At 37.1% G+C, this 51,910-nt stretch overlaps 4 protein-coding genes across 4 annotated transcripts; all 4 read left to right on the top strand.

Annotated features, from left to right (window-relative positions):
- The first annotated feature begins 179 nt into the window (after positions 1-179).
- LOC122647874 (zinc finger A20 and AN1 domain-containing stress-associated protein 6-like) lies at positions 180-1,033 on the top strand. Its single transcript, XM_043841181.1, has one exon. It carries the CDS (start codon positions 236-238, stop codon positions 713-715), a length of 480 nt encoding a protein of 159 aa, XP_043697116.1. The 5' UTR covers positions 180-235; the 3' UTR covers positions 716-1,033.
- Positions 1,034-6,820: 5,787 nt separating this feature from the next.
- On the top strand, positions 6,821-8,868 carry LOC122647871 (L-type lectin-domain containing receptor kinase IV.2-like). Its single transcript, XM_043841178.1, has one exon. It carries the CDS (start codon positions 6,856-6,858, stop codon positions 8,866-8,868), a length of 2,013 nt encoding a protein of 670 aa, XP_043697113.1. The 5' UTR covers positions 6,821-6,855.
- A 6,172-nt stretch (positions 8,869-15,040) lies between these two features.
- Positions 15,041-24,390, top strand: LOC122647873 (probable WRKY transcription factor 13). The gene is made up of 4 exons (XM_043841180.1): positions 15,041-15,075; positions 19,433-19,762; positions 19,868-20,095; positions 23,978-24,390. Exons 2-4 carry the CDS (start codon positions 19,455-19,457, stop codon positions 24,147-24,149), a joined length of 708 nt encoding a protein of 235 aa, XP_043697115.1. The 5' UTR covers positions 15,041-15,075; positions 19,433-19,454; the 3' UTR covers positions 24,150-24,390.
- Positions 20,504-51,391, top strand: LOC122647872 (protein GIGANTEA-like). The gene is made up of 10 exons (XM_043841179.1): positions 20,504-20,516; positions 33,351-33,357; positions 36,440-36,600; positions 45,190-45,261; positions 45,402-45,456; positions 45,580-45,722; positions 45,905-46,179; positions 47,522-47,580; positions 50,784-51,024; positions 51,114-51,391. The coding sequence occupies exons 3-10, from the start codon at positions 36,514-36,516 to the stop codon at positions 51,364-51,366; spliced, it is 1,185 nt and encodes a 394-aa protein (XP_043697114.1). The 5' UTR covers positions 20,504-20,516; positions 33,351-33,357; positions 36,440-36,513; the 3' UTR covers positions 51,367-51,391.
- Positions 51,392-51,910: the final 519 nt, after the last annotated feature.

Raw genomic sequence — 51,910 nt, 5'->3', positions numbered from 1 at the left:
TTGAAGGACCATATGTGTTGATCATCCTTCTATCCCTGTTTTTCGCCTCATCATGATCTCTTTTTGGACCAATTTTGTTTATTCAGGGATCGACTTCTATAATTTATTTAACCAGTTAGGATTTTCGAGTATCTGATTTTATTTCAGGGTTAAAATAAATTTTTTCTTAAAATATTTTTCCCCTTCCGTGTTTTGAGTTTTGGTTTATTGGATTGTTTAGGGTTTTCTTGTGGATATGGAGCAAGAGAGTCAGAAGAGAGAAGTCGAGAAAACCGGCTGCCAACCTCCAAGTGCTACTGTTCCTTGCGCTAATAATTGCGGTTTTTATGGAACCGCTGCCACTAACAATCTCTGCTCCAAATGTTATAAAGAGTTCTTTCTTAAGCAAGCTAAAGCAGCCGCAGCTGACCTAGTTGTTGCGGAGAAGAAGGTCGATGAAACTGCGATTGAAACAACGGTTCAGGAGGTTAAAGCTACTCCGAACGAGGAAGCTACCAGTTCCGAAGATCCTGGGAAATTACCGGCCAACCGCTGCAGCTCCTGCAGGAAGCGTGTGGGACTGACTGGCTTCAAGTGCCGATGTGGGCAAACGTTTTGTTCTCTCCATCGTTACTCTGACAAACACAATTGCCTATTCGATTACAAAACTGCAGGCCAGGATGTGATCGCCAGAGCAAATCCTGTTGTGAAGGCCGACAAGATTGAGAAGATCTGAATTTCGAAAAGAGACCCTTACTTGGTGAATTCAAATTGCTGGGGCTATGATTTACTCTTTGTGGAGTGATGAAAGGAGATTCAATTCATGGAAGGACGCCATAAGTGGTCTGATATTTCTGGAAATAAATAACTCTCTTGATGATTATTTCTGTTTGGTATGTACAGTTTGGTTTCATTATTGTGACCAAATGCTACAGGAAGTTGTTGCTGGTCATTGTTTATTTTAGGATTCCTTTTACTCTCTTAGAAAGTCCCAAGTTCTCATCTTTTGTATATCTCTCCCATGGACTATCAATTTATTAGAGTTATAACTTTAGTCCAGTGCCTTCTTCCTCCATGCCGTGTTTGTTTCTCTCCATTACCGTTTGGTTTCCATGCTTCATGTATGTTGTCTTATAGTGTGTGCGTGTGAGAGAGAGAGAGAGAGAGAGCATATGGAACGGAATTTCAATTGCTTTTATGGTTAAAACTCTTTCCCTCTCCAAGGGAATTGCTACCCTTATACTTTTAATGACAGTTCATCCGAAGAAATTGCTATCTGATTCCTCCTTGTATCAGGGTTTCCATCATGCTTCCTACCTATTACATTAAATCAACAACTAAACTCACTACCGTAGTCAATTGGGGTTGGCTACATGAATCCTGCACCACCCCCATGTTTCAGTCATTAACTCATAGCACTTGTCTTTCCTTACCACTGCTTCTGAGTTCATCCTTGGCCAAGAACTTGAATTCGCTTTGTACAATCCTTCCCATGGGTGTGATTGTTTTCATCCTAAGACTTCTCTTGTTGACTTCCCCTCATTTTAATACAATGTCTTGTTAGGTGAACAGAGAAGCTCACATTCCATTACTACTCCTAACTCATTGGGACACCACTTGCCGCTTCTGCTTTATGGAAACCTCCAGTGTTGTTTATTTCCATTGGTGCCCAGAGGTGCTGCTCTAAAGTGGGCTTGCCTCAACTTGGCTTCAATGATGATGAGTTTTCGAGAGCATGGCTTGGAATTTTTGTGCTTCGAACTCTTTTATCATATCCATCCAAATTCCTTGATAAATCTCAAAGTTGACTTCCCGGATATTCTTTCATTGTGATTTGCCCATTTGATGAAGGATAACTTTTCTTTGATGATCTTCATGCAGACACCTTCACCGTCTTGATGTTTCATTCATGTGAATATATTTTAATCTGTTTTTGTCATGCTGAGTGTTTACATGAAATAACTTATGATATATGAGATAAACTGTGTGTGCGTGTCTTCATTTTTGGGATTGTCAGGTGGTGCCTTTTTACATAGGTTGTACCCTTTTGGCATAGAACATCTCTTATTCACCCAACAATATTGTAGGGTTAGCATGTGCCTTTTTACATAGGTTGTACCCTTTTGGTATAGAACATCTCTTATTCACCCAACAATATTGTAGGGTGAGCATTCTTCTTCAAACTGCATGAACATGTAGACTATCATAGAAAGAAATTCAAAGAGGAGTACTTTATCACTGATCAATTAGAAATGCATTAGTATTTTTCTTAACTGCTCTGCTTCAGTTCAACGACCTAACTTAAGAAATTCAAGGTTCAACATGGAATACTTTTGAATTTCATCGCTGATAAATTTTCGTTGCCTATTAAGGAAGGGGACATAAACATAGAGTTCTCTTGCAAACACTTCTAAATCCTAATGTCACATCCATTATCAACTCTATTAGTTACTCTTCTCTTTAGTCTCATTCTTTTTATTTCCATTAAAAATATCTCTATTTCAGCTTTCTTGAGTGCAGCCTAGAATCAATTAACAGGCCACACTCACAGACAGGATAATTTGGCTGTGCAACTTATCAGGGATTGGTTCAGCTATTGGTTGATTTGTGTTCCATTGATTGCCCAATACTGCTCACATGATTTTAAAAAATGAATTGGGCTATAAAACAGTTTAGTTGATTTGTCAAGGTTTTTTGCAGGCATTTGTTTGAGTTGCAGGCTTGTTGGTCCCTGTATTGGATTTTGAGTTGATTTGTCAAGGTTTTTTGCAGGCATTTGTTTGAGTTCAGGCTTGTTGGTCCAATGCATTTGTTTGAGTTGCAGGCTTGTCGGTCCCTGTGTTGGATTTTGGCTGAAGTGAATTTATTCTTATAGCCTTGGTAATGAGCCCAATGCATTTATCGAATTTGGCCCCTAATTCATTCATTAATACACATTACTACCATCTGAACAAGTTTCATTTTCAACAGCTTATTCTAAGTTGTATTATAATTTCCATCCTTGCATGGACTAAAGTTGCTCATTATTTGAGAATCCTTGTTTCCTTGGACAGTTTAGATTGTAGGAGAGTTCTGGAGGCTATGATTATTCTTTTTAGTGGTCTTTCTAGCAGAAACTGAAGCCTTTTATGCCAGGTTACTGATGTCCAGAAGCCTTTGTTCCCCTGTCACAGGATTAATTTGACTGCAAGAAGTTACCCCGGACAAAAGCTGGGGCTGAGTGGGCTCTAAATTTGGTCTGGGTTATGGATACTCCCCACTAATTCCTCTCTGTTTCTGCTGGGAAAGTGGGGCTAGGGATCCATGTGCATTTCCGATTTCCTCTTATATATATCACTTGATCGAACAAAGTAACCGATGGAATGATTTCATATGTGGATTAAAGAGGAAAGCAATCAAAATTTCAGGAAGAGAGTTTATGCAAGCCCTTTGTTTTTAAATATATGATGTTTTATTGGGTAGTAGTAGTACACCTATAGAAGTTATTCTACATGGCCCTAATGAGGAACCAACCTTGGTGATTTTCAAAACACGGCTACATTGCCATCCCTCTTCGCAAGAAAATCCTCTCCAGCGCACCAGTGAGTGTAGTGCGTATCGGCTAGAGTTGTCCTTGTAATATCTTATTGGTTTACCCTTTACCTAGAAGTGCTTGGCTTACCCAAATTGAATCTAAACTCATGGCATTGTGGTTATGAATCTTGAGTTGACCCTGTTATCGATTAGGTCTCAATTGACACTTGCCTGGACTGTTACTGAACTTAAAATGGAATGAACCAATAAGACCTGCTATAGAATGAAATAACAGTACTGAAGCTTACTTTTTATTGTTTTTACTGTAAAGCTATTTCATGATTTGTAAACTATTTAATGCCAACAAAAGTTCTCAAATTTTTTGTCCCTCATATGGAGAGACTAATTAAGAAACCATTGATTGTGGTGCAGCTAGGTTTCAGTTGGTCTTCTTTCATTAATCTTAGAAATTAGAATGGACCAACTTGACTCTGGTTCTTGCTCTGAACGATCTTCTTCTAGTCTGAGCAATTTAGAATTAAACAAACATGACCCACCTTTTATTATCTCACATTGCTGTCATTGCTTATTTTCTTTGGGAAATAAGAAAAGATGTGGTCCTTCGTGCCCAGGTGGACAGAGACATGCGCTGAGTTTAGGCTTTTCTTTCCTGTTTTTCCTTTGAATTATGAGCATGACCACACATCCTGTTACCATAGTCTTTCACTTCTTGGAGTTGGGATTTTTTGCGAAAGTAACGATCCCACGTAGGATGTGAGTAGTCTAATATAAAGGAAAGGCTTATAAGGACTTGGGCATCCTCTGGAAGAGAAATGGTAGAGAAAAAAAAAATCCTAACAAAGGATAATAAATCCAAACTAATTGTATCCAAACAATTGTGAAAGAAACAAGCTTGAAACCCATCAGCCCTAGGAGTCTTGAAAGGGTCAAGAGAAACAACAATCTTTTTTTTTTTTTTTATTTCCTCTCAAATCAGGGCAAACATTTAAATGATGGGTTTCACGCGCGTTAAAGATGGGTTTGAATATACATTCCACAAATGAAGGATCAAGAGGGTTATGGTTTATGTGTGAGTTTTACCCAAATCCTAAACATCCATAGTTTGGGGCCATGGGTCTATTAATCTGTTGTTGGAAGTCAAAATTTATCAAGTAGCTTCAAGTCTAATGAAACCAAACAAGAAAGAGAAGGTTTTTATGATATGGTCATAAACAGTCCCATCTTGAAGTAGGTTGTCATCCACTCCATGCTTTCTGTATAAGGGAAGAAATTGTTGAATGCCCATTAATTGAACTTTCCCGATTACCTTTCTCATGCAGGAATGTTTCTATATAATCCCCACATTGCCACTGCTTTGCTAGCGGTTTCGGAAATCTGTATTCCAAACGAGAAACCAACCCATTTCTCCACACTTCCCTAGATAAGAAGTTGAGATAAAGAAAGCTAAAACTTACTGGTTCAAGATTGTGCACCTCATTTCATCCCCATTTAATCACTTTAATGGGGATTAGGAGTTCTATTAACTATAAATTATTCAATGATGAAATAAAAAAACACAACAAATGGAATAAAACCCACATGACCAATATGGTCTGTCTATTGAGTGATCCAAACCATTCAGTTAAAGGATTATCACATTATTATCAAGAAAAGAAGACCATTAATCTAACAGTCAGAAAGTATCTTTATATTTTATTAGTGTGTAATTCAAGAAAAATTAGAATAGATAAAAATATTACCACTTGCTTTCCAATCTCAATGCAGTTGAGCAAGTTGTTTAGCTTTTTGATTTATCAAGATGTCTGGGTAGTTGTTTCGGTCTTTTAACTTCTTTTGACAGCCTAATCTTGTTTAGTTTCTCAATGTCATTATTTATAATTTATTTAGCTCAATGTGTGTATATATATAAAGCAAGAGACCGCTGTCTGGTTGTGTAGTACCTGCACCAGTGTGGAGGCCAATGAGAGCGCACGTAAGAGAATCTGCCTGAATGAGATTTTTATGTCACTGGGAGTTGAGTGGTAAATTCACACGTTCTGTGTCTGGACGTAGAAACCAGAAACCACGCGACCAGTTAGAGTAGTTGTTAGTGGGTAAGTAGGGGCTTTTGAATGAGTTGTGAGCCTTTGAGGTATAGAAATCCACGACCTTTACCAACTTAGCAAGCAACACATCTTCAACTTGCCATTTATATATATTTTCTTTGTTATTTGATTAAGAAAGTAATTTTTTTTTCTGTCAGTGCTCCTCCTCAGGGAAAGGAATTAGACTAAATTTGTAAATACTAATATCAGGGTATCACATCATTTTTTATTTAGGGTTAATTAAGTTTGATTTGCACATAGATAAACAGTGTTTTATGCTCTTAATCTCACTATAAAGATTAAGATAATTTCTATTTGCATGTTCTTTTATATGGGTAGATGTGCTAGTAGTTCTTAGTTACATAGGTGCATTGTAACAGTGTTAGCAGACATATTTTTCCTTTCATTTTCCCCCTTTCATAGGCATGATCCAGATTCCAGACCATATTGTTCCCAGTATAAAGCTACTTATAGTTAGTAATCTACTAATCCATGTAAACAAATTTTCTGATAAAACAGGGCCAGAAAACCTTTGAATAGCAAGTGAAGAAAAAGAAGAGAGAGAAGTCAGGGATAGGAGAGAAAATAGAATCCTTCTTGGTTCTAACAATTCATAACTAATTAGAATTGTTGAAGCCTAAGAATTCTAGATAAATTGGACCCACACAACTAACCAGAATAGGACTCTTTACTGATTAAACTAAAGCTATCTACATAACTCAATTACTAATTAAATATCTACTTTCGCACACCCTTTTAGGCCCCTTGGCCTTATAATTCAGAATCCTAACTTGCTCAAATATCAGATCACAACCTTTTATGTATTTATTCCTCCCCCCCCCCCCCCACCCCCACCCCCACCCCCACATGTAGCTAAGATGATTGCTAAAATTTTTGTTTGGGACCATGGATTCCAATTTCATTTCAGTGTGGCATGCTTGCTTATTTATATTTGTTACAGATCATCAGGAATCTGTTTTAAACTTTTACAACTCTTCTAATTATCTTTTCTTCCTACGAGTGGTTCCTCTCTTACATCCCCATACGCTCCTCCCCCACAGGATTAATGGTTCAGTTTCATGTGTCCTTTAGTGGTGTTTACTTAAAATACCAAGTCTTTGAAACTTGAACTGTAAAGATCAATCAATTCCCATTTTAGGACTTCTGTACAAACTCACTTTCTTCTCATTTGTCGATCTTTGAACATACCATAGTAGTTTAACCATTGGAAGCAGAAACCCATTTCAGAACTCTAGCCATGAAAGCTTTTAGCGTACTCTTTCTGCAACTACTTTTCTTTGCTTGTGTAATTGCAGACACTAGTTTCCTCTACAATGGCTTTCACAACATAAATTTGAGCTTATATGGAGCATCATACATTAAACCCGATGGAATCTTATCAGTGATCAGTTATTCACCAAAGAACATTGGCCATGCATTCTATCCTTCTCCCCTGCAATTGAAGAGAAACAAATCAAATACCTCTTCTCCTACTGTCTCCTTTAGTACCACATTTGTTTTCTCCATTTCACCCATGTATCCAAAGATTGGAGGCCATGGCCTAGCTTTTATTCTCTCGTCCACTAAAGATCCTCAAGACTGTCTACCTAACCAGTACTTAGGCCTCCCAAATGATACAAGCATTGCTAAGTTCTCAACCCGTCTGCTCGCAGTCGAATTCGATGTTGTTCAGAACATCGAACTAAGCGACATCAACGATAACCATGTCGGTATTGATATAAATAGCTTGGTCTCTAATGTGTCTGTACCTGCAACTTATTTCAGTGGGAGTGGTTCTAACCAAACCCATTCGATTGATCTCAAAAGTGGAGTACCAATTACAGCATGGATTGAGTATAGTGATAAGGAGAACTTGATGAATGTTGCAATCTCTCCTTTTGGTATCCCAAAGCCTGATAGGCCTTTGATTTCTTTCCCCCTTGACCTCTCATCAATCATAGACGAGTACATGTATGTAGGCTTTTCTGCTTCCACTGGTCTGCTTTTTGCAGAACATAATGTCTTGGGTTGGAGCTTCAGGATTGATGGGAGAGCTGATGATTTGGATCCCTCAAAGCTTCCGTCTCTTGTGAAAGAAAACAAGGCAAAGAAGATGTTGCATAGAAAGGGCCTTGCAATAGGGGTTAGTCTGGTTTTAGTCAGTCTGGTTCTGTTGATTATCTCTGGTGCAATTCAGGTAGTTCGAAGGCCAAAGCTTGAGGATGAGCTGTTAGAAGAATGGGAAATTGAGTATGGAGCACACAGATTCGAATACTCGGAGCTCCTCAAAGCGACATGCGAGTTTGGAGAAAGAAACCTAATCGGGAGAGGAGGATTTGGATGTGTTTACAAGGGAGTGATTCCAAGTACAGGTCTTGAAGTGGCAATCAAGAAGGTTTCTCATGATTCAAGGCAAGGGATGAAAGAATTTGTTGCAGAGATTACTAGCATGGGAAGGCTTAGGCACAGGAATCTGGTGCAGCTACATGGATGGTGCAGAAAGAACAATGAACTCCTCCTTGTTTATGATTATGTTCCAAATGGGAGTCTAGACAAGCTAGTATTCCATTCCTCAAAGGAAATTCTAACTTGGGACCAGAGATTGAAGATCTTGATTGGTGTTGGACAAGCCTTGTTGTATCTCCATGAAGAATGTGATCAGAAGGTAGTTCACAGGGATGTGAAGTCAAGCAATGTATTAATAGATGCAGACCTGAATGCCAAGCTTGGAGACTTTGGTCTCTCAAGAATATATGATCATGGCATCAATCCTCAGACAACCTATGTTGTTGGGACACTTGGGTACCTTGCTCCAGAGCTCACTAGGACTGGGAAGGCCACAACAAGCACAGATGTGTATAGCTATGGTGCTTTTATGCTGGAGGTGGCTTGTGGGAGGAGACCCATTGAGCCAGAGAAGAATGAACAAGAGCTGGTGTTGGTGGATTGGGTCAGAGAACTACATTCTCAAGAAGAGATCCTAAGAGGCATTGACCCATTGTTGGATTTCTACAACCCAGAGGAGGCAGGGCTTGTGCTTAGTCTTGGTTTGCTTTGTTCCCATCCTCTTCCTCACTGCAGGCCAAGTATGAGAAGGGTTGTGCAGTTTCTGTTAGGGGATGCCATTCTGCCTCCTCTACCCCCTGATGTCCACCTTGATGAGATTCCTGGTTTGGTTCTTGAGTCATCAGATGCTTACCCTAATTTCTCTGATTCTTCATTTTTCAGAATGATGACCTCTTTTAACAATCTCAAGCTTGGACAAGAATAGTGTTGGACAGGTTTCTTAGAGTAACTTTCTGAAGTAGAAGAATTTGGTAACAACATTGATTTCAATTATTGGCCAATGATCGTGTTAGAAATGAAAACCCTATATATTGATGCATTTGTTGATCGATAGAGATTGTAACTGTAAATGTATGTATTCCAATCTGTGTTTTTGAGTATCGAGTGCATAGTATATGTAGCCAATTTTTTTCTATAATTACATACAAACAAATCTTCTCTTTTTCTAGTAGGGTTTAGAGAAACAAAAAATTCTTAGCTCACAAGTGGATTCAATGTTCAACTATCAACCAACAGACTTGAAACTAACCTTCTCAATCTTTGGCTTTGTGATAGTCGTTAAAACATCATTCCAACCTGAGAGCTGTTTCTCATTCTAGCCATGAAAGCTTTTGGAGTCTTTCTGCAACTCTATTTCTTTTCTTTGTGTTCGTAATTCCAGAGCCCAGTTTTGTCTATAATGTAACAACTTGATTCTTCAAAGATCATAATCTATACATGATGCTACCCTTCTCCAGTGAGGTTAATTCAAACACTTCTCCTCTCGTCTCCTTCAGTACCACATTTGTGTTCTCCATTATTCCCAATCTTCCAGATCTGTTTCTCTATTTAATCAGTATTTGGGCCTAAAAAATGCCGATCGATCCAGCCCATTCTAAAAACTCTTGTTTTCAGCCCGCGTGATGTTACCGGAACTGTATCCGTTCCGGTCTGCCCCTAGTGGCTCGGGTCGGGCATGGTATATATGACTATTTATGGGTCAAGGTTTGGGTTTGGCATTTGAAAAACCTAGGGTACTCGTCCCCGTACTTTTATCTGCTCCATTTCCTGCCCGCTCAATTTTCCCAAGTTCCTCTAATAGAGGGGGTGGACCCCACCTGTGCAGTGTGTTTGAGCAGGGGTAGGGTAGTCATTTCCACCCCCCTTTAGTAAAGGAACTTGGGGAAATAGACCTGCCGAGGAAATGAAGCAGATAAAGGTCCCCCGTCCCTGATGCACATGCTTTCCCAGCCACTAAATAATTAGGGTCCATAGTAGAGCCCAATTCATACATGGGTGGGTTCCCATGATTCAATATCTGGGCTGCTTCCCATTCCCCATCTTTTATTACTAACTGCTTGACCTGTAGCATGCAAAATTGCCCATCTATATTTGGCGATTATGCAGGTTTTGGGCTACATCTTCCAACTTGGGAGCCCTAATCTGCACCTTAAATGTGCAGGGAAGGAAATTCCAAATCAAACTTAGGTAAAACCAATGTTTTTAAAAATGTTTTTGCATTCGCGGCGATTAGGGGTTCCATTCGATGCCCTTTTTTAGGGATAATCATCCGATGATCTTGAACATCTCGGACGGCCATCCCAATGTCAGTTGCAAACACTGGTCATGGCTCATGTCCTCTTAAAAGACAATACGATTGATCATCATCACCATCATCACAAATAAAGAAAATTTTACTCGAAGAGAGAATTTCTTAATTCACAGGTTATGGTGGTTAGATGGGACTTTTCAGACTTCTTACAATAGGAATGGCTGGCTAGATTCTCTTCACCCCATGGTGAAGAAAAACTCTCTTTTTATCACTATATATGATGATGCTTTCTAATATTGGCTGTTACAGGTACCCTACAAACAAGAGACTTTTCATGGACAAGGGCTTGGATTCCCCTTGGTAAGTTAAATGACAACAATATTATTTGAGCTATCAAATCATTTTGGGCCACTACTTAAATCTTTGGTTCATCATCAAACATTCCCTAAAACAAGAAAAAGGACTAAAAGACAATTAATGTGATCTAGCTACCCTTAATCAAGTTGGATGCTTTACTCCATTGCTCTTTTGTCAGTAACTTATGGGAGATATATATACTTCAACCAATGTCAACAGATTGACTTATTAGTGCTTAAATTTTTGTCAAACCCCATATAACCCTTCTTTGTGTACAATGTAAAGTTACAAAACCCTATTGTGTCAATAATTACACTCTTCCAAAAAGCAAAAATTAATGGCAAACATGTTAATAATGGCTATGACTTTATAGCTCTTATAAATGTCAAAACTTTAGGTCCTACTCATACCTAAATCTCAAAACCCTAATTATGTTTAAAACAGAACAGTAGAAATTGATTTTACGTGTGACCCTCCAATCAAATTCATGAAGAGATTATAAGATTTAAAAAATGGAAAACAAAATTCAATCATTTACTTGCCACTCATTCCTCACTTGTGTAGTGTGAATGGGATACCCCAGCTTGAAAGTGCTTTTGCAATTATAGAGATATTATCTTGCAAAACCAAAGGCAGGTAAGAAATGTTAAAAAGTTACTCAATTACATGGGGTAGATTTCAGAGTTTAGTTTAAATTTGAGGTGGGGTTAACTTTAACTTCGCATATTTCGACTTTTAAAAAGGGAGAAAAACTTTACACGTTATTATATGGGTGAATTATTTTGTGCACCACCTATGTTGCGAGCCTTTTCAACATAATCCAAATATCTGGCATGTGGCAAATCAAATGGGGTCTAGATTGTCAATTTTCAGATCAAATAGAGATTTAAATAAGTCTGAGACCATGGGAGCAGAGTGCATAGTAGTGGTCAGAGCGCCATGGGTATTTGATTAATGAGTTTGAAATTTGGCACATGGTTAATACATACTATGTCTTCTCCGTTAGAATCCCAAAATTAGGAAAATGGCAAGCAAGGAGGACGTCGTGTAAGGCCAAAGTCAGCGCCAGGATGTGGGGTATTTTAAGTGCAAATGTGTAGATAGGAAGTAACTAAAACTACAAAGATATAATTTTTGTTGGATAGAAAACTCTTGAAATGAGTTACAAGGTGAGTATGTTGAAGCTTATTAGTCAATGGACTTTAGTTTTGAGATCCCACTAAAAAATCAAGGGTAAATTACACGTCATCTCACGGTTTTCAAATAAAACTCAGATCACCTTCTGGTTTTTGAAAAAACTCAAATCACTCCCTGATTTAGACCCCAATATGACAAATTAGTCCCTATCGTTAGTTTTGTGCTGTTAAGTGATGATGTCAATCAATTAAATAAACTTTAATCTCTAAACTAGCCTTGACATCCAAACATAGATTTTGAAGGGTAGCATTGTAAATTTAATTCTAATGTTTTAGTACAAGGGTCAAATAGTCATTTCACATCAATAACTAACAGCAGACTAACACCGTGACTGTAGAGGGGGTGATTTGAATTTTTTCAAAATCCAAGGAGTGATCTAAGTTTCGTTTGAAATTTAAGGGGTAATGTATAATTTACCCAAAAATCAAATACGTTTAACATGAAACAAGAAGATTTCAAATCTATTTCTCTCTTTCATTTTCGCCAAAACAACTAAACCCAGTCTAAAAAATAACTGAAATATTCAAATGAAGAATTTCAAGTGAACCAATTAGTGTGTCATTCGGACCAAAAAATTAAAAAACGAAATATTTTTCAACTTCGGACTAACCAAAACAAATTTGATAGCTACGGTTTCTGGGCCCAAAGGCCCCAAGCTTGACCAAATTGTTAGCGGAAGAAAAATTAATTAAACCAATTTTGTATTAGTTGGATAGTTCAAATAAATTTACCTGATGAAGTAAGAAGTCAATATTTTAATGACTTAACAATTATAACCTTATAGGTCTACTTCTAGGGGTTTACCAACTAAAATAACTTATTTACTTGATCAATCCTGGTTTTGACCTATAGTTAGGTCAAGATCAATCCAAATTGTATCACTAATAGTCCTGGGTGTCAATCGGGCGTCTCCATTTTTTCAGTTTTGGTGTGAGTTTCAAGGAAACTAAACCGAACCAATAAGGATTTTTTGGTTCGAATTAGTTTCAGTTTGTGTTATCAGGTTCAACACAGTTTGATTTGGTTTGAGAACTGGGTATGGATTGGCTTCCGATAGGGATTAGGTAGGGTTCGTAGGGTTAGTGGTTGGTTTTGGTTTGGTTCGGTCCTATCAATCGTACTAATCGAAAACCATCAATTTAGCCTGAGCTGAGCCGGACGCAAAATATTGATCCGATCAAACTTCTTGGACCTTGATCTTAGATTTCTCGACGAATCCCTTCCTTTCCATTTTATTCAATTGTTGACAACTCACCATTTACTGTTGATTAAAAGTAGAGAGAGACACAAGTTTGGAAGCCATAAAAAAGATAGAAAAAATGTTATTAAAAAAAGGGAACTAAAAAAAATGAACTTCAGAGGAGAGAGAAAGACACAAGTTACTCATTATGAGACTGGAACCAATGAGAAGATGCCTAAAGGCATTGATTGAGGGATTTTTCATTTTGTAGGGAAGCGAGGTGGTCATTTCAGGGGGCAGTGTCTGGGCACAGGGACCACTCTATCAATCAGCGTTCTTTTTTCCTTTTATTTTATTATGTTTCTTTTTTTCTTTTCTTGACATTCAAACATAGACATAGCGTGAGGAAAAATGTTTTCCTCCACCATAGGTAAGGACAACCGTCGATCTGACAGTTATTTTATTTTGGCAATGATGTGGCAGTTATTGATACTCCTCCCTTATGGGATGAAAGTTCGAAAATACTCCTACCTTCGTTATATTCCTCATTCCACCCCCTATGCCCGTAATGAAAAAATGTTTTCTTTGCTGATTGTTGTGCGTGAAGGGAAACTGCCTTCTTTTGTTTATGTGCACATTAAGGTTAGTAATCTGAGTTGAAATAACACCTTCTAGATTTTTTCTTCAATATATAGGGCAAGAGATCGATGCTTGGTCATCCGCCGTGTACTAGCGCGGGGGCCAATGAGAGCGCACGTAAGAGCATCAACATGGATGTATTTTTTTTATTCTAAAAGGAATTGCTCGGTAATTTTACTCATTGATGTGTTTAGGCGTAGGAGTCACACGACCAAACAATGTTTTTCTCACCCGCGCATATAAGGCTGACGTTCTCTATACCGCAGCACAAGCTGCACCCAGACACATGGACTGGGTATTCTGCCATTCAAGGGGTGAGACGATCATTTCACCTACCCCCATGTGTCTGGGTATAGCCTGCACCCTGTCATAGAAAACATTTAACCATATATATATATATATATATATGTACACACACATTATCGGACAGAGTTTTTTTCCCATGTGTATATATATATATATATTTCTTATCCATTACATTTCATGGGAGGAGAGAGATTTAATTGAGCCTTTGATCAACATCCCTTCAGATAGGGAGAGAGAAAAAAAAATTAGGAGGAGGGGGGGTTTAAATAAAAAGAGATTTGATTGAGCCTTCAATCAACATCGAGAGAGAGAGAAAGAATGATTAGATTGAGCCTTTAATCAACATCGAGAGAGAGAGATAGATTGATTTGTTGAAGCTTGATCAACATCTCTTCTTCTTTTTCCTAAATTTAGACTAAAAAAAAAAGCTGACTTCAGTGACATAAAAGAAAATTATTGAGGAATCTTTTTTGTGTAGGAGAGATGAGAGGAAGTCTATAGGTGGTTTTAGGGTCATCAATGGCACTGGGAATCTGGGATGGGATGTTTAATTTATGTCACTCCAGCAGATACCAGCTGAGGAAGATAAATTAAACATCCTGGATCGATCTTCATGTTCATATATGCAGCCAGCAGGTCACATGATATATATATATATATATATATATATATATATATATATGTATATATATAGAGAGAGAGAGAGAGAGAGCTCATTAATACTGTAGATATGTCACGTACTAGTACTATTGATTGATACCTCTTGATGATGATCGAGTCCGCGACACAGAGGTATGATGATGATTTTAAATTCACGAGAGAGTGAGAGAGAGAGAGAGAGAGAGAGAGAAAAAAAAGGAAGGGAGGGTTGTTTCAGTAAATTGGCAGTTTACTTGGACCGTAGCAGCTGATTCTTTCTCAAGATAAGGTCAGGTAAAGAGAGAAGGGGTCGTGGGGTTATGATTATAGAAGAATAAGCACTGTTGATTGATATCTTTGTTGGTCGTTGAAGGGAATGGAATGGAATGGAATGTACAGAGAGCAGAGAAAAGAAATAACTGATCGTTTGAATACAGAACTACTAAAGTTCTGATTATTCCCTCTTCGTTATTTGTACAATTTTCTCATGCTTTTTCCTTTCTCATGAATGTGTGTGTGTGTGAGAGAGAGAGAGAGAGAGAGAGAGAGAGAGAGAGAGAGAGGTCTTGTCGTGAATGCTATGAAGAAAGAAAGATAGCAAATGTCTGAGCTGGCAGGTAGGGCATTCTAGTACTACAGCAGAAAGTATATATATACATATAAAAAGAGAGTGAGAGAGAGAGAGAGAGAGAGAGAGTATGGATGGATGGTGGGGTGTAATCATTCCATGGAATTGCAGATGATTGATGACTGCCTGTAGCCTCTGAGTCTCAGACTCCATATTTTCTGTCCCCTCTAAAAATTAAAATAAAATTTCACGATCAATAATTACAAATGACAGAAGTATCCTTGTTAAATTCCATTTATGGTTTAATATTTGTTCTTTTATTAGTAAATGGAACTATATCACTTCATTGAGAAACAAACCTTGTTCTTGGAGGATTACTAAAAGAGTAACACCCATGGGAAATATCAAATATCCATGTTGATAGTATTTTAATGAAGAGTATATAGGTGGTAAGTGATATAGGTACCAAGTGGTCACAAGTTCGAATCTCTGGAAACAATCTCTCTGAAAAACAGAGGTAAGTCTACGTACATTATGACCCCTCCCTAGACTCCACAATAAAATTAAAAACAAGAGATTCACATGTTTGATACCTACATGTCCCATCAACTGAGGATGTGAGAAGATTATACATCCAATCTGATCGAAAACATGAGCGATATATATTTTTTTTTACAAATTAAATGTTCAGCTACAAAGATGATATACTATTTTGTCCACCTTGCTGTGACTGTAGATTGTAGACCCAATTGTTTCTTTTTTATAGTAAATATTCATTAAACCAAAAAAAAAAAAAAAAAAAGAACTATAAAGCGCCCAAAGTGTCCATCAATCAAGGGGGACAATATGTTTATTGTATAAAGTACCAATTTATTATAGAATATCTTATATTTCTTTTTCTAATCAAGTATCAAGTAGGAGAGTAAAATTATGATTGCTAGAGTTAAAGCCCGCAGTATTAAAAACGATTGTTTTATATTTGCCATGTGGTAGCCTACCTGATGGTGAAATTTGGTACACATGTATATCTCATAATCCTCTATTTACCCATAAAATTTTAATTTAATTTAAATGATATGCATAAAGAAAACTAAGGTAATAAAAAACTAAAACATGAATATTGAGAATATACAAGAACAATTCATTGAAATTCAGTGACCTGTATAGAATCTAAGATCCTATACGAATGGTTGGAATGTGATTTTTTTGCTATCTTTTTATTCTAAGATTTTACTAATCCAATAGGAATCATTTAGATAATCATATTTGAGTAGAGGAAGGCAAAGGATAGAAAGCATGGTCCACAGCTTCTTTATTGTGCAACAATTACCACCCAAATTGAGCAAACCAAATATGATTATTTAGTTTAAGTACATTTAACTTGATAGTAGTTTGTCAAAACCAGAATCAGAGAGAAGAAAATGCTATAAAGCAATGATTCAAGTTTAAGTAATTAATGAAGCATACAATTAAAAGAGTTCTTATGTCTTCTTACAGCAAGTTTTCTCATGATAACAATACCAAAAGTAAGAAACCTATCGTAATAGAATTTTTTTTATATATATAATGGAGAAAATTTTCCTTCACTGTGCAAAAAAGGGTTCAACCATCATCCTAAAGTCTTAAAACATACCTTCCCCAGTTGCGCAATACTCTCTCCTGTCCATCTGAAAGTTGTGATTAAAGAATTCCCCTTCACTGTGGTTTAAAGAAACTTGGTCCTTTTATAAATGTATTTTTATTTTTATAATCATATTTTTCTATTTCTTATCACATTTTTTGCTTATATTTGGTGAAAAAAATATAAAAATTAATTGTTCACCCAAGTAAAGGGTAAATTCGATAATGCAAGAATGAGAAGAAACAAAAAAATATATATATATATATAAAGAAAAAAGAGGAAGGAAAAGGGTATAAAAGAGAAGTTATTAATCTTTAAGAACTAATGGCTGGCCATTATATGGTGTAGAGCGACAAAAAGAAATGATGCCTTTTCTGTCAACTGAATTTTTATCCAGTTAACTTTTTCAGAAAAAAAAAAATAATAAATTAGTTAAAATTCTACCTTAAGGTGGTTCAAATATTCCCAGCAGCGGGACTAGCGTATGTGACGTCACGCACAGGTAAGCCCCACTCAATGGGATTACTGTGAAATGTTTTATGATTTGTTTAGAAATGATATGGTAATCCTAGTATTTTGATAATTAATAATCTTATGAAATAATTAATTACAAGAAATAGGGGGGGGGTTCTTATTTAGAATTAAAAAAAACAAAAAACAAAATAAACCATGTGAGGGAAATTGGAAGTTAAGGAAAAAAAATTGTCCCTTAAATTTTGGAGATAGGTAGACCCCAAGTGTTCTTGTTTATATGTCAAGTCTCAATTAAAATAGAGTTCAATAAATTGAAAAACAAAGCAATGAAAATTTTTAGGGAGAATGTTTATTGCGTGAGATGTAGGGGCCACGCTCACACACAACGGGGTCAGAATGACCGTCATGCCCCCCATGTTGACATACACGGCGTGGTCCCTGCATCCCACTTAGAAAATAGTGCCCCAACATTTTAAGACTATCAAAAAGATAGAGGGTTGGGCATGTACAAATCACATGGTTGGACATACTAGGACAAGGGGGTCTTATCCAAAAGTGAAGAGAAAGAAATGGTCACTATCCTCTGTTGTTACAGCACGATGTTGTACTGCATCGTGCGGCGCTGTAAAGGCCATGTGGCACAGTGGGCCCCACATGGCACACATGATCTCTGCAATGCCGCACGATGCAGTACAACACCGTGCAATTACAGCATAGGATAAAAATTGCATTTTGGACACCCTGACAGGGTGCTTAACCTTTTCCCTAAACTAATTTAAAAAATTGAAAAAAAAAAAATAATCTCTGATAGCGTATAGCATTGTCTGAAGTGAAATGACCATCCTGCCCCCTATGAAGCGGCTACCCCCCAAAGTGCTTCCTCGCGCACGTGGCCCCTTTGAAACTAGCTAGTTCATTGGGTTAAGCTGTAACAATGGTGTTGAGGTTTTGATCTTATAACTTAACCTTCATACCGACCATTCTTCCTAGTCATCTCCTCCACTGAAGAGATAAAAGAAAGAGAAAGATGATCATAATAATAAGGTCGAGTGGGATGGATGGATTTAAGAGAGAAAAGGGTTTTCACTTTTCTCAACATGAATGAAAGACAAAAGAGACATATCAATGGTTTACTGTTTGTGACATTTCATGTTTGTAAAGTTTTGAGATTAATGTATTCAGAGACAGAGAAAAGTAAAATTGAGATCAATATTGGGGTACAGATGGGAAGGTTACCCCACTCACTCACTAAAAACACTTTAAGAGGAAGAAGAAGATCATTTTCGAGAACTTGAGTTAGGATATCACTTTTCAATGTTTAAAATTCAAATAGAATCAAATTAAGACTATTAGTTAGATTACATTTCATGAAGAAGAAGAAGAAGAAGAATTGAAGGTTAATTAGATTATTATTATTATTGGATGATTATTGGAATTTGAGAAAGGGTGGAGATTTGGTAAGTGAAAGAGAGCCAAAGAATAAAAAGTTTAATAAAGAAGTAGGAAAAAGGTGAGAAGCTTTTTTAATGGCGCTTTACACCAAAAGTCAAATAAGGCCCCCTTATTACATGGTTCGATCATCATAATAATTTCTTCACCGCCGAAGAGGAGAGGCAGATTCGCACCCAAAGATTCAGCATCATTACGTGATATTTTGAGGCTGCCCTGCCCCTAAAGGTCCCCCCACCCTTCAATGATGTTTATTTAATTTTCTCTTATAATCTTTCATTATTTTCTACTCATCTCATTTCCACCAACCATCCCTCTCTCTCTCTCTCTCCCTCCTGCTAGATTTTCTCTTTTTTGCCCTTTTAAATTCCTTATAGTTTTCCCCTTCTTTTATCTCTCTAACCCAGACACATCATAGGGTTATCTTAGAAACTATCACAAAAGAGTGGAAATTATCCCACAAAGTTGAATCTCTCTCTCTCTCTTCTGCTACCTTTTTATTTTTTTTGCTCTTTTATATTCCTCATAGTTTTCTCCTCCTTTGATCTATCTAACCAAGGAAAGAAGTTCAAGAAAAAGAGAGAGAGAGAGAGAGAGACCATGCTTACCACTGAGTTTTTAGGGGAGAGGGTCACAAAGATTTCCTTTTTGAAGACCAGGTCGTCTACTACGACTACTACTCTTTATTCTTTCTTATACAGGAATTGAAGAAGTCAAATAACAGACCAGACCATTAAGTAAGAAGATAAGGCTCGAGACTTGTGCAGAAAAAGCACAAACCCTAGCATTCAAGAAGAAAACACCACAGAGAGAGAGAGAGAGAGAGAGAGATGTCCTCCACGTCCCAAGCTATGCTTAACCAGGGGTTGTTTGAGGAACAAGATATGTCATCTCAGATGGGTTTCTACACTTCTCCTTCCAATTGGAGTTTTAGTACTCCATCTGGGTCGTATCATCACCAATCTTTAAGATTCCTTAGCAGTAACAACAACCCTTCTTCTTCAACTGGTGGAGCAGATATCACTTGTAATCTCCCTGAAAACCTCTCTACCACTACTACTCCAAAGCACCGAGATTTTACTTCTCTTCTGGGTGAATTCGAAACTCCATCACTTCAAAGATCAACTAATAATATCTGGTAAATACTTATAACTTGCCCTTCTTTTTTCATTCCTTTCAGACATGAAAAAACCAATTCAACAAAATAAATTTTTGGTTTTGGTTTTGGTTTGATGGGTTTCAGGCCATGGGGAGAAGTGAATCATCAGTACATGGGAATTAGTAAGAATAAATGTTTGGGAGATGATCACTTAGCAGTTGCAGCTATGAAGATGAAGAAAGTGAAGGCAAGAAGGAAGGTGAGAGAACCCAGGTTTTGCTTTAAGACCCTTAGCGACGTGGATGTGCTTGATGATGGTTACAAGTGGAGGAAGTATGGCCAGAAAGTGGTGAAGAACACACTTCATCCAAGGTACTCTCACACCCACTTCCCTCCTTTTTTTATTTTTATTTCTCATGCAAACCTCACTCATTACCATGATTTATGTTTTCATTTATCTTTTCTTAAAGCTTTATTTAGTTCATAACTAGGGTTAATGACTAAATAATAATGCATCTCTCTCTCTCTCTCTCTCTCTCTCTCTCTCTCATGATCATGAAATGATCCCATAAACTAATTATTTGATCTATTTGTTTCACATTCTATTTTTAGGCTTTAATTCTGTATAAATGGAGGGAGAAAAAAAACTCTAGCTTTTACGTGCTGAAATAGGACCTAGAGATCTAGAGAACTTGAACAATCCAGCAAGAGACAGGACAAGCGGGCTAAAATTAAGGAAAAACCCTTGAAGCCCACATTCTAATGTGGGAAGGTTATTTCCCTCTTAATTAATGTCATTCTGAGTTCTGAGAGAAACTATTTTCAGAAACTGTATTTGGGAATAAATTTTTTTGTAAGAATCTCTAAATGTTTTGTGAGGTTTTGGACATGGTAACCTCAAGGAACTTCATAAGCCAAAAAGCCATTAATGATATTTCAGAACTTATTTATATTAGCTTGCAAAGTCTGCAACTATGAATTATGATGGTCCTTGGGTCCACAACTTACGCAACCACTTGGGTTTGCTTGGAATTTTGACATCCTTAGGTCCAGCTGCTACACAGCATGCATTGCCACAGAGATTTTTTAGTTGACATGACAGACTTCCTTTTTCCATTTTCAAAGATGAAAACCTATATTCCATTCCATAAACTTTATTATGGTTTGCACCCCCCAAAAAAAAAAGTTTATGCTTGAGTGTGCTTGAGTGCTTAACTTTGTTTTCTGATGAATTGAAGAAATTGGATAATCTTCTAAGTCCTTTGTTTCTTTTTCCTTGATTTTATTTTTTATTTATTTTTTAGATTAATCAACTTATAACTCCTTTAGCTTTCTTTCTTTTCCCTTTTAACAATGGAGGCTAGTTTGATGATTGTAATTTTAAGACATTAGCATCTTTTGGTTTCAATAACCTCTTCCCTGAGTTCGCCTATCCAAAGGAGATAAGCACATGTTTCAGTCTTCCAAAAATTAGGTTGTGTTTGGTATGCATTCTTCGAATACATTTCAGGTTGATTTCGCATTCTCGGATGATAAAAACATTTATTTTTTATCATCCTAGAATGCGAAATCGACCTGAAATGCATTCCAAAACTACATACTAAATGCAGCCTTAGTATCTTTTCATGCAACTCAAATTTTTTTTCCCGACAAATTGGTTGATTTTTGTTGGATTTTAAGGTGTTGAGAAAGGGTCTCACTGAAAATGATGATTGTTAATTAGTTAATTATGCTAGTTTAGTGTCTGCAGATATCTACAGAATATATTTTTATAATTAATGGAACTACTTTTAGTGTTTCTTAACCTTTTCACTGTGCCCATGCTTTTATCTAACTTAGGCTAAATTCTTATTATTTTAAACATTGTATTTTGTGGTATCATGTAATGCAAAAGAATAATTGAAATGTCAACATGAATGATTTAATAATTAAAATAACTAAGATTAAGGTTGTGAACAGAAAGAATGTGAAAAAAAACTATTAATATATTTGCTATCTGAATTTGATCTTATATATCCAACTAATGTTTCACTTAGGTATCTAATTAACTTTCATATTATACAAAATGTAATTTGACATTTAAAATAATAGAAAATGATAAATAATTCTTTCTATTTATAAAAATTACAAGAAAATGTAAGATATTTACATATAATTTATATAATTTTAATTTATAATCAAAGCATGATTGTCTGGATAAACGTCCAAATAAATAGATATTAATTTGGTGGATAAAGCTGAAATTTTTTACTACCTGTTTAATCGTATCTAATTAAAGATTGCCCAAATAGTTGTTTTTCTTCTTCTTGAATTTAATGTCCCCCTTTTTTTTTTAGCAACTTCCTTTTTTTCTATGACCTGTAGTGGATCTTTAATTCAGTAGAAATTATATTGTTTTGAGCAGCAAAATTTTTGGTTTTGGTGTTGCAAGAAGTACCTAGGACTTCAAAGGTTACACATAGATTTTGCGTAGGAAAACCGGCTAACTGGTAAGAGCCAAGCAGAGGGAATAGGGGGCGGGACGGTCATTTATTTAGTGAGACAATACTTGAGTTTTTGGTATAAAAAAAAAATTGAATCGAGTACATTTTCCTAAGGCCAAGGTGAATGAGAATGCATTCACCAAGAAGCTTCAAATGTGTGCAAGAGGGTATCAAAGGGTATTTTGGAGAACAGACTAAAATCCTATAGAGGTTTGTGGTGAACCTTCAGATGTGGTGAAGGAAAACTTTGTACCTTTATATCACTAACATTAGATCCAAGCACAAGAATACCTTTTGCTCAAGGATTGCACTCCCAATGGAATTTAGCTCCACTAAACATTAACCTTAGAGATAAAAGATTCATGCTAAATTAGTTTTACATTGGTGGAGTTGGAATAAGGTTCTATTGAGTTGAATTAATATTGACCTTAGAGATAAAGGGAAAATCTTGTTGTAATTAACAAACAAAGCTTGGTAAAAAGAAGTTGTAACTTTAATTTTTGGGGACAGTTTTCATACACGGCTGTGTAAGCCGTGCATGTGAGAGGGTGAGAGTTTCAAGGCATTAAAGTAGGAGTGGGGTTTTACGACTTTTCTAACTCCTTGTGAGAGAGGACATGACGGTGCATGCTTGCATGGTCGTGTATGAAATCTTTGACCTTAATTTTGTGTCCATTTAGTATTATACTTTTGGGAAGAAGTGGGTTCCTGCACCCAGTTACAGGAGTGCGTAAAATTACTGTACAATCCCTCCTTAAATAAAAAATCTCATCTATGTTGATGCCCTTGTGTGCGTTGTCATAGGCCCCCGCACTGGTGCAAGTGCTATACGACCAAGCAGCAATCTCTTGCCCTAAACCTTTTTTTTTTTGTTTTGTCTATGAGAGTGAAATCCTATTAATATTTTTAACAAATCAACTCAAAAAATATGCAAGACAATGACAGCTATTGATAGTGATATAATGGTAAAAATCTCTTTTACTCTTAAAGAACTTCTAGGAATAAAGCAAGGGACAATCAAAAAAAAGCCAAAACAGGTTTAAAAAAAATAGGTCATATTACTGAATTTTTTTAATTTTTTTTTTTGGTAAAGGCAATATTACTGAAAATAAAAGAAATGGTGCGAGGTGGGATTTGAAACAATCATCAATGCATGGGGCATGGAGTCCTGAACCAAGGGGGAAAACTACAAAAGAACTAACAACAATATTGTGTGGGTATCTTTTTCCATAGTAAAGCTTTCACGTTTTCACCAAAGGATGCAAGTTAAAGCCATTTGGTTTGTTCTTCAAATAGGAGCTCTAGAGTAGTAGTATATGGGCCATACTAATGACTTATCAGCATTTTTGTTCTCTTTCTTTTCCTAACTTTTTCCTTTTGGCAAAGTTATTCTTTGAACATATTAGATTGACAAGTTCTAAGAGTGACCCATTAAAGACACAAATTCAAAAAATTTTCTTGTCTATTTTGCATAATTATTTATGTTTAATGACTAAATCTTATTCTGCTTTGTACATTGAATCTCTTCATTCCCTAATACTATTTGTCTCTACCTTTTTGTTTGGTGTGTAATTGGCTAGATTCCATTTATAGTTTTCATACTTAAACTGATCATGTTGGGCTAAACAAAAGAATGGTCTCCAAATATCAAAGTTGGTGTGTGTGTGTGTGTGTTTTGGGGGGTGGGGGGGGGGGGGGGGCGAAGAACCATATGGATCAGTTACATTAGAAACAACTTCTACTTAGAAATTTTTTGGAGCTGAGCTTGCAGGAGTTACTACCGGTGTACACAGGACAATTGTCGAGTCAAGAAACGTGTCGAACGATTAGCGGAGGACCCACGAATGGTGATCACAACATATGAAGGGAGACATGCCCATTCTCCATCACATGATATGGAAGGCTCAGAGTCTTCATCTCAAATGAATAATTTCTTCTGGTAGTGATGATAGTAAGTAGTACTCCCTGGAGTCACTACTTGAAAATTCATCATCATAGCTTATGTACTACTAGTTGTTCCTCTTGTGTCATACGCTGAAAAATAAAAAAGAAGTGTTCTTCTCTGATGATCGATCTTGTCCAATTTCTAGATTCGAAAATAAACATTTGGTTTTGGCAAATGCTTAATTTTGTTCTCTTCTACCTCCTTTGATTTTGGCTGGTAAATAAGAGGGGTTGATCATAGATGTGTTGCTTATTTGCAATATTATTAGCACAAGTTATAAATGTATTTGCTCAACTTTGTTAATTAAAACTGGGGTTCTCTCTCTCTCCACGTGAAATTAACTCTTTATCCCCTTATTTATGAAACCTTTTTGTCACCCCTCATTGGTGCCTCCCCTATGCCACTTGCTCAGAGAACCCTCTCCCTGTGAACAAGTGTGCACCTAGTGCACTTGGTAGCGTGCAATGTGTGGAAGCCCATTGCTACCAGGATTGAGCTCCTCTCCAAGGAACCCAGCGCCCATCGGGGCATCCAGCTGTTGGGTTGTACTACACACATCCCGATGGTTGATGATGTATGCACCGGGATGTGTGTGGCACAGCCCAGCTGTTGGATGCCCCTCTGGGCGCTGGCCTCCTTGGAGACAAGCCGGATCCTTGCTATCAGGAGGTCTAGGGTTCAAGCCTAGTTCACACCTCCACTCCCCTATAGAATAGGAGAGAGTAGGACCTACCAAAACAAAACCCTCTCCCAAACTAATCTTGGGAGTTTGAATTTGAATCTGAATCCTCTCCAATTAACAAGAGCTTCAAGCCCATATGGAACATTTCTTGCTAGCAAGGTGCATAATGTAACACATTGACAAGGAGCCAAGAGGAGGATGGCTTATGATCTAACAGATAAAAGGGTGCTTTAGGTAAATAAATCAGTTTGGCTGGGGTTGGCTATTCATATCATGGTCGTATGTATCAGTATCGGTCTTGAGTCTGTTGACCGATACCAATATCGATATTGATACCGATCAGTCGTATCAGGCCTAATTGGACAAATTTGCCACTTAAAATACCAATATCTTGTTTCTTTTTTTGGACCATTTTAACCTCCCTTGTATCGATACCACCGCTACGGTTGTAGATCTGAAGCTGAATTTTTGGGTTTTTACTCAATTCACAGTTATGGGCTTGGGTTGCCCAATCAACTCTTGGACATGGTTGATGAGTATGCATCCCGATGCCCATAAGGCCCATGGTTTAATGAAGTAGGTCTAGGCCGACAATGAAAAACTGTTGATTATGTTAGTTGATTGTCCTTTACAAAATACCCCAAGTACCGATGCTTTTAGTGTTACAGGTGTAGGACTAGAATCCTACTTTCAGTGGTTAGGTGGGCCACAAGGCATTACAAAATTGCCAAGTGGCCATGATTAGGCTTCCTGATGACGTGTGTTATCGCCTTCCTTCTTGGCCTGTTAGGTTATATTAACAAAAACAAAGACACAAAGCATTTTGATTTTGATTTGCCTCCAAAAGCATAAAATAAGATAATGATGCCAAGTACTCCACTAATAGTAAAAGGAGAGTCGTTCATTAAAAATAGGGGAAGTGTTTTCTGTGAGGGAGTGTGGTCCTTGTGCATGCACGAGGGCTAATAAGTGTGCACACATAAGCATCAGGCGGGTGGGAATTTCAGCCTTTCATGGGAGGCAGGGTGGTCATTTCACTTTCTCTGTATTTGAACATTGGTGGTACACTCTTCCATAGAAAACATTTTTCCTAAAAATAATTAAATATAGAGAAAAACAATGCTTGCAGGCTGTGTGGTGCCTCGATGCCTACACCCAGACACTAGAAGGGCAAAATGACCACCAACACATGCCTTGGCACTCATTCTTATTGTCCCTCGTACCAAAAAAAATTCTCATTGGCCTAGCGTTGGTGCAGGGGTCACATAGTCTGGCAGCGATCCCTCTCCCATAAATAAATAGAGAGAGGGTTCCCTATAATGCTAGTGAAGGAAAGAATTTACATGCCATATCAATGGCAGTGTGGAGAATAGTATTATTCACATGGGCCCACATTCTTTAGGGGAGAAAAAAGGAGGGAAGGGGAAGGTTCTCTGAGCCATCAAGGTAGGATATGGTAGCACCTCTATGTCTATCTTTCTTCTCATATAAAATCACCTCGCTATCGAATATGTACGATACTCATGGTATGGGTGTCTATTGCTTTGGTTTTGATTTTGGGATTAGTTCAGGATACAATATGTACAAACCAAAACCGTATAGATTTAGAAAACCTAAAACACAAACCAAATCGATTCAGTTCAGTTCATTTCATATTCAGTTTTCATGTATTTGGTTCTTATATGGTTTTTAAAATTCAAGTTCATCTTATTCGGTTTTATTCAGTTTGCATACGGCTTTTCGATTCGCTTTTGTTTGTATTTGGATAAATTTGGTTTGATTCAAACCAAAAACCGAAGCAAAATAATTGATATTCATTTTCCAATAAACCGAACCAATTTCTTGAAGCTCAGTTTCAAATGACAGTTTTGGATTTTGTTCTGGTTCCAAATTAACACCCTTAACTTAGGGTTTGGATCATTGCTTGGTTGTGTACCACTACACCAGCACAAGATCACTATTTCGTCTTGTAATCCCTGCATCAGCATAGGACCAATGAGAATATATGCAAAGGCATCAACAATACAATGACATTTTTTTATTGTAGAAGAGGCTAGATGATAATTTTACATCCTCTTGTGTAAGTGCAGGGCCAATGAGAATGCACAGAAACACACCAACAGGATGAGATTTTTGTGTCATGTGAATGGTAATTTTTTTTCTCATAAATAAATACTAAAACGAGAATGCGTTGGCCAACATTGACTACAATTTTTCCATTTTTTTAAAAAGAAGTCGGTCACAACTATGGCTCTAACTGGTTGTAATTTTAGTGCTTTGCTCTGTCAGACTTGACGACAAGCTTCCCTGATTGTTTTCTAAAAGGTTATAATATTATGGTGATACAATCAGGGTTTTAGTACACGGTATTGGAACAGGTATCAGTAACACGGAAAGTCGATATGATATCGATACAATATCAGCGTGGATCGATTGTATTGGATAAGAATACTTCTAAATTTTTTTTAAAGAAAAAGTTTTGACCAATTTGCCCTTTATTTGTACCATACTATTGATACAATATCGACATGGTATTGATATCAACGACTAGCAAAATCGATACATGTCACCCGATATGATATCGATACTTAGAACCATGGATACAATGGTATGCAGTACTCCCCATATCTGTAGCCTATATATATTGTATTGGTGATGAGTGAGGGCTTACCACTTGATGGGTCTTACAAGTTACACCCCTGGCCCCTTGGGCCTGTGGGCCATCTTAGAGACTCAGATTGTTTGCTGCCCATGTCACTATGCCAGTAGATTGGTGAGTCTCTTTGAATATTTGATTTCTTAATCAGAGATGAGTCAACATTGAAAGGATGATATTTATTATTTTATAATTATTGGTACACATGATAGTTATGACTTTTAAACAACAGGAAAACCACTTAGTTAGTCAATGTTTATTATATTCACAGCATAATGAAAATTTGAAGATATTTTAGAGTTGGATCCACAGGGTGGATTCCATCTCAACGGATGTGACCCGTTCTTGTACGTGAACGTGAACCTCTCTTTATATTTTAAGGGTTGGGTTTTTTATGCTGCTTGTGTGGGGAATCTCTTATGCCACACCAATCATCGCACAACAAAGAGATTCATCATCAAAGGGTCACATATTTAGAGAAGATAGAGAATATAGAGAGTATCAGTATAACCTATTTAATTAAAATATAAAATGATGTGAGAAAACATTCCCACTTACATGGTTTGTAATCTTGGATTGGTATCGACCTAGGCCGATCCTGAGATTAGATTAATCCTTTCCAAGTCAAATGGAACGGCTATAGGATTAGAAAATATGGTTGGATCGATGATTTGATTTGATCCGATCACTCCAGTGACTGGAGATTTTTTTGGATATTTTTAAAGTTTTAAAGTTTTTTGATTTTTTTTTTATATTATTTTGATCAATACTGAACAATCCGATCCGATATCACAACACCTATTGATCTGATCGATACATGATCCGATCCATAAAAATGACTTTAGGGGGGGGGGGGGGTTGACCTATCATTTTTTCACCAATGAAAAGGGTCTATGATCCTCTATTATACACATCATTCATGTACTACGGTACTACTACCAAGTGGTATGTTGCGAATATTAAAATGAATGTTTGTCATTTTCTTAAATGATTTGTGTTTAGAAAATAATAGTGGCAATTATGGGTGACGAGGAAGTGAAGTATATGGAAGAGCAAGTGAGAATTCTAGAACCCTCCATTCCCAAAATGAAATTGTCTAACCATGCTTAAGAATAAAGGAAAACATTTAAAAATTGCAATGATTCAAATTGTTAACAGTTTCACCTAGAATAAAGTATAAAATAATTGTTATCAATTTTAAAAGTAAAAATAGCCTTTTCAATTTAGTAGCATTGACATTTCTTTTCAGTTTTATTTTATGGACTTAAAATATTTCATAAGTATTGTAACATTAGATGAAAAAGAAAAAACAAAAAACAAAATTTTAAAATCATTTAACAATACATAGGGTAACTAAAGCTAACAAAAATATATTAACAAAATTTTATTTCACATTTCAATCAAATTTCTAGTATAAAAGTAACATACAACAGACTTTTAATTGGGAAAAGGACTGTCAGGGAGTATAGCTCCTGCACCTAGACACATCAAGGCGTGAAATGACTGCCCCACCCCTCATGAAAGGCAAAAATCACACCCATGTTAATGCTTTCTCGTTCATTCCCATTGGCCCTTGCGTTAACGCAGGGGCCACACTCCTGAACAGAAAATTCTTCTCCGTTTTAATTTTACTCTACTTCTATTTAAAGTACACCTATTCTATTATGCTTTTGAGTTTTTCTTGGTATTTTCCCATCATTTTCACATCCCCCATAAAAAAACTCTTTTTATTATTTTTGATTTTTTTTTAGGGGGAAAGACCACTTCCCTCCTGTGTCCAGTCCTGTGATTGGTGCATGTTGCTAGTTTACAGAAAATTGACGATATACCCAACTCTCTCCCTTTTTTTTTAAGAGGGAAGTTTTCTTTTGCTCAAGATGAAGGGTCTAACCACCGTCTTAAGGTCATAAATGTCTGACCCTCTTATAAGATGAAGTCAATAATGCTCATTACCCCACTCACAATACCCTCTCAACACCTTTTGCATCCATTGGTCTCCATTGACCATGGGTGTGGGAAAACTCAGCCCTTTTTTTTTTTGGTGTGAACTCTACCCTTTTTTAAATACCAAATAAGTAAAACATAAATTTGGCTATGAGAGAGAGAGAGAGAGAGGGGGCGGAGGAGGATTCACCTCCCACTCTCCCAGCCAACTTTTTCTAAACTGATCAACAAAAAAGATTAAGCAATTGGTGATCTTAAAAATTATAGGGCATGTGATGAATTGGCTAACCGTTCCTCCATATGCCATATGACATTGTAAATGGTGATCTCCAAAATTATAGGGCAGGTGATGAATTAGCTAGGCAGAAGTGTTCCTCCATAAGGCACACGACATTGTAGCTGAGATCCTCAGATTTATGACGGTGGTCTCCAAAATTATAGGATAGGTGATGAATTAGTTAAGTAGAAGTGTCTTCCATAAGCCAAATGACATTGTAATTCAACTTAGAAGATCCTCATATTTAGGACAGTGATCTCCAAAATTACTGGGCATGTGATGAATTGGCTAAGCGGAAGTGTTCCTCCATAAGCCAAATGACATTGTAACTGATCATCACAGGACAGCTCCCAATCATTTGATTCGCATTAGAGAGGATTTTCATGCACAAATTTAGGGCCCTTAGTGTAACCTTGTTTCACCCAAAAAAAAAAAAAAAAAAAAGTGTAACCTTGACTCTTTATTCATCTGTCCTAAATCTCAGTATTCTGTTAATTTTAAGTTGGTTAGATTTTATATTAGTGCTTTTTTTTTGGTAATTAATATTAGTGTTCTATTGATGGTAATTGCTTAATTAATCCTATACTTACTCACTTTTGCAATCTATAAAACTATTACTTAACGACAGTAAATTTTTCTACTCAATTACCACATGTGCTTAAAGACTGTAACGGTTAAAATTATCCCGATCACGTTCGAAGGCAACGAACGCGGCGACCCCTTAAGGTAGCCGTACGACTCTTTAGTACACGTGGCAAGTTTATAGTGTCCAGATGCAATTAGGGTACACGTGGTAGAGAACGAATGAGGGCACCGTCGTCATTTAATAAAAACCAAAGATAATTTCGAATTAAGATGGAAAGTTCTAAACAAGAGACACGAGTTGACGGCAGACATGTATGTGCAACTATACATACATGATTTCGAAAAACATAAGACACATCACATGCATCATATCATCATAAGTGCAATATAGGGTGGGGACCCACGTGGATCGTGGGCACTTGGCGATATGGAAGACCTAAGAAGAAGAGAAAATATATTCCTCGCACGCCGTTGAGCCACGTGTCCATTGTAATATTAATCTAATACATATCCAAAGATGTGTTTTTATTGGACGGAGCCTCGTGGGGTGGTTGCGTGTCGGTCGAAATAAATATCTGGATACGAAATGGTGCGTCTCCCACCAGATATTTCTCGGGCTGCCCGAAATGTTAGCCGTGAAATCCTGTCCACTGAATCCTGCCACGTCTTGGATTTACCATGGCCTCGGATCATCTTACTAGCTGCCCGGTCCTAAAAAGAGACGAGACCTTTTTGGTTGTGGGGACCACCTATGAGTATCCCCATGTTCTGACTCTGTCTAAGGGAATGGGTTTTACTAAGGTACACTATGGTTGGATTGTATAGTTCCCGTGTACCACACAAACGATTGGAGACGCGACTGAAATTTGTCGAAGTGATACTTACCCTTCGTTTTATTTGTGTGGGCCCGACATCCAGAATTTACTAGTAATTTCAGTTCTATTCATTCTTCGGGCAAATCAAAAGCTGGAAAAAGATCATGCTATGTCAGATTTGAGGTAGGTCTTATCTCTTCATGAACGTGGTGTACGTGTACATCGCCCTATGGGTGGGGCCCATAGGTCCAAACCCTTTCGAAATTGAGTGGGGGAGTATGGTTTAAAAATTTGGAATCGGATTGTTCGTAGGATTCGGATCAGAATGGATCACGATTTAGGTCATTCCAAAACCGTCGATTCTAGGGTTTTGAGGATCATATTGTTAGTTTTTCAGATCCGATTCTAGGATTTTTTGATTGATCTTGATTTGTATCGATCAGGCCGATTCTGCCACTGATTCCGAGTTTAAAACATTGATTGAGCGAGAGCATGGTTTTAGTGCACAGTATCAAAACGGGTATCGACAACACGCAAAACTGATACGATACCGATACGATATTAGCATGGATCGACTGTATCGGACAAAAGTATTCCTAAATTTTCTTTTAAAAAAGAAGTTTTCTGACCATTTTACCCCTTGTCCGTACCATGCTATCGATACGGTATCGATATCAGTGACTAGCAAAACCTGTATGTATCACCCCGATACTGGCGATACTATACCGATACTTAGAACCATGAGCGAGAGTGAGTCTTGCTCTATCCATAGTTCAAGAGTTTAGTTGTTGACGTTTTTTATTCAATACTGATCTAGACAATGTTTTAAAAAATTGTTATTAGATTGGTCAAGGCTGATCCCGATTCTATTTAATACAGATCAATCGATCTGTAGTGTATTCCTAGGGTTAGGGTACATTTTGGCCGGTTTTGATTGATTCCTGACAAATGCAAACAGGTCCGAATCAATCTGTTCGAACCAAATTGGGTCCTTATTTCAACCATTTAAAACTTGGTATTGGACCAAGTAGAATCAATAATAATAATAAAAAGACTTAGGCTGCCTTTGGTATGTATTTTAGGTAGATATTTCATATTCTTGAACGGTAAAAATAGTTGTTTTATGATCGAATAATGCAAAATTGCTTAGATTTAGGATCTGATCATATCGACCGACTCGGCCGATCCATCCTGAATCCTGATTCCTCAAACCCTAGCTCTAGCAAACAAAAGAGCGAAAGAGAGAGATTGATCATTGGTGGTGTCTTTTTTCTGAAGTGGGACTAGTGGATTGATGACCATTTTGCTTTTGATCTTGGACGTAACCAGGAGTCCAATGAGGAATTAGCAACTAATAGGGGGAAATGTCAAGGATTGGAAAGACAGATACCCTACGTCAGCCGAAGACAAATGCAACAAAATTTGTGGATTGATGGAGAGGAAATAGAATATTTATCACCTCTAATTCGCGGCTACCTTCAATTCTTATAATTTCTCTAATAGGGGGTGAGTGGATCTCACCTTGGGTAGTGTTTTCGGGCTGAGGTAGGGTGCTCATTTCTACCCCACATGAGGAATTGGAAGAATTGAAAAGGACAATGAATTGAAGGAGATAATGATTCCAGAAAATATGGGGCATGATAATTTTTTTTTTTTTTTTGGAAAAAGGGTTTGAGGGGTAAGACTTAAGAGGCATGTGAAAAGGAACATCTATATTAAAAATTAACATAAATAATGAAAGTGTAAAGAAATTTTATCATTTGAGAAAAATTATAAGAACTTACTTTATCACAAAAAATTTAAGAAAATTTATTAGTTAAAAATAATTGTAATGTTGAGAAAAGTATAAGAGAAATCTAAGGTATATATTGATGAGGGATAAACTAAGGATAAAGGATCAAGGTTTAAAAACTTGGAATCGAAATGTGATCGGTCTCCTTATATTCCTATTCAATTCCAATATGAATCAAAGGAACAGCCTGGGATAGGTGGATTCGGTCAGACTTGATCGAACTTAGTTGGACCTAATAAACAAATAATCAAGGTTAATTATGATTGATATTGGTCGATTTTGAATCGAATTAGCCAATTTTAACCTGATTTTAAAAAACCTATAAAGGATTGAGAAAGAAAAACCAATGAACGTACTTCAACTTTGATAAAAATTATGAACATTTTGGTTTAATTCCATGTTTTATAATTACAATTTCATGACTGTTACACTCTATTAGCAAGGGTAGCAATAACACTAGCATCTGTCTTCCGTAAATTGTTATATAAAAAACCTGAGAATAGTATCTATAAATTCCTTTTTATAGATATAGCAAAATATTTACAATATTAAACCCTTCACATTACAACATGTTAATATCATTGAGAATTATATATATATTTTTATTTTTTAAATGTATATTTATATTATTATTATTAATATACTTATAATTATTAAAGTATGTTAGGACATTTTAAAACAAGTTAAATGATCTACCACAACAAAATAGTGGAATTCTTCATATTTAACAACAACATGATCGTGCATTAGAAGTCAGCATGTTTCATCCTTTGTTCATTGAATACGCAGCAAAATAACAAATTATATGGTTAATTAACTATCTTTTTTTTAATGCTAGTTGTTTACACTTTAGGGCAATTTTCAACATGTTAAGTGAAAGATCCTGAACGTTTGAAATTAAGATACATGGCAATAATGTTTTAGTCCATAGTATTGATCGTCATCAAAATCGATAATTAAATCCACGCATGGCAAGCAAGTGTTTCATTATTGTCTCCTGTTCCCTGCCTGGTACAGTGGTTCAGTTCCACTCATAGGGATCGAAAATGGCAATCTAATCCCCTATCCGAATACAATGCCTAAGGGAGGTTAAAATGTCATTTTCGCTTTTCTATAAGAGGAATTAGACCACTGTACCAGACAGAGAACAGAACAGAAAAAAAATTCCAAGCAATCGATTGCCTTTATATGTTGTGCCGAGCCTTTATATGTTGTACCGAGCACTGGTCCTTCTAAAGTGCATGATTCATGCCTTACTACAACTCATGATATATAGGAGAAAATTTTCCACAAAAAGAAAAAGTTTCTCACGGTGTCGGTGCTTTTCCTATTGTTTTCCTCTCTTGTTAAGACTATATGGGTCCAATGTTACTTTTACGAATTCCTAGAATCACCATTGGTGTGATGTGGAGAATGCTTTTCCTTTTTATTATTTGTGTTGGTTTTGTTCCCTACAGATAAGAAGAATGCTTGGTAGTTGTAGTTAGGGATAGGTAGTAACATTTGGGCAAGAGATCACTCTTTGGTCATGTTGCCTTTGCACCAGTGTAGGGCCAATGAGAGCGCTCACAAGGGCATCAACATGGATGAGATTTATTTTTAAATTTTAAGAAGGATTGGGTGGTAATTTCGCATGCTTTTGTGCTTGAGCAAAAGAATCACACAACCACGCAACGTTCTTTTCCCCTTAACATATTGTAGCATTTGCACTCATGCCATTGTTTGTTCCAACCTCTTTCAAATTTAGGCAAATTTGACCATAGGTAGCTTATTTGGGTCCTTCTTTGCTCCTCTATTTGTCCAATCAAAGATTTTTAACTCAAAATTGGAAATGGATTTAGTTGGAATTTTTCCCCAAAACCCTAGAATTAGCCTTTAGATATGAAACTTGGTGATTCGATTAAAAAAAAAAAAAAAAAAAACCCCTTGAATTGACCAATTCGATATGGCCAAAATCAAGATCAGTCATAGTCAATGCTAATCTAAATCAATTAACAGTTCCAAATATTTTTGGATCCGACTCCTCTCTTTGAAGGGCATCGCCCAATGAATGTTCAATGAGGCATCTGATGGCTGGGCTATGTTGCACACATCTCAATGACTAACTGGGTGTGCATTGAGATGTGTGCAACACAATCCAGCCGTCAGATTCCTCATTGGGCTCTCCACTCAATGAAGAGGAGCCCGATCCAATATTTATGCCGTAGTGATCAGGGGTAAAAGTGTAAACATAAAAAAAAAAAAAAAAACTTGAGTGAGGATCTGCCGCGCCATGGTGCAAGCACTGTCTATTTAAGCCGATCGGAACAGATCCGGCCGATTCCTATTCCGTTCTGGATTGGAGTTTACTTGGACGGAACCGGATCGCGAACCGGGTCTTAAACCCTGCTTACATGGGCGCCTTGTTTTGGTGATGTACCTTAATATCGTAATCCTCAACGTATCACGATATTCTCTCGGTAATCTCATTCACGGAATTGGGTCGTTGTCGGTTATAGTGGAATAATAGCTTCTCGAGGTTACTTCGGTAATGTCACATGCAAGACTTTTTTTTATTATTTTTTTAAGACAAGTCACTTTATTTTCTTTCTCGAGGTTATTTCGGTTTTGACTATTTTAATTCTATCATGATTTGTTTTTTCAAATGGATACTATGGCATGCATGGATGTATATATGAATAGCATGTATATGGATAATGGATGCATATGCAAGGCATGGAAGTCCATGGGGGGAGTGGAGAGCTGAAAATATCATTGCCACGTATGCAAATCTCGCAACGAGAAACTGTGCCAGCTCGGTTATGCTGAGTACCGGCGAAGGATCTTTCTCTCGCCTCACATTACCTCTCAATAATCCCCAAAACCTTATATCTTTTATTTCCTTTACTCTTCTATATTTTCCTTGTCCGTTCTCAGCACAGACAACCATGGATAAACTAGAGACGTAAATCTAACGAACCAGACCTCAAAGTCTTGATCTCTCTCTATGTAAATGGAAAATCTGATGCTATCCTTTCTTTCTTTTGTTGTTTGAATTTGCTAGAGATTTTTTTTTTTTTTGTTTCTGTGTAAAATAATTCTATGATTTTTTGTTTTGCTTTAACTCTGGTTCCACTGATTTGTCTGAAGATATTTGTGTCCCCTCCCTTCCCGACCTTAAAAGTTCTGGTTTGCCTGAATGCCAGTTTTAGTGGTGAAACTGGATCTTTTCCTTCTCCCCCTACCTCTTTTGTTATCTGCTTTATTTGTTTTTTCTTTAGTTGAGTTCTGATTTGATTTATTACAGTTTGAAAATTTTTTCTTGGATTGTTGATGAAGTTTCCCCCACTCTCGTCCTTTTTCCTTTACTTCCCCTATTTCAATTTCAGACTAAGGAGTGAAGTGCTTGATTTTAAAATTTAATTTTGTTTTTGTTGAATTTAATCAGTTAACGATTTTGTTTTCCCTCTTTTGTGTTGCAGAAATTCATGCTGGGAATATCTGTTATAAATTATTTTTTCAGAGAAGTGAAGTTGTGTTCTGCTTCAAAGACGGAGTTTTTAGCGTGCTTCGAGTCCGTAGTGTTAATACACTTTATAGGTGCAGAGATATTTTTCTCATAATAGATTGCTATGACGAGCACATGCGAAAGGTGGATTGATCGTCTTCCATTCTCATCGCTGTTCTGGCCCTCACCTCATGATGCTCAGCAGCGGCAGGTTTGCTGAATCATCCAAATTCCTTTTTTTTTTAAGTTTTCAAGTCTTCTACTTTAATTAGTTGATGAAAGAAGTTTAGATGTTGTTTGATGAAATACTTTTAACGTTGTTCATTTGAATGAATGTTAAAACTAATTATGTAAGGATACGGAAATTCAAGTTCAATGTGAATTTCATTACATCCTATGTAAAAGCTATGTTTGGTATATAGTAAATAGATAAAAGATATTGTATTTTGCAGTATTATGGAATTCGGGTTTCATACAAGTCCTATATCCAATGAATAGGAAAGCTTGCTTAGTGACAAAAAAGGAGCTAGCCTTGTGAATGGGAAAAGGAGGGAACAACTGCATCCCTAGAACACTATAGATAACAAAGTTTAGTGCAGAGCTAGAGATTTGATTTCTATTCCTGGATCCGTTCTTTAGTCATGTGTCATTGGCAGCTGGCGTAGGTCACAAAAGATGTTCATTGTGAAACTGTAGCAGTCTCTCTTTTGATTCTTTTCGACTTATGAACTGAGTGCTTGATTTTGTTTATCAGGAGAATAGAATCCTTCTCTCGCTTGACCTTGTTTGTGAGGTGACATGAATTCTTGTCTTTCTTTGATGTTTTGAGACTTGAATCCTTGTCTTTCCTTTTGATCTTTCTTACGGCTCATGACTTTAAATAGGTTGAAATGGGAAACATGATTTGTCTGGTGGACCCTGAGAAGTTAGGATGAACTTCAGTGAGTTGAGTTGATTTTTCCTTTTAAAAAATTCGAGAATATATATGTACTCCCTCAAAACTTTGATATTGGGAAGTAATCAGAGATCGAAGTTTTGATCGAAATATTTTGGTTTTGACACTTATTGGAACGAAATGGCATGCGAATTAAGGCTTCAATTTCTGTTTTTTTCACCAAAATGGACCATATTTTCGCACCAATTTGGTACCATTTTGGCCATATCATATATTTTTTTGGTGTGAAACCATTTTGACCATATTGATGCTATTTTTTGGTTCCATTTCGGCTATTTCAGTGGTATTTTTTGGTTTTGACTTGGATTGAAATCCCATTTGAAACTGAAATCTTGAAATATAGAACTAATAACACCTCACACTACGAAAGGAGGGTGTTTTGAAATGAAAAACTTAAAAAATATATAAAATGAGGAACATTACATCTATAGAGCTGTCTTATGTCCCTAAAGTTATGAACCCTTGGCTTCACACTCAGTTTTGACTTTTAGTTGAAAATTCTAATGGTGTTATTGTCATGTCCTTCATTTTGCCAGACAATTTAGGGATTAATTCTTCTCTCCAAATGTGTGTCTAAAGTATTAATTTTCCATTTATGAGTATTTGCTTATGTCCTAATGCTAATACGATGCTATATATTGTGGTGCAGATTTAAAGTTGGTTATGTTGATAGAAACCTTTGGACCACTTTTTTCTTCCACCATATAGGCATATAATGACCATAAAGCACCCCCCATAATCGATTCCGTCAACTAATAATTGAGTTTCTGCACTAGAGTCAATTCTATCAACTAGTACTTGATCTCTGCAGTTAATTTTGTAGTTTCTGCATGTGAATTGGAGAAGGCCAAACCAGTATATCCCCTTTGATATCATGTATTGCTTCGTTCCCTCAACTATCCCTTGGGTTTACCAAGGTGAACACTTGACTCAGTTATTGTTGGAATAGGATGCATTACAACATTGTGCTTTTGGAATTTTTGTCGAATCTAGATGATCTTCTCTAGATCCAGTTATGATCCATCCCAGAAGGAATGATAGAGTAGTTCTATATTGAGAAAAGACTGTCCTCTTTTTTTTTTGTGGGTTGCATGACTGCTATGTTGCATAGGAAAAGTTGCATGCCTGGTGTGTCAAGCAGGAGAGGTGGTCTTTTATCCTTTTCTCTCCCTCCCGCTAATGATAGTAGCATAAATAATAAGAAAAAAAAAGTCAAAGAAAAGCAGAGTCTGGCTCCAGCACTCATGGAGCTAATCAAGGCCAAAATATCCAGGAAACCAAACTACAATAAATGCACAATAACTAATTGTTGCTGGGTTAACTCCTATGAACTCCTTGCTTGGACAAGTGTTCTTTGTAAGAGTTGGCAGATCTTGCTATCCTATGATCAGATGTTCATCGAGGAGGTTGGGGATGGGCTTTCTTTAAGAAGATGTGAGAGTATGCACAAACCTGTATTACCAAAAATAAACTAACATACTATGTCAAAAGCATCTCCTGCAGCCAGCGATTTTATTAGCTAATCAGACGGCTTGGTTCAATTGTTAGAACTGTCAACTGCTTCCCACTTGAGTATATTTTGAACACCCAAACTGTTTTAAGTGTTAGTTGACCCAATAACATTGGCTTGGTTAATAACCATTGGAGCTGATGGTTGAATCCTTTAGAGCAGTCTGGGCATAATAAAGCCCATCCTTGTGCATAAGATTAAATGCAGATCACATAAAAAAAAAGGGGCCTACCCAGTGCATGAGGTTCCCGCCACTGCGGGGTCTGGGGAGGGTCATAATGTACGTAGCCTTACCCCTGCTTTCAAAGAGAGGCTGTTTCCAGATTCGAACCTGTGACCACTTGGTCACGATGGAGCAACCTGCTGTCTTATAGAAAGATCACATATTTTCAATTAATCTCACAGCTACATTAGACTTGCACTATTTCACTTAATTTACACCATGAGTACAAATTTGATGAAAGTTGATAATGAAATAATATGGTCCTTCAATGTTGAGTTTATATGGTTTAAGCTTTTGAACCAGACAATCGAATCCTTGAGCTATGAGCTAGATTTATAAACAGTTTGCCTTTGGATCCTTTTGAAAATGCTACCCTCCAAAGAACCCTTTGGCTTCACACAGATGGAGCCAGCTTGAGCCCTGTAGTATACCATGGAGCTAAATACACGAAGGGTCATCAGTGCCTACCGGCCCCAAGTAGGCTTATGTATTTGTACCAGTAGTATCATATAAAGTTCCAAGCTGACCTGATGGTCAGAATGTCCTACAGACCAACAAAATTGATTGTATGGTTTTCTCTGCAAGGGGAATCATGGCTTGAGAGCCAAAGGAAGGTGCAGAAGAGTTGGCAATAATGGACCAATCCCTGAAAAAGGTCTCTGTGGAGATGTCTCAAAATATAACAATTGTTTCCCAGCAATCGACTCTTTAAGTGGTCAGATGAACTGGTATGCTCTGTGAACTTTCTAATAATGATAAATCTTCTATTCAATTCCAAATGCTGAATAGCCTAATGACTAAAAGGACCTCCCAACAATTTTACACGCTTCCTAAAAGGCTTAGCATACTAACACCAGGGATGAAAAATGACATTATCTGGAAATATCCAAATTGCCTAAAGGGGTGTCGAAGTAACATCAGGTGCCCTTTAAAATTTGCACTGGATAAATGTGTGGTTTAAAAGCTAAAACATGTTCCATACGCATAAAGTACACATAAGGTATAAGAACCAAGGTTCTTGTGCACCGGGTATGCCCTTTTTTAAGGTATAAGAAGCCAAGGTTCTCTCCTCCTTCGAACCTTGCAACAAGTGTTTATAATTTCATGGGCCAGTTCCCTAGCAAAAAGCATTATATTTTGGGGCTAGAAAATCCCATGCAAAATTGTGAAGGAAAGGGTGAGTAAACCTTTGGGAGGAAGCTGACAGAGAGATAAAAAATCATATGGTAGGGTTTCCTTGTAATCATAGGTGAAATAGAGTCTAGGGATTATTTTTAACTCTACTAAAAAAAGGGCGTACCCAGTGCACAAGGCTCCCGCTACTGCAGGGTCTGGGGAGGGGCATATGTACACTGCCTTACCACTTTTTGTGGAGAGGCTGTTTCCTTGTTTGAATCCGCGGCCACCAGGTTGCAATAGAGCAACCTTACCATTGTGCTGAGGCCCGTCTTGGCGCCATTTTCACTCTTTTTCCCACTTGCTTATATAAACATTTTCTTTCTCCTTTTCTCTTATCTGTACATCTGATGTATTCCTCTTATCTAGTCGTGTCAACTGCTGACTTCTTTTAAAATTTGATATTATGCCAATGGTTCTTGTCTTGCCTCAATGACTTAAATTCACTTATATCTTCTTCTTTTTGTTTGGGAGTTGTTAACCAAGGTTCTTGTTGAACATTATTGTAGGCTAGTCTTAAACCAGAAAATCCTGCAAGAGGCTAGCACTTAACCGGACCATAAAATAAAATAGAAACAAAACAATAGAAGGAGAAAGTTTATTTCTTATAACAAAATATTCAGAATGGTCTAGAAACCTGGTTGATTGGTCCTATTGTGGTAGAGGATAGATCTGCAAAGTTCAGTGGAATTCTGATAATAGAATAATAAGTTATGCAGAAGCCCTAGTGCTACTAGGAAAAACAAATTGCAGAACTAGAACCGAATATTGATCAGAATTCTTTAGGAAACAGAATCAGATTTTCAGAATAAAATCAGAAGACTAGCATGTGAATGGAGTAAAACAGACCATTAACTAGAGAGATATCGAAGAAGAATGCAATCTGAAAATTGGTTTAGAATAGGGTTACCATGGAATAAAAGAAGTAATAATAAGAAGTAGGAGAAGAACAATAGTGGAAGAGGAGATGGCCCCTGATTTGTAGTTGAATTCAGAAACAGCAGTAGGTCAGCAGAAGAGGCTTCACCCACTTTTGCAGAGCTCAATAGCTCAAAAACTCTTGAAAATTTTCAATTATCAAATCATCTCTATTTGAAGGGGTGTGTGTATTTATAACCCTTTGAAATTCTTATCTAGACTCATAGAAGGACTCTTAATCACTCTCCTACAAGGTTCAAGAACTCAGTGCCGATGCTGGTTTCGACCAGGCAGGAAACCGAGATTTCCCAGGTTTCGGTTGAAACCTGGTATTATTTGGGCAAAACTTGACATGTCATGGGCTGGTCAAAACTACGTAACTGGTTGAAACTGGGAAATTGGTTAAAATTAGTTGAAACTTGGTATTTTGGGTTGAAACTGGTCGAAATTATCGAAATCTCTGTAAATTGTCGAAATATGTCAAAACCTGGTCGAAACTTGGTTGATACTGTAGTATATATAGGTTTCGTCTTGAAAACTTGGGAAATCGAGATCTTGAATCATGCTCTCCTATACCGACTTAATTAGGTAAACTCGAAACAAATTCTATCTAGCTAATAATGACCCCATTCTAAGGATTCTTGTGGTTACGGAGAATCCAGCTACAGGAGAACCAGGAACGGAGAGCTTTCCCCCCTTTTCTGCCTGACTCGTTGGTCTTAAGAATGCTGGTTTTAAGAATGAATGATTGCTCTTCTCCTCGCAGTAAGTATCCTAATCTAACTAAAACGCTTAAGACAGATACTGATCTCATATTACCATGCGTGCTTTTCTTGACCATCGGCCATGCGTATCACCCCCTTAGGGAATTGCCATTTGTGCTTTTCCTGACCTCCGGCCATGCGTGCTGCCCGGGAACATGTTTGCAGTCAAGACTGCCCAATTGGGCATAAGAAGACTTCATTTTGGTCAATGGATGAGGTCTATGGGGCTTGGGTGATGGGATTCTAATCACCTATTGCTAGTGACAAGGATAACCAAGAATAACTAGAATCACAGGGTTAAGGATAAATTAGAAATAATGAATGTTTTATAACTCACAGCAGGCTAATCTGATGGGGGCAGAATTCTGGTCGAAATTACCAATTTATATGATGAATAAAATCTCAAAATCTGGTCTACATCAAACGACTGGATAGGGAGTTGTGACTATCTCAGAATTAGTTAGTACCAAAACCAGAATTAGAAAGTCAGGGAAAACAGTACCTCGAGGGTTGTAGACTTAGTAAGTGGTTGACACTTCAAAATCCTAGCCACAATTGATGGCTAGGTCAAGAGATATGTGATGAATTCCAAAATAGCAAGTAAGGATCAAGATTCTCCGTACCTTAGGAGAATCTGGCCATTTGATGACCAAGAATTTTAATCGAAGGAGGCCTGAGGTTGTAGTACATACATTCACCCCAGATACTGGTTGGATGAGAAGATAATCACCACTCACCGATGCTGTTCAGGAACACAACACAAAGGTGCCGCAGGTCTATATTAAGTATTCAAAGTTAGATTCCGATGGAGAATCAATAGCACAACCTTCTAAGAACTAAACAATAACAATAATAACAGAGGACGGGGTTTCGGTACTCTTAGATGTTGGTTATTGCAGGTTACTAAAATAGCAAGTAAAGAAATCGATGGAGGAGGAGAAGAAGAAGAAGAAAGAAAGGGATAAGTTGGTCTCCCACCAACTAGAAGATAGCCTCTCACCAAGGTTTGCCGTCTCTCAGAGGATGGGTGTCTCTGACACTCACACACATGCAGATAGCATTCAAGGAGTTGCTGTCAAAATCGTGGTAGACTAGGAACTATATCCTCCTTTATTTATAAAGGGCCTTGTTACAAAAAATAGAAACTCTCATTTGCCAATGGAGAGATCATACAAAATAGCAACTAAATAAAGCTTAGAAGGAAATTGAAACTCCAAAATATAGAAACCTAATATTCTTAATGACTAAAAACAAAAAATAGAAACTAACTGCTTAACCCTGTATAGGACTTAAATCCCTAATATTTGGGCTTATAGAATTGGTCCATTACAAAAGTAAACCCAAAATTATAAAGCCCATGGGCCCATACAACCCATTGGACACTCAAAATTTCACATATTAGTCCATTCTTGGTCTAGTTTGATGGTCTGATTTGTTGCTGGCTTTCTTGTTTTTCTAAACTACATCATTGGGTCACTTGTTTATAATTAACTTTTATATTGGGCCTTAATAATAGCCCATAAATTCGGGTTGAAGTTAGTGCACAAGATTAGTGTCTAAGTTAATTGTTTGAGTTAGATTAGGATATTTATTAGCTAGATAGAATTTTGTGTTGAGTTTACTTAAGTCGGTATGAGAGAGTGATTAAGAGTCCATTTTTATGAGTCTAGATAGAAATTTCAAATGGTTATATATGTATGAGCCCCCCATCAGTTAGAGATAATTTGAGAATTGAAATGGAAGTTTTTTCAAGAGTTTTTGTGCTGTTGAGCTCTGCAAACGTGGGTCAAAGCTCTTCTTTTGGCCTACTGCTTTCTTCTTCTAGCTCTGAATTCTACAAATAAATCAGGTTCTATTTCTTCTCTTCTACTATTCTTCTTTTCCTACTACTTATTATTCCTTTATCAAATCAGCGGTGGTACTGGTCATGTTTTAACGATACTTTAATTCTTCTGGATTGTCCATAAAATTTAAATCACATTGTCATATAGAATAATTGCATTTCTGTGATTAAAGAGTGCACTTAGGTAGTGCATCACAAGGCTTTAATTCTAGGCTCAAGCATGACTAAGCAATGACCTTTTGTCACCAATTGTAGTAAGCCAGGTGGCAGCACTCCTGGCTAGGGTTGGGAATCACAATTCACTCCATGTGATGTCACCACCAAAGGTCCTATGACTTATGAAAATGAGGCTGATTTGTGTTAGCTGCTTCAAACCGTGAGGATGCAATAGAAGAAATTTCAATAGTAACAGTCAACTACATCGCACCATCAAACAGAGTTGTCATGGTGAGCCAGCTCCACCAGTTCATGAGCTTGATTCACCATCACCTGAACTCAGCAAGCTCCACATGGCTCAGAACCCTAGCATATATCCATTAAACATGCTAGTCAGTTATGCAAGTCTGCTAGAAAGATTGGATATTACTCAAGAAAAATGAAAAAAAAAAAATAGAATAAAAAAAGAAAATGATAGATCATCTAACAAAATGTAATTTATAACCATTAAAATACCAAATTCTATTCCGCTGTCTCTCCATGCTTCCATGTCTCGGTTCCCCCTGCTTAATTGTGTCTTTATTGTTAAGTGTGTACCACCAGAGGAGTGTTTTAGTGTGTTTCAATCAGTGTTGAGTAGTTGTGTTAGTTGTTATTTCATTTATTGTAATTTGACTCTCAAAGGGTTTCCTACTTTTAGTAGGTTACCTATTCGATCCCATTCCTATCGTGTTCACCCTCTCTCCTATTCTTCATCTTCTTCGTAGATTCTGGTTTATTGTATTTGATTTTGTTACACTGCCAAACTAGATTCCGATGTCAAACTATCATTTTTGGATGTGTGTGTGTGTTTTAATTTAAGGGTTCCATTATGTTTAGAGGGCCAAAAGAGGGTTTCCTAGAAGTTTTGGGACCTACTTTGGCAATTTGGGCCTCGAAACCCTCCACCGAAACCTTTCATTTTTTGACCAAAATTTCAGTGTTCTGTGGAATATTTCAATCAAGCTCGAAATTTCAGTGTTCTGCGGAATATTTCAATCAAGCTCGAAACTGAAATCTTGATCTATGTTGCTAAATTGATTTCTGTCTTAGTGGCCTTTATACATGCTTATTTACTTTGCAAAGTGAAAATAAGGATTTAAGATTTTATTTTCATGTGTATGTTAAGTTTTGAATATTAATTGTCTTTTTCTAATTCCTAATTTTTCCTCATCATTTCTTTTTGATTGACAACATGCATCTGATGTTCTTTTAGGTTCAAATTACTGCTTATGTTGAGTATTTTGGTCAATTTACATCAGAAAGGTTTCCTGAAGACATTGCTGAGGTATGTTGCCATCACCTGTTTGTCTTGGGTAGTTAGTATCGGTCTAAATTATAGAACTATAAAGTTCTAAGCTTGTTAAACAAAAGGTGCCCATGATAATTTGTCGCCTACTGAATTGAATTTGTTTATTTCTTTTACAGCTAATCCGAAGTCGTTATCCATCCAAGGGAAAGTGCCTTCTTGATGATGTTTTGGGTATTAGAACATTCTTAGATCACACTATAGCAGATTATACATATGGATTGAAAATTCCTTTTTACATTTTAATTATTGATTGATTGGGGAAGCATAATGAACTTTCAATCTTGCCTTTTCCAGCAATGTTTGTCCTCCATCATCCAGAACATGGGCACGCTGTTGTTCATCCAATTATTTCATGTATAATTGATGGTACATTGGTGTATGACAAGGATAGCCCTCCATTTAGTTCTTTCATTTCTTTGGTCTGCCCAAGCAGCGAGGTATGAAACTACCCGAACAAATTAAGTTTTGATAAATTCTTTGTTTGGGTTTTGCAAGCTTATGCTTGTATATCCCAGCTGTGTGATCTCTCTCTCTCTCTCTCTCTCTCTTTCTCTTATAAAGCATATATGGTTTATGTTGAAGAGAACGCATCTATTCATAACACATTCTTGTATTACAGAATGACTGTTCTGAACAATGGGCTCTAGCATGCGGGGAAATTTTGCGGGTATTGACTCACTATAATCGGCCAGTTTACAAAGCTGAAAATCAGAACAGTGAAGCAGAGAGAAGCAGTAGTGGCAGCTATGCCACAACAAGTACCTCTTCTGAGAAGGAAGCCTGTAATTCATCTTCGCAGCAACATGAGAAAAAACCTATAAGACCGTTGTCTCCCTGGATTACTGATATATTGCTTGCTGCACCTCTGGGTATTAGAAGCGATTATTTTCGATGGTAAGTGAACCTACTGTATCTTTCTTTTAAACATGGTCTTGTTATATAGTTTCATCAAGTAAGCAATGAAGGTTACATTGCTGATACTGATACTTGAGTAGCAATTTGCATTTGAGCTTGTTTATTAAACACACAAATTATAATTGCATAAGATAGATTAAAAATTTAAAACAAGGTGCAGGATTTCTGATCCTATAGGTGCAGGAAAATTTCTAGTCTGCACGATAATATCTGACACGTGGCAGGTTAAATGGGGCGTAATTTTGTGGATAGGTAGACCCCTAGGTCCACTGCTCACATGTTAACTTTCAGTCCAAACAAAGTTTGCCACAAGGCAAAAAAAAAAAAAAAAAGGAGGTCTGGACCACCAAAAGTGTTTATGGATTACTAGGGGATGCATGGACATACATGGCAGGGTAAATGATTAAATTTGAGGCTGAAATTTGACACATGGGCAATCCAGACCATTTGGTAGATATCAAACAAACAAAGAATTGTGACATCATAAGTGCGCAGACGTTGAATTTTTTCTGGACCCGCCAAGAGTTATGCAGCCTATCAGTCAAGATGGGAAGTTGATAATCAAATTAATTCTTATAGTTGAAATAGAGTAATTTACATTAGGAAAAAGAACCTTTAATTTTATTAAACAGGCATTCTACCAAAATGACAAATACGCATGAACTGTTCAAAATTTCCACGAAAACTGTTGCCGTTTCAAGTGAAATCAGTTACACTTCCAAAGAATGTGTGATTACCATTTCTACCTATAAAGAAGTTGAAATTTTTGACTTAAAATTTTCTCTTTTGAGGGAATTTGATTCCATGGGTTTATTAAGGCTTGCTAAATGTCTCCTTGTTCTGTTATTACGTGTCTTTATGTTTCATACCTCGTGGTTTCTATATGTTGTTTGGCTTCACCCTGTTTGACACATGAAATGGTGATGCTCTCATTGTGCTAAACTTTTGTTATAACATTTATTGTTTGAAAACCTTTTCCCCACACCACCCATCTCTTCAGAGCTTCGTACTTCAAATATATCCCTTATCACTTAGGATGACATCTGCTCTTTGGGATGAAGCAATTTATTGTCTTTTCACGTTTAATTGTAAGTTTTTTGTTTTGTATGTCATGATTGAATGAATCCGATTAGATTCTTTGGTACTAATTTTGTTGGATTTGCAATCTCCTTTTGTAAAGAAAAGCTTAGGATTTGGATATCTGTCAGAATTATTTGATATCTTTTTCCTAATTAATTTTGTTGCTCTGAAGTACATGAAAAAGTTTTAGGTTAGATCTTCAACTTTACAACCTAATTGTGAGCTTTCTGCCCTTTAACAGGTGTGGTGGGGTCATGGGTAAATACACAGCTGGAGGAGAACTGAAACCACCTACAACTGGTTAGTGAAGCATCTCTTTTATCATTACTGATATAAAATGGCATGCAAATCCAGCTCAAGTTAATTTTTGCTACTCTTTCTCAACTGTGCATGTATTTCATTTTATCTTTTTCTTCCTAAAGAGTAAGATCTTAATTTTCATAGCTGTTTTTTGGCTTGCAAAGTCTGAAAGAGTTATTCAAATTTTAAATTTTGCAAATACCATTTTTAAAGGAGAAAATCTTCGTAGTACTTCAATGGGTGTGAAAAGGTTGTGTAAGTGTAAGTGTGTAACCCACTTTCAGTTACCCATTCCTAGTCAGAATATTGCACTAGATTCCACAAGTTATCGGGGTAAATGAGTAATTTAGTAACTCATTCAAAATTCACACCAAATGAAGACCCATGATTAGTTGAGGGGAAAAAAAAGTGAACTTCATCCCATCATCATGCCACCTAACAGAAGGTGGAGGAGGAGGTGGTGTAAGAGGAGTTGGAAGTTAAACATTGTGAGAGAACAAGGAAAGAGATGAGAATGGAAGGTTGGAGAAGAAGAGAAGAAGAAGAGAGATGATGGTAGAATGTTGTGTGTTAAAGAAATGATCTCTACCGTACCTATATTACTTCACTAACATAATATATGGAATTACATACAGCTCCCTAAGGAGGTGAAAAGTAAAAAAGGACAAACACAATGTTAGACAAAAGTAAATAAATTAGTTCCCGAAGTACCGTTAATACATAACTCTACCACTCCCCCTCAAACTGGAGAATAAATGTCATACATTCCCAGCTTGCTCAACAGGGTACTGAACTGATAATGAATAAGCTCCTTTGTGAAGATATCTGCCAATTGATCACCAGTCCTTACAAAAGGGGTGCATATGTAGCCAGAGTCAATATTCTCCTTAATGAAGTATCTATCCACCTTTATGTGCTTCGTCCGGTCATGTTGCACAGGATTGTGAGCTATGCTAATAGAAACCTTGTTATCACCATAGTTCGAGAACTCGATAGAGATCTCGCCGAGTTTCTCGGTTTTTGGAAAAATGAAACGAGACCTTAGGCGAGTCCCAAAAGTGTGATCTCGTTTTGAACCATTTTTATGAGGCATCTTGTCCATATCTCGCCGAGATCTTGGGTCGATATCTCGGTTTGATCCATTTTAATGCCCACCTAAGTTCTGAGATCCGAGTTTTAGAACCTTGAATACATTAACATATCACATTTTATGTAACATTTGTTTAAAGATTGATGTATTGTACACTTTAACATTTCTAATGCGTATTTAAGTTGTTTTACATTAATTGAATGTTTTGATTGCTTTCTATTACTAAACTATGTGTAGAGTAGGGTATTTTAGTACGTCGTCGCTCTCGTCGCCTACCAACCTATGGTCCGAAGTGAAACTCATATTTGGACTTAGTTTTTACAAAATCTGATAGTGCCATTGTGTTTAAATGGCCTAAAATAGGCTGAATACCACGTTTCAAACCCAAACTAGGTCTAAAACCCACTGAGATGAGGCTTTGAGTCGGAAAAAAAAAATGCACCAACTCGATCTCGACTCTACTCGACTCGGTTTTTCCCAAAACCGAGTTGGTTCCGAGATCCGAGTTTTAGAACCTTGTTTATCACAATAAAGACTCATGGGTGCCTCAATATCGAACCTCAATTCTTGGATTAGCCTTCTCAACCATAGAAGTTCACATACTCCATAAGCCATGGCTCTAAATTCTGTCTTTGCACTTGATAGAGTTACAACTGGCTGTTTTTTACTCCTCCATTTGACTAGGTTGCCACCTACAAATGTACAGTACCTAGATGTAGGGTGTCTGTCAAAAACTGAACCAGTCCAATCAACATCAGTGTAGCCTTCTATCCTCAAATGGTTATGTCTGACGTACAATATTCCTTTCCCTGGGGTGGACTTCAAATATCTGAGAATGCGGTACATAATATCCAAGTGCCCAGTCTTGGGGGCATGCATAAACTGGCTTACTACTCCTACTGCATAAGTGATGTCCGGGCAAGTCAAAGACAGGTAGATAAGCTTCCCCACTAGTATTTGGTATTTTCCTGCATCATCAAGGGAAGGACCACAATCTTCTCCTAGCCTGTGATTGTGCTCAATAGGAGAACTTTCAGGTTTGCAACCCAACATCCCTGTTACTTTGAATAGGTCCAGCACAAACTTTCTTTGACATACATTTTTTCCCTTCTTGGACCTTGACACTTCAATTCCCAGGAAATACTTCTAGGGTCCCAGATCTTTGATTTCGAACTGTTAGGCCAAATAGGTCTTCAGCCTAGCTATCTCAGCCCTGTCATCTCCAGCCACTACAATGTCATCAGCATAGACAATCAGGGCTGTAATGGTGCCATTACCTCGTCTAGTAAATAAGGTGTGGTCAGCTCGACTCTGGGAATACCCATTCTTCAGAATAGCCTGCCTGAATGGCTCAAACCATGCCTTTGGGGACTGTTTGAGACTGTATAGTGCCTTCTTGAGGAAACACACTTTCCCTTCAGCTGAAGGGACCTTGAAGCAGGGTGGAGTTTGCATGTGGGTTTCAACATCATTACCTTATGAATCCATTGTTTCTTTGATTAAAAGAATTTTCTTGCCAAGTGGGGCTGTTTGGATGAAAACACAGATCTCTTAAGTGGCTGGTAGTTTTGTTTTTTGGTAGCCGTATTTGTGAAATGGTGTCCTCTAGGTGTTTGTTGAAAGTTCTTTAAGAGATGTATGAGATTGAACAATCTTCCTCTATGTATCAGCCCACAAGTTCAACAGGTGAAGTGAGATTATCTGTTGGCCTCCCCTGGTTTATTTAAATATATAAATTTCGAACGTTAAACTTGATAGAACCACGTACCTTGCATGATTTCAGTGAAACTCTACATTACTGACAGAAAAAACTTGGTTTCATTGATAGTACTGATCGAGAATAACATTTAATCATTTTATTCTCTATTAAGTATAATCGAGAGAACACTGGTGGATTTCTTGCTTAGTTAACTATTTCAGTTTCTCTCACGTAAGTCTTTTCCAAAAATTGTGTAAATGTGCGTTAGAAGCATCTCTGTATGTTTATGCATGGATAAGTTCACACTTCTTGAGCATTGACTGAAAGAATCCCTTATGTTCTATATTTTAACTATGTATTAGAATTAGAGGGTTAATCGGGGCTAACTTGCAAGTTACTTATTTTTGTGTTTAGCTTCTGGTCGTGGATCTGGGAAGCATCCTCAGCTTATGCCATCAACTCCCAGATGGGCTGTTGCTAATGGTGCTGCTGTTATACTAAGTGTCTGTGATGAGGAAGTTGCACGATATGAGACTGCTACTTTAACAGCCGCTGCTGTACCTGCACTTTTGCTTCCTCCTCCAACAACAGCTTTAGATGAGCATCTGGTTGCTGGGTTGCCAGCTCTCGAGCCATATGCACGTTTGTTTCATCGGTGAATATCCTTACCTTTTTTCTTAACCTTGTTCTTGAGTAGTTTGAGTTCTTTTCTACTTAACCTTGTTTCTTAACCTTCCTTTTTAGGTATTATGCCATTGCCACTCCAAGTGCCACACAAAGACTTTTACTTGGACTTCTTGAAGCGCCACCATCATGGGCTCCAGATGCACTTGATGCTGCTGTGCAGCTTGTGGAACTGCTCAGAGCAGCTGAAGATTATGCATCTGGTGGCATGCGGGTAAGTAGTGTCCTAACTTGGACCATATTTGTTTTTGGCCCATTTAGGCCATACCGTTGTTTGTCGGTTCTGCACCAGAATTTGAACATATGTCAATAAAGATCTATCACGAAGTAGAATTGTTTTGCTGACTAATTTTTCAGCCAATTTAGAGCAATATTCTGGCCCTCTACGATGCAATCTAGAATATGCCAATTTGGAGTGTGTGTGTGTTGGGGGCATGTGTGTGCGTGTGCATGCCTGGAAGCATTAACTGATTCTAACTGTCACTAGGCTTCGCATGCTCTAGTATGTACTATTTACAGCTCCGAAACCATTCTTATTTTATTCATTCTTTAGAGATGAAATCTTGATATCTTTTATGATACATAACAACATTCTTTGCTTAGAGGTGCGTGCAAACATTTTCCTCCTATAATCTGGTGTCAAATAATGAAAATTAGATTACTTTTGGTACTTTGCTATACTTGTAGCTTACCTTGGCGGCCACAGCTTTGGCAGTGGTCAATGTGATTGTCTTGTCATCAGTCATCACTTCCAAGGTCTTCAATTGATTGAAGTTTTGGAATTTTGGTATTGGGGGTAAAAATGAAATATTTCAAAATTCCAGCTTCTGGTCCAAATCTTGTTGAAACAAATTTTA

This window comes from Telopea speciosissima, unplaced genomic scaffold, assembly GCF_018873765.1.
Source record: "Telopea speciosissima isolate NSW1024214 ecotype Mountain lineage unplaced genomic scaffold, Tspe_v1 Tspe_v1.0253, whole genome shotgun sequence".
Classification (NCBI taxonomy): Eukaryota; Viridiplantae; Streptophyta; class Magnoliopsida; order Proteales; family Proteaceae; genus Telopea; species Telopea speciosissima.
The sequence above is the reverse complement of the archived record's forward strand: the minus strand, read 5'-3'. Positions and strand labels throughout refer to the sequence as shown.

Bases quoted from the DNA above. Each gene is read 5' to 3' on its own strand.
- LOC122647874 (XM_043841181.1), top strand. From the start codon at position 236: ATGGAGCAAGAGAGTCAGAAGAGAGAAGTCGAGAAAACCGGCTGCCAA.
- LOC122647871 (XM_043841178.1), top strand. From the start codon at position 6,856: ATGAAAGCTTTTAGCGTACTCTTTCTGCAACTACTTTTCTTTGCTTGT.
- LOC122647873 (XM_043841180.1), top strand. From the start codon at position 19,455: ATGTCCTCCACGTCCCAAGCTATGCTTAACCAGGGGTTGTTTGAGGAA. The intron at 19,763-19,867 runs GTAAATACTTAT...GATGGGTTTCAG, and splicing joins AGATCAACTAATAATATCTG to GCCATGGGGAGAAGTGAATC. The intron at 20,096-23,977 runs GTACTCTCACAC...CTGAGCTTGCAG, and splicing joins AAGAACACACTTCATCCAAG to GAGTTACTACCGGTGTACAC.
- LOC122647872 (XM_043841179.1), top strand. From the start codon at position 36,514: ATGACGAGCACATGCGAAAGGTGGATTGATCGTCTTCCATTCTCATCG. The intron at 45,262-45,401 runs GTATGTTGCCAT...TTTCTTTTACAG, and splicing joins TTCCTGAAGACATTGCTGAG to CTAATCCGAAGTCGTTATCC. The intron at 46,180-47,521 runs GTAAGTGAACCT...GCCCTTTAACAG, and splicing joins AGAAGCGATTATTTTCGATG to GTGTGGTGGGGTCATGGGTA.